General features: G+C 32.3%; 10 protein-coding genes across 20 annotated transcripts in view; 7 read left to right on the top strand and 3 right to left on the bottom strand.

Moving 5' to 3' along the window:
• Positions 1–589, top strand: part of LOC118057291 (dihydropyrimidine dehydrogenase (NADP(+)), chloroplastic) — a 4,756-nt gene extending 4,167 nt beyond the window's left edge. Inside the window, exons 6-7 of the mRNA XM_035069819.2 lie at positions 56–165; positions 268–589. Coding sequence (XP_034925710.1) covers positions 56–165; positions 268–424 — 267 coding nt within the window. The 3' untranslated portion in view covers positions 425–589. The remainder of the gene's footprint in view (positions 1–55; positions 166–267) is intronic.
• An 8,906-nt stretch (positions 590–9,495) lies between these two features.
• On the top strand, positions 9,496–13,325 carry LOC118057289 (protein REVEILLE 7). Of its 2 annotated transcripts, none has more exons than XM_035069815.2 (7): positions 9,496–9,934; positions 10,136–10,197; positions 10,859–10,990; positions 11,109–11,220; positions 11,308–11,369; positions 11,509–11,937; positions 12,050–13,325. In XM_035069815.2, exons 2-7 carry the CDS (start codon positions 10,180–10,182, stop codon positions 12,761–12,763), a joined length of 1,467 nt encoding a protein of 488 aa, XP_034925706.1. In that variant the 5' UTR covers positions 9,496–9,934; positions 10,136–10,179; the 3' UTR covers positions 12,764–13,325. The 2 variants fall into 2 exon arrangements, with proteins under 2 accessions (XP_034925706.1, XP_034925705.1); XM_035069814.2 differs by having other exon boundaries at positions 9,500–9,934; positions 10,856–10,990.
• Positions 13,326–15,382: 2,057 nt separating this feature from the next.
• Positions 15,383–19,296, top strand: LOC118057290 (uncharacterized). 2 transcript variants are annotated; one of them, XM_073404875.1, is made up of 6 exons: positions 15,383–15,845; positions 16,017–16,344; positions 16,582–16,716; positions 17,177–17,259; positions 18,571–18,697; positions 18,808–19,296. In XM_073404875.1, the coding sequence occupies exons 1-6, from the start codon at positions 15,577–15,579 to the stop codon at positions 18,901–18,903; spliced, it is 1,038 nt and encodes a 345-aa protein (XP_073260976.1). In that variant the 5' UTR covers positions 15,383–15,576; the 3' UTR covers positions 18,904–19,296. The 2 variants fall into 2 exon arrangements, with proteins under 2 accessions (XP_073260976.1, XP_034925708.1); XM_035069817.2 differs by having other exon boundaries at positions 15,384–15,845; positions 18,592–18,697.
• A 3,082-nt stretch (positions 19,297–22,378) lies between these two features.
• LOC118057287 (NAC domain-containing protein 54) lies at positions 22,379–25,651 on the bottom strand. Of its 2 annotated transcripts, none has more exons than XM_035069812.2 (3): positions 25,454–25,651; positions 24,990–25,270; positions 22,379–22,946 (listed from the first exon to the last, which is right to left on the bottom strand). In XM_035069812.2, the coding sequence occupies exons 1-3, from the start codon at positions 25,608–25,610 to the stop codon at positions 22,653–22,655; spliced, it is 732 nt and encodes a 243-aa protein (XP_034925703.1). In that variant the 5' UTR covers positions 25,611–25,651; the 3' UTR covers positions 22,379–22,652. The 2 variants fall into 2 exon arrangements, with proteins under 2 accessions (XP_034925703.1, XP_034925704.1); XM_035069813.2 differs by having other exon boundaries at positions 24,993–25,270.
• Positions 25,652–28,625: 2,974 nt separating this feature from the next.
• On the top strand, positions 28,626–30,842 carry LOC118057286 (kinase-interacting family protein). The gene has a single exon (XM_035069811.2). The coding sequence runs from the start codon at positions 29,622–29,624 to the stop codon at positions 30,645–30,647; it is 1,026 nt and encodes a 341-aa protein (XP_034925702.1). The 5' UTR covers positions 28,626–29,621; the 3' UTR covers positions 30,648–30,842.
• An 8,028-nt stretch (positions 30,843–38,870) lies between these two features.
• Positions 38,871–41,297, bottom strand: LOC118057285 (amino acid permease 3-like). The gene is made up of 6 exons (XM_073404849.1): positions 41,146–41,297; positions 40,665–40,785; positions 40,308–40,541; positions 40,104–40,197; positions 39,646–40,000; positions 38,871–39,539 (listed from the first exon to the last, which is right to left on the bottom strand). Exons 3-6 carry the CDS (start codon positions 40,330–40,332, stop codon positions 38,895–38,897), a joined length of 1,119 nt encoding a protein of 372 aa, XP_073260950.1. The 5' UTR covers positions 40,333–40,541; positions 40,665–40,785; positions 41,146–41,297; the 3' UTR covers positions 38,871–38,894.
• Positions 41,298–48,427: 7,130 nt separating this feature from the next.
• On the top strand, positions 48,428–50,576 carry LOC118057256 (nascent polypeptide-associated complex subunit beta). The gene is made up of 6 exons (XM_035069773.2): positions 48,428–48,579; positions 49,134–49,201; positions 49,647–49,795; positions 49,894–49,950; positions 50,166–50,204; positions 50,302–50,576. The coding sequence occupies exons 2-6, from the start codon at positions 49,134–49,136 to the stop codon at positions 50,463–50,465; spliced, it is 477 nt and encodes a 158-aa protein (XP_034925664.1). The 5' UTR covers positions 48,428–48,579; the 3' UTR covers positions 50,466–50,576.
• A 4,976-nt stretch (positions 50,577–55,552) lies between these two features.
• Positions 55,553–59,139, top strand: LOC118057232 (uncharacterized). Of its 6 annotated transcripts, none has more exons than XR_004688928.2 (6): positions 55,554–56,179; positions 56,252–56,301; positions 56,386–56,473; positions 56,967–57,083; positions 57,981–58,109; positions 58,896–59,139. XR_004688928.2 is itself a non-coding variant. In XM_035069748.2 (5 exons), exons 1-4 carry the CDS (start codon positions 55,655–55,657, stop codon positions 57,034–57,036), a joined length of 717 nt encoding a protein of 238 aa, XP_034925639.1. In that variant the 5' UTR covers positions 55,553–55,654; the 3' UTR covers positions 57,037–57,083; positions 57,981–57,997. The 6 variants fall into 6 exon arrangements, 2 of the variants coding, with proteins under 2 accessions (XP_034925639.1, XP_034925638.1); XR_012168007.1 differs by having other exon boundaries at positions 58,879–59,139; XR_004688929.2 differs by lacking the exon at positions 58,896–59,139 and adding an exon at positions 58,507–58,864.
• A 2,559-nt stretch (positions 59,140–61,698) lies between these two features.
• Positions 61,699–66,632, top strand: LOC118057196 (rhodanese-like domain-containing protein 8, chloroplastic). 3 transcript variants are annotated; one of them, XM_035069698.2, is made up of 8 exons: positions 61,699–62,108; positions 62,229–62,242; positions 62,910–63,054; positions 63,173–63,305; positions 64,413–64,507; positions 64,731–64,834; positions 65,606–65,881; positions 66,096–66,632. In XM_035069698.2, the coding sequence occupies exons 1-8, from the start codon at positions 61,761–61,763 to the stop codon at positions 66,247–66,249; spliced, it is 1,269 nt and encodes a 422-aa protein (XP_034925589.1). In that variant the 5' UTR covers positions 61,699–61,760; the 3' UTR covers positions 66,250–66,632. The 3 variants fall into 3 exon arrangements, with proteins under 3 accessions (XP_034925589.1, XP_034925588.1, XP_034925590.1); XM_035069697.2 differs by having other exon boundaries at positions 62,189–62,242; positions 62,905–63,054; XM_035069699.2 differs by having other exon boundaries at positions 61,968–62,108; positions 62,189–62,242.
• Positions 66,633–68,102: 1,470 nt separating this feature from the next.
• LOC118057217 (large ribosomal subunit protein eL19y) overlaps positions 68,103–68,720 on the bottom strand; it is a 2,599-nt gene continuing 1,981 nt past the window's right edge. The window contains exons 4-5 of the mRNA XM_035069723.2: positions 68,395–68,459; positions 68,103–68,299 (exon numbers count right to left, since the gene is read on the bottom strand). Of these exons, the coding sequence (XP_034925614.1) occupies positions 68,275–68,299; positions 68,395–68,459 (90 nt within the window). The 3' untranslated portion in view covers positions 68,103–68,274. The remainder of the gene's footprint in view (positions 68,300–68,394; positions 68,460–68,720) is intronic.

Below are 68,720 nucleotides of genomic sequence, written 5' to 3'. Positions count from 1 at the left end.
AAACTGTTGTATTGTGTGCGCAAATATTTAAGATCATTTATTTTTTTTACTTCAGGTATGCACTGGAGTTATGATGCATGGATATGGTCTTGTGAAGAAACTCTGCGATGAGCTGAAGGATTTTATGAAAATGCACAACTTCTCATCAATAGAAGATTTCAGAGGGTATGTATTTTTATCGATCGAAGATCTCTTAAGTTGCAGATATAAAAAATCACCTGCACATTTTATCTCAAATTTGTTGCTTTCATTCTGTTGGCCTTTCAGAGCATCTCTCGAGTATTTCACAACGCACACGGATTTGGTGCGCCGGCAACAAGAAGCGATACAACAGAGGAAAGCTATCAAGAAAGGTTTGCAGTCTGACAAAGATTGGACCGGGGATGGTTTTGTGAAAGAGACCGAGAGCATGGTTTCTAACTAAACTGAAAAATGAAAGCAAGTCTCTCTGTACAATAAAAATAAATGGGATTTCTTCCCACCTTATGTTGATAGTTTGATAGTTGAACTTTGTTGTTGTTTGAATCGAGAACAGCTTAAAGCACATGAATTTCAGTTGCAGATGAAATAACCTGTGTCATGTTTGTCATTTCTGTTTATCTAAAGTAACTCTTGAAAGCCCAGAAAGTCTTGCATGTCTCTTGGCTTCCCTCTCGTGGTTTGAGACGCTCGAAAGACTGCATTGTTATGGCTTCTATTTGTGTTGCTACCCCATACGGTGGCCGGACGTCTATGTGGGTTTCTGCTTGATTACAGCCCTTCTAGATTAAAAGGCATTTCTTGGCCGGAGCACTTGTATATTTCAATTTGATATTTACATCATACATGTAGAGAAAATGGTTTGCATGCATTCGAATTTTGGTAGGTCAAATGGTTAGATTCCCTTCATCGTCAAATTAAGAAACTAATTTTCGGAAAGATCAATTTAAGTCCCGAAACTAGTTATTTTTGTTAGCTATCCATTCTCAAATTAGGTCCTTAAACTCTTTGACATTTTTACTCTTATCCATCTCCACTTTTTTTTTTTTCCATGTAAAGTGCGCAGGAGAAGAAACTAGCTTGAAGAACAGGGATCATGGCTCATTTTTATATATATTTTTTAATTTTAAAAATAACTTGGATTATCTCGATTCTTTTTTTATTCCTTGTTAAATTTATTTTAATAATTTTTTTTAAATTAATATTTCTTTTATTTTCATCATTCAATAATATATTAGTTTAATTTTTTTTTCATTTTTTTTCTTTAAGATTTTTTTTTTATAGTTGTTTTTCATAGTTTTATTTCAATTTTGTTAATAACTTTTTTTTACCCTTTATTAACATAGATAATCATTTAATTAAATAAACAAATTATTTCTAAAAAATAGAGTTATTAAACATAACTTATGATCCATGATGCGAGATTAAATATCTTAATATTATTTATCTCTTGATGAAATTATAATTTAATTAATTAGATATGTGTATAAGTATTTTAATTTATGATTGAGAATTTTTTTATATTAAAAAACACATTAAAAAAACCTATAAATTTATTTTTTTTTATTAGAAAAAAATTATCTGACTTGGAATAAAGCTAGAGTAAAATTAACTAGTTTTTATTAAAAATCAACTCAAATTTTAACAGTTAACTAATATAGATTGTTAACGGAAGATAGAAAGTGCCTCAGAAGAAAAATAGAGGTAGTGGAAAACCACAATAATATGTCAGCATTCAATACCAGCATCAGCCTGGACCTGGAGGTGCTAATGTTCTAAGGCAGAGCCAAAGCATGGGATCAGCTATGCCTATGCAGCAGCAGCCGCAGCCGCAGCCGCAGCCGCCCCAGGAGGCTAGCTATGAACAGCCAAACGGGGGGCCTAATGGGGACGGAAAGGGCACCATAATTGATACAATGGCTCGAGCGTTTGTGGCAGGGGCACCACAACAGGTTGGTCAAATGGTGGTGTAAAGCGTCATCAACCCTGATGCTGACGGTGACAGTACTGGCAACAACAATAATAGAGATCCCAACGGTGGTGCTAATCATTCTTGCAATCCTTCTGTAATTATTACTGGACCTTCGACTGTGCTAATAAGTTAGATGATGTTTGTGATAGTTCAATTCAAAGAACAAAATGCAATAATTATAGGAGTTAAAGGAGCCAATTATCACCAGTACTGACGTTAATATATACATAAAATCTAAAAAAAAAATGGCAGTATTAATAGATGATTATTTTTATAAGATAATTTATAGGATAAAATTAACAATTCATCCCTGTTCGAAATGCGAATCATAGTGTTTATTTTTTATAGAAATCAGAATGAAAAGCAAGAGATGTCTTTTTTAATTCTAATAAGTATTGTTCTTAATTAGAAATTTACAATTGAAAAAAAAATATAATAAAATAATCTAGAAAAAAATAAAAAAATAAATAGATAATTAGTTTGGCTATAAGATTTATAAAAGAAGAGGAGATCGAATGAAAAATATAACCAATTCTTTTGTTTTTTTGGGTCACTGGTCATCTGCCACCCTTACACTTCAATTTTCTGTTGAGGTCTATCATGAAGAGGTACTCAAATTGGATCAGTGATTGATTTCTAGGTTTCGTCGTAAACTTACTTGGTTACTTTTAATTACATAAATCAATAGTTCAAACCGCACTCAAAGATAGAGTATTTTTCATTTTTATAGGAACTTCTATACCAGAAATAATGGTATCTCCAATTATAGACTCTTTTGGATGTAAAATATATCTCTTCTCACTATTTCCATAGTATATAAGACAAATGTATTCATTTCGATCAGGGTCGTATTCTATGGTTACTGTAGAAGACCAAGTCCATGAAGAAGAACAGGTCAACCAAAACTCTTCAATATCAACAGCCGGTTCCTGAAATAAAGGAGATAATGTTAACAACAGAAGATAAGATAATAAATCTTTCAAATTCAAATGTAGATCATGCTTAAGCTAATTGACATGATGTTGTTGCTTTACATTCAAACTCTGTACAACTCAAAGTCTATTTAAAGACAACGAGAATGAAGAACAAACAACAGAATTATTTGAGGTGGAAGATGAGGAAGTCATTGTGAATCAATAGTAAATAGACGTTGGTCTTTTTAGAGGCTTTGATACCATAAAACAATAGAGAATTAAAGTATGAACTGAAGAGAGATTGAAGAACTGTTGAATATTATTATTCTTCTGCTGTTTGTTCTTCATTCTTGTTGTCTTTAAATAGACTTTGAGTTGTACAGAGTTTGAATGTAAAGCAACAACATCATGTCACTTAGCTTAAGCATGATCTACATTTGAATTTGAAAGACCTATTATCTTCTTATTATCTTATCTTGTGTTGTTAACATTATCTCCTTTATTTCAGGAACCGGTTGTTGATATTGAAGAGTTTTGGTTGACCTGTTCTTCTTCATGGACTTGGTCTTCTACAGTTACGATTCTATCATATATGTATTTTTCATTTCGTCAAAAATTGATTTTACAGTATAGATATTTATGACCTCCCCCTCTATGCCTTGCAGTAATATTAGATTGTGTTTGCCAAAAAAAAAAAAAAACTAGAATATGGAGAAAATAGTGATATAATTATAAATATAATATTCACTTCATACTAATTAAAGCAATGACATGCTAAAATATATATTAGTAGTTGGTGGGTTAATAAATTTCTTGTATATATACATATTATATGTAACATTTACATGCATCAAATAACTACCTCAATTTGAAACTTGAACTACTGGAAAAAATGGTTTTATATTGTTTTTAGCACATTTTTTTTTTAAAAAAAAAACGTAATACTTGAAATTTACTTAAATTCATTATTATGTTCTGATTAATTTAATAATTTAATTAAAAAGAGCTGAGTGTTATATTATTTTAATATATTTTTAAGTATAAAAGTATTTTAAAAAAACAAGTATTATCAATATTTCAAACACTCTTTATTAGAAGGGATGACAATAAATATCCATTAGTTTTATTTTTTATATTTATATTCAACTCATTATCAATGGAGTAAAAAAATTTAAATCTTCATATCTTATATTCATCAGATTTTAGATATTCATAAGGATATTTATTTTACAACTATTATTTATTATTTAACAAAAAATTAAATAGTAATATATATATATATATATTGAATTTAAAAAATAGATAAATATTTTATATAGTACAAATATATATTTCGGATTTGATTTAAATTAAATTTTAGATTGGGTTTTATAATATTCATGCTATATTCATCAATAAATACAACTATCATGAAAAAAAGCATCCATTCAGGTAGATTTAAATCATTATCCACACGTTTTGCATCAAATCGTCATCCCTTAGGATTACCAAACTTGTGGCCATAAGTTAATCACTTCAGAGCCGGAGCTTAACCCAGATTACTAGGGTTTTTAGTGGCAGCCACCAAGGAACGATTAAAGAACACACAGAATTGACCAAGAACATGATCCTGCCGCTTTAAGCAGAGCCACAGAAGAAATATCAGCCGTGAAGGAAGATCCACCACCACTTTCCTATGATGTTTCTTTTATCCTGACCTTTCCACGAGGAAAGGGATCTCTTGTTGACGAGATTAGTGACTGCTGCTGCCATGAAAGCAAACTTTCCTCCGAAACAGACAACCAGATCCAGAGTTCAAGAAATCAACAAGTGGCTGTAAGAAGACTCCAACAAATAATGGGAATTGATGTTAAATATATTTGTTGGAATTAAGGATTGCTATGACGAAGTTATATCTCGTGAGAGTTTAACGTTATATTTGTTTTTATATTTTTTTTAAAAAAAAATTAAAATTTTTTTATATATATATTTTTAGTATTTTTGAATCATTTTAATATACTGATATTAAAATAAACTGGCCAACGGCTAGGAGTTTAAGTCTCCAATTGTTAATTCAAATATTTAGTCTGGATTTGAATTAAAGAAATTAAATACTAGGAACAAAAAATGTTATAACGTTCGGGGAAAATAAAATAAAATCGGTTGGGCTTATTCGTGTTGGGCATGGAAGGCTCTCTTGTCACCCTGTTAATAATATAAATTAACATTAATTTGAAGAAAATCTCTAATCATTAATTAAGAAACTAGTCAGACCCATAAACTTGAAAGAAAACTTAATTCACAACTTATGATGTATGTTGTTTTATTGTGATATAAAATTATTATTTTGAGATTTTTATTGATTTTGTAAAATATTTTCAAAAATTACGATTTTTGTCCAATATTAAGCTCCTTGGTTGGGGAAGCCGCCTCTAAATTCCTTATTTATTTAATTATCTTAAGAAAAAAAAATGATACAAATGAATATAGGAAAGTTGATTTCTATATAACATAAACACATTTCACTATTAACTACAATAGCGGAGTGACTTCTATCGCCTTAGCTTTGCTTTTGAATAAAAGGTGTTTTGGTATTTTCATTATTAATTTATTTAAAAGTATTTTATTTTATTAGTTATTATTAATTTATTTAAAAGTATTTTATTTATTTAATATTTTAAAAGATAGCAAAATAATCAAAATATTCTTAAAATTAAAAAAAAAAATTCAGGTAGGGATATTTAGGTATTCGTTTTTTGATACGTAGTGCAATTACACATGTATCCTTAAAGTCAAAAATTTGATTTATTGGGATCCAGGTTATTAAGATTTTTTAGTCTTAGGTTTTTTTGTTGATTGTTGGTTTGGTTGAGAGTAGTTATTTAATTTTACATTAAAATAATATTTTATAATTAGGAAAAGCAGATGATGTATGCACAGAAGGCGTTAACGCACAAGAGGCTTTGCTTACTTTGGATGGCACGTGGAAAGGCTCCCGATGGTGAAAAATAAGCTTTTGTCCTGTCATTTTATTCTTAGATGTCTCCTCTTCCATAGTAGATAGCATGTGTAATTGAAATGAGGTCGGTTTATTGTTAGTGAATTTTTTTGTCCCTTCATTTCTCTCTCCTACCCTCGAAAAGCATTATGGTTTTCGTTGTTATTATTATTTCAAATTTAGTCCCTTTTTGTTTTGATTTTAATATTTTTGTCATTTTTTTTGTGTTAAATTTTAACTTGTTTTCAATTTAACCCTTGGTTTTTAATTTATATGTATAATATGTTTCAATTCGGTCCTTCTAGTTTAAATTTTTTTTATTTTTCTCCTTTGTAATTTTGTTAAATTTTTTATTGTTTTAAGCTTTATCCTTCAAATCAAGTTTATAATTTTTTGTTTTTTCAATGAGAATAGTAACAATTTCAATTTGATCCCTTTTCTTTTGATTTTTTATTGTTTTCCTTGGCTCTTTTGACAAAAAATTTATAGCTTTCAATTTTTTCATCTAAATGAAGTTCAAGGTGTTTATTTTTTAAGTAATAATAATAATGATTATAATAATGATGATGATGATGATGATAATGATAATGATAATAATTGTAAAATTAATTATAGAACTATTAAGATTGCTACTGTTATTACTAATAATAATAATGCTAGCAATAATTATGGTAATAATAATAGTAGTAGTAGTGATAATAATAGTGATAATGATAATAATAATAGTAACGGTAATGGTAATAATTTCAATAATAATATAAATAATAATAGTGATTATATTACTTATTAATAATAAAAGCAATAGTGATTTTGATTATCGTTCTTTGAATTGCTATTTTTTTTTTATTTAATATAATTGGAATTCTTTTTTTTCTTTTTAATTTTATTATTTAATATTTAATTTATTAAAAATTGAATTTTATGATTTTTCTAGATTGGGTGTTTTATATCTAATAACTTGAGTCATGAATTTAAAAAATTAACTCATTTTAAAAAAATATTTATGATTTTTTTTTATTAAATTATTCAAACTTCGGTTAGATAATCTAAGACGCGAGTTTAGTGAGATATTTTATATTGGTTTATCCCTAATTAAAATTGCTATACATTTATCATCAACAGTTTTATATATATATATATATATGTTTGTTTACCTTTATTTCAATTCTTAAACATTATTTATTTATTTAAAAATTCAGTTCAAATTTAGCCAAATTTTATTGGATGATGATGTGAAATAAATGCAATGCTGGCTTTGAAGAGAGGATCAAAAGAAATCAGATGGGCTTGCCCAGCTCGGCTGATCTTGAAGAATCAAAATCATGGCTCCCAGATATTTGTGAAAAATACAATCAGAATTGAATCTCTTTCCAATCTCAAGGCAATGCCATGTAAGCTTTTCAGGACCTCCATGTGATCTTATGGAGTGCAGATATCTTTTTACTACAAAACAGCTGGGTAGTTGAACACAATGATTGCAAGCCTAGCCACCATAGCAAGTACCGATTCATGCAATTTCAGGCACCAGAATGTTTTTTAAAATGTATTTTTTTTAATTTGTAAATTTATTAAAATAATATTTTTATTTAGATGTAGAAATTAAAAATACACTATTACAGTAACTATTTTTAAATCTCACATACTTTACTGGTCATTACATCCAAATATATGATAGTAGAGCCAAGTCTGTACGGTAAACGGTAAAATACAATACATAAAATCAATGTAGTATAATAGGATTTTAGAAAAAAAAAGAAAAGAAATAATAATAATAATAATAATAATAATACTAGGATTAGCGTATACGGTAAACAAAAGAAGGAAGATGAATGGTTTAGAAAAAGCGCCAAGGGAAATTACTGTAGTGTCCGGCAGCTATCTTACATCCTAATTAAGAGTGATTTTTAACTTTTTTTTTATTAAAATTTGAATATCTTTTTAAATTAATTTTGTTTTAGTATTTTAGATTGATATAATATTCTGATATTAAAAATATTTTTTTTAAAAAAATTAAATATTATTTTAATATTTTTTAAAATAAAAAATATTTTTAAAAACAAACACTACAACATTATTAAAAATCATTTTAATATAAAAGGAGTGTTTGGAAATGCAGGCCAACCGATATTTTCAAAAAAATTAATTTTTTTTGCTAAAATATAATTTTTTTGCATGTTTTGGATCGTTTTGATATGCTATTTTAGAGAATAATGTAAATTATATCCCAGAACCTCATCTAACAGCTTAAGTTATTGAGTTAAGATGATTCTTTGACATGGTATCAGAGCCTTTATAACTAAGCGGTCGCAAATTCGAATCTCACTATCCTCATTTATTTGATAAAAAATTAAACATAAGGTAAAGTGAGCTTGCGCAATTTTCAAGCCTAAAGAGCTTTTACTTGAGGGGATATTTTAGAGAATAATATATATCATATCCTAGAACCTCATCTAACAACTTAAGTTAATGGGTTGAGATAATTCTTTAACACACTGATTTTAAAAAAATATTATTTTAATATATTTTAACATAAAATACACTTTAAAAAAACAATTTCTTAAACTTTCCTGCATGAAAAGAAAAATCTCCTCCTAGGAATCATATCTTTATGATGTAACATTCCCAACAGCCCTCAGTGTCTCCCCATTTGTCTTTCTCTCTAAGGTATTCTCTTTTCTTTTGTATTTAGAGACATAGATAGCTGTTTTTTTTATTTAATAGATATCTTTTCTGACCATATAGTTATTCAGTGGGACAGTGTATGTGGTGTATTACAGCCCTACCATCTATCATTTTGTTGGACCAGTGGATCATCCTTTGAATAGATCTACTTTTTTTTTTTAACATGATTATGATTTTTTAGTGAGATTATTGTCAAATCCTAAGTGATTCACTTTGTTAATCTTTCTATCTTGGTAAAAATAATTCGAAGGTCACTTACAAGTCCCAATTGTTATATTATGTGTCAGCCAACATGATATCCAGATAATTATAAGTTTCATACTCTAATAGATAATAAATCGACATGTATGAATTAATTTTTTAAAATGAAATAAAAATCTTATTTATATCTTATAAATAATAATATAATCTTTTTTAATATATCAAATAAACTTTTTAATATAAAAGAGTCAAAAGCTACAAGTAATGCTACTTGTAAATTTATTATATATCACACAAATAGTATGTGTATATATATATTGTTTTTATTCAGGTATTTTTATATCCTTTTAAAAGATAAGATTAGTTTTTTTCGAGGTTTGTGGCTGTTTTTCTCAATAAGTGCGCTTTTAGATATCAAACTTGTATTTTTATCCTTATAGTGATATATCAGTGTTTTAATCGCTAAACCAATATTTTATTAGTATATATATATATATGAAATCATTGTTTCTGTGCTAAAATGAAAATTATTTTCTTAAATATACTAGTTTGAAAAATAAATTTGCATACTATGCTATGCTAATGCAGGAAAAAATCTACAATTACTTAGAAATTAAAAGAATCTTTTATACAGCAACGCACAAATCACAATCTTCTTAAGAGAAAATCTCAGAGAAATAATGGATAAGGAGTGGTTTCTCCTTCCTCCTCCCAAGTCCCAATAGATAAACAGAATCTTAAAAAAAAAACTCTGATTTGCGAATTAATTAACAGCCCCACATTTTTATTACCATAATCTTCCAAGACCCATAAAAATAAAAATAAAAAAATCCTAACAACACGCGTTGTTGAATTTGAGCCACAAGAGCTCCAATGTCCCTTCTCGAATTTTCCACGAAAATTATTTTTTATTAACTGACGTGGCACCGGCACCTTTTCCTTTGCTTTGCTTTGCTTTCCTTCCCTGTTTTCATCATTTAATTTCTCTGTTGCCTTCTCTCTTCACTTACATTTTCAACACAGCTTTTCTGATCATCAGATTCCAAGGAAACTAATTCCTCGGAATCTGATTCCTTACTGTTTTTCTTTAATTTTCTTGTTTGCTGTTACTAGCCTAGACAGGACAGGACTGAACTGAACTGAACTGAAAGTGTTCAGTTTCAGTTGCCGGGGATTGGAATCGGATTATTTTTTTATTTTCTTGTTCTGGTAAGTTTGTTTTTGATCTGATTCTTTCCTTGACTAAAACAAAATTATTTTGTACTGTACTGTAGCAGCAAAAAATATCTGGTCGTGTTAGATATTTGGAATTAGTAAGCTAAAAGAAAATTAAAATCTAGTGGGTTTTTACAGTGTTTTTTGATTTAGTTGATGATGGTGATGATGTTGATCAATGACATTAATGTTCAGGGGATTTTTATTTCTTACCGATCCAAGAAAGAAAACCCATTTCAATGGCTGCTGCTGCTAAGGTACATACTTTCTTGTTTCTTTTATGCATGTTTACTTGAATTTAAGATGCTAAGTTTTTTTGTCATCACTTATGGAAAATTTTTTTTCTGTTTTCTTTTTTATGAGTTAATTTTATGCCCTTTTTACATTTATTAACTGGGTTATTTTAAACTTGAAATGGGTTTCTTTATGATGCTGTAAATGGCAAATGAATAATTACACCTGTCCTTTTTTTTAATTACTGATTAGTGTATGACTCCATCAGAAGCTTTGTGTCAAGCCATGTTTTTGCATTGAGTTTAGAAGATGGTAATTTAAGATTTTGAGTGGTTAAAAAAAAGAAAAAGAATGTAGCTGTGCGGTTTCGGTAGCACCGAAGTGGAGTCCTATGAGAAAATTATGGATACATTTGATATATAGCGTCTGTAAGTTGACTGGCAATGGTTACAGTGATTCAGCCATTCAGGTTCTGGGTGTGAGGAACTAGTAACTGAGAGAGGCGCATAATTTATTTATTTACATAATGCTATTACCATTTTGAATAAAAGGTTGGGGAAATGGTGTCATCCATTTTGTGTTCACTCGCTGTGTTTTCTATTTCCTTCCAATGGGAATTTATGAATAATTTCTTGCTAGTGTAAGGAGAACTATTTGGCTAATACTTTTGATTGGATACAGGAGGAGCGAATTGAAGGCACAAAGCGAAACTCCTTTGGTAAAGCAAGTGATTGCTGTACCAATGGCAGTGAACAATCTGAAATTGTTCTCCAGCTGAATGAGCTGCACTCATTTGGGAGTGACAATATTCCCAAGGTTCCATTCTTTCCTATTGTGGGACGATCATGCTCGTCTTTCTGATGTGATTATTCAATGACTGCCTCTTCCATTTTCCTCTGTTCATGGTTTTGGAATTTCCTCTCTATTTCAATAGGTGAGGAAGCCTTACACTATTACGAAACAAAGGGAAAAATGGACAGAAGAAGAGCACCAGAGATTCCTGGAAGCTTTAAAGCTGTATGGTCGTGGCTGGCGTAAAATTCAAGGTAAGTGTAATATAAGGTCATATTATTGTGATTTGAAGCTTTTCTGATATGTTGCGATACGATGAAGTTGCTCTTATCTTCATGCAGAGCATGTGGGCACCAAAACTGCTGTTCAAATTCGAAGCCATGCTCAAAAAATTTTCTCCAAGGTCTGGTTCTTGTGATCAAGTTACCAGCTTATCTACCATTCATTATCCTTTAAGACCGCATGGAGTGCAAGCAATCTTCAGCGGGTTTATTTGATTTGAGTGGCTTTCATATTAACATCATTTCTCTTCTTGATGTCAGGTGGTTTGGGAGTCAAGTGGCAGTAATGAGAGCTCACTCAAACCAATTGAGATACCCCCTCCTCGACCAAAGAGGAAACCTGCACATCCTTATCCTCGTAAATCAGTTGACATCTGCAAAGGAACACCAGCATCTAGTCAATTGGATGGATCTCCATCCCCTAATTCATCAGCATCAGAAAAAGAAAACCTATCTCCCACCTCTGTTTTATCTGCATTGGCTTCAGATACTTTGGGAACTGCCCTTTCAGAGCAGCATAACGCATGCCCTTCTCCTACCTCATGTACCACTGACATACATTCTATTAGTTTATCACCTAGTGCAAAAGAAGCTGAGCATTTAACATCAAATTCATCCAGAGAAGAGGAAAAAGAAACTTTCTCATTGATTGAAATGTCTTGTTCACCCCTGGAGAAATTTTTGTCCAAGGTAAGATGAATATCCTGTCAAATTCACCTTAGTTTTCGGTTGTTTCCTATATTAAGCCCATATCCTTGCTAGGTTTCTAACTCTAATTTCATTATTGTACTTTCATGTTCAGAAATTTGAGTTGGGTTCAGATGACACTGTATGTGCTGAAGGTGATGCCACCAAAGAAGCGTCTTCCACCAGTATAAAGCTTTTTGGAATGACAGTCATGGTAGCAGCTTCACATAAAAAATCTCCTCCAGGTGCAGAACTTGTTTTGTCCATGACATCCAATGAGAATCAAGACAATGCTGATACTGACAAAGAGAAGCCTGCTCAGACACTGCTGCTGAAACAATCAGAGATAGAGTTATCACTTGGAATGGAAAATAGTGATCAGAATCAGTTGCCATCTCCAGCGTCAGTTTTTGAATGCACAGAACTACAGAGAGGGACTGCCAACTATTTTGCAACTAACCCTTCCATACCATGGTGGTTTTTTGGCAATGGTGTGTCATTCTTACCCCCCACATCATATGACCATACCTCCCCACACACACCCACACCTTCTTATATGCCAGAAAGGTCAGCAGAAAAGGAAATTCTTTATGAAAGATCTTGTACTGGTTCGAATGCTGGATCAGTTGGTGAATTGGAGAATGTAGAGAAGAGTTTGGATGTTGTTGATTCTCAATGTCGACAACCTTCTGTTGAGGTAAAATCCAGCCTCCAGAAGTGTACGAGGGGTTTTGTGCCATACAAAAGATGTTTAGGAGAGAGAGATGTTAAGTCAACGGTGATTGTATATGAAGAGCGAGAGCGACAAAGAGCTCGAGTATGCTCGTAGTATCCCCCTTCCTTAACTCTATTAACCTACTCGTAGTCGGGTTAAAGAGCTGGCTTAGATTGGATGAGGATGCTGTAGAGTATTTAAGATGATCACTGACGAATATTTTAGTAAATACACTTAGAATATCTTTTTTTTCTTTCAATTTCTCTACCAAGATCCCTTCAAGTTACCATATGTTCTAGCACATTTGAGAATGCTGAGGGTCCTCATTGATTGCAGCATACTGGCGCAGTTTCATGTCCATTGTTTCAGAAGTTGAACAATAGGGTGCTTCTGGATGTTCTTCGAGGAGAAAAATAGAACACTCAGGTTTAACCATTCTTGTTCATTTTCCAGAATTTAAAAGTCTCTCCAGATGATAAAGATGTTCATTGTCGTCCATTGCTATTGAAAGTGCTAGTGGCTCATTACTCGCTATTGCAATTGTTTCGTATTGTTTTTGTACTTAATTGTACTCTTGTATGTACCGGTAGAAATACCCCTTTTTAGCAGCAGCTTATGTAATCCAAACTCGATTCTCCAATCCAATTCTATTAGAAACACTGTTTTTAAGATTTCATGATATTGCCTGTTTTCATTGACAAATTAATGGATGGTCGAAGGGAATGTGAATTACAGAAGGCGCATGAACCAGTGCCATTTACATTGATCAGTGGAGAAAGGTGATGCCATTTTTCCAATCGCATTTGACATATCTTTTTTTGACTAGTTCAACGTTAGATCTCTCTGTGGAAGTGATGTTTCTTGACTTCGCTGGAACTCATATTTCTATGATTGTATACTTAGCTGCTAAACCCAGTTCAATCAAAGATGTCTCATGGTAAGAGCATGCATCCCAATGAATGGTACATCATGTTCTAATCATTTTGAAACACTTCCTTTGCCATTTCTTAAGACTTTGCATTCACCAGTTGACGATTTCTGCTGGTTGAAAAGGAGGTGGTGGGTGGTGGTGACAATTGGCCGCAGAAAGACTGCCACCAGCCCTGATAGGCCATGCATAAAAATGAAACCTGAATTCAAGCTTTTTCCATATCTAACGAAAGACAGATTTACATAAAATTGAGATCCCAAATAGGTAGATTCACAGATTTATACAATCTATTGAAAGTCCCAAGATAACTTTTTTTTTTTTTTTTTTCCTGTTATCCACAAATAAGAATTATGATAAATTGGTACAGCATATCTTAGCTATGTTTGATGATTAACCCCCATAATAGCAAGCAGTGACTAGCTCTTCAAAACTGTAGGGGAGTGATTCAAAATCTTAAAAGCGTTTCAAGCCATCTCACATTTGTGAAAAAGAAGGAACAAAGGAAAATATTAATTGAAAATTACTAGAAGGAAATCCTGGCATTTTGCAATAAAAGGCCTATGGAGGGTCGACATTAGGTCCAGAGAGCAAACTGAGACCCTAAGTTGCAGACAATGATGGTCGACAGGATCATAAGACCATCTGCATCACCCATATTGATTGTGATTATGTAGAATAAAATGTTGGAGCATTGATCTATGTTTGTTAAATGTGAGAAAATGAAAGTATGAAAATTATTGGAAGTCTGTAAATGTTTAGTGTTTATAATGATGTTGTTTATGTTTAAAAATTGATTAAAAGTTTGTAATGTAAATAGTTAAGAGTGTGTTTAGAAGTGTGGTTGCTGTTGCTTTTTATTTAGAAAAGCATGTCAATAATATTTTTTTTATTTTTTAAAAATTATTTTTGAGATCAACATATCAAAATGATTTGAAAACATAAAAAACATATTAATTTTTTAAAAAAATTAAAAAATATTTTTCTATCACAATGCCAAACACCCTCTAAGTACTTGGGTCCTGTTTGACAAGTTAGTAAAATGATAAAATATATGTAGGATGTATAATGATTGTAAGAAATGTGAAATTGTTAAATGCAAGTTAATACAATGAGAAAATATATGTTGAATGTGTAGTAAGGAAAATAAAATTATATGTTAAATGCAAGTTGAATATATGGAAAAATATGAAATTTTATTCGAGATACAAATTAGTAGTATGAAAAAGGATGATGATGTATTTAAATAATTAAGAACAATGAAATGAAATAATTTGGGTGCTAATTTCAGGATGCTTATCAAAGTACCAGGTAGGCACCATCACCTCACTTTTTTACTTAAAGAAATGTTTATGTTAAAACTTTCTTATGAATCTCGAAATAGATTATGAAAATTTATATAAATTATAGTCAATTGTATGAACAAAAACTAATTATACAAATTAAAGTTGGTTGTCCGAATAGAGATTAATTATTGTAATAAGATAAGTTGGTCATAATGATAGGAACTATAATATTAAAAATAAACTGGTCATAATAAGCGGTGACTATAATATAAAAATAAATAGATTGCAACTTCATTGAATACTATATTAAAAAGATCATCATAAGTGGATTAATATGCAATTTTTTTTAAAAAAAATTTCAAAGTAATATATTTTTTAGTTTTTATTATTTTAATATACGTAGTTAAAATAAAATGAAATTAAAAAAATATTATTTTAATATATTTTTAAATAAAAAAATACATTAAAAAAAAACTGTACTTTTAAAAAGCCCATTATCTAAAATATGTAGAAAATAAAGATGATGAGTTCCCATTTCAGAAATCATCAAAAAATCTTAGCAGTGAAAAAGCAAAAACCTTACTTTCTCCAAACTATCAAAATAATGATGGGTTGAGTGCCTAACCCTCGTTAAACTCCTTGAAATAGTGCTTGGAAGCCTCAAAATCCAAGAAAACCACCTTGAAACCTTTCTCAAAGTGGCGGCCGCCATCATGGCTTCTCTAAGTGTAGCCAACAATAATTCAATTAAAAAATCAGCAGCAGTACTATACCACTATCCATGCCCAGATGGTGCTTTTGCTGCATTAGCAGCTCACCTTTACTTCAAAGCCACTTCTCTTCCCGCTATTTTCTTTCCAAACACTGTCTACAGCCCCATCAAGCCAGACCAACTTCCTCTCCATCAATTCAGTCATGTCTACCTTCTTGATTTCGTGGGGCCTTCTGGTTTTGTCCAACAACTCTCCTCCGAAGTTCCCAGGTCTTAAAAGCCTCTTTTTTTCTTGATTGTTTTTGGTGCCAGTCTTTTTTTTTTTTTTGTGTGAGTGTGTTTTTATGTTTCATGGATTAATTTAATAATCAATTTATTGATTTGGGTTGGTCTTAGGTAGATTGAGCTCATGTTTGGATTTTGGGTTTTTGTGTTCTTCAGGGTGGTTATATTGGATCATCACAAAACAGCAATGGAGGCGTTAGGTGGTAGAAGTTTTGAGGGAGAGAATGTGAGTAAAGTTATAGATATGGAAAGGAGTGGGGCTACTATTGCTTTTGATTATTTCAAGCATAAGCTTTTAGAGAGTGGTAAGAACAATTATGATGAGATAATCGCTGAATTTGATCGTGTTAGACGGGTATTTGAGTATATAGAAGATGGGGATCTTTGGAGATGGAGACTTGAAAATAGCAAAGCTTTTAGTAGTGGTTTGAAAGATTCGAACCTTGAATTCAATGCCCAATTGAACCCCTCCTTGTTCGACCAGGTGCCCATTTCTCTTCTCCTCTTTCTGTTTATTAAATATATAATTCTTGAATTATCATTAGAAAATAAAAACCGAAGTTCCATTGCTTTTTCTGTGCAATGAAAGTTCAACATAAATCAGTTACACGGTGCGCGCTCGCGTCATGGGGCGTGCATTTGCCTCTTATGATTAACACTTATGTTATCTTTATAGTTGTTCTTGAGATGTAAATCAGTGATGTTTTGTTTAATTCTGCAGTTGCTGTCATTGAGTCTGGAGTCTGTCATCAGTCAAGGCATAGTGAGTTTATCAGTCAAGCAAAAGTTAATAGATGACACCCTTGATCAGTCATATGAAATTGCACTTGGAGGTGGAGCCTTTGGAAGTTGCCTGGTACTCTTCCCAATTACTCTTTTTATTGGTTTGGTTCTGCATATAGAAAATATACTTATTATTTTAAACATTTAATCGCCAAGTCCACTTTCATCCCTGGAATTTATCCAAAATCTGTTAATACTCAGTTAGGTTCAGTTTTATTTTAAGGTTGCAATCAGTGTTACCTTGTACTGCGAAGTCAGTATCAAATCCCTGTTATTAAGTTTTTGAGTTTCCTAGTGAAACTTCTAAAAATTGATTTTCCTTTTAACAAAGTTATTCTCTATTTATATGGTTATTAGGCTTTAAATAAAATGAACCACGGAAAAAACTTGTGTAATGGGAATTTGGCCATAGTGAACATTATTTTGTATTTATGTCCTAATTCTTTCTGCACACTTCTAAGTTCCATTTTGATGGTTCTTGGAAATGGAAAGAAAGTGAAAAGGAAGTTCTAATTTCATTATCCTACTTTCAGGCTGTTAATGCCGATTCAGTTTCAGAGTTAAGGAGTGAATTAGGACACCAGTTAGCTACTAAGAGTCGTAATCTGAAGTTGAGGTTAGTGATAGTTATTAGTCAAAGCAATTCATTTGTACCCGCACTTCTTTGCCTTTTATTCTGTTCGCTTGCATGTCAATTTGTTTTCAATTAATTAAAAGCTTTATATTATGTGTGTTTGTGGTGGTTCACTGTCATTATCATACCATTCCTTAGGAATAAGAGAATCCAAACAACTTCAGGGTTGTAAGAGCATTATCTATATTTCCTCATAGCATCCATGTCTTTAGTATTGAACTCAATATCTATAAAAGCTTAGTCTAAATAAGGTATATTTCTTCATCAGAGATGCATGCATGTGTTAATAGTCACCGGATTCTTTTATTCCATTTTTAATACATCAAAACATGTTGGATGCACTCATCTCTCTGAAGAAAATCTGGTCAATGTTGATAGAGGAAAATTCTTGGGTGATTAAAATTCAGGGGATTTAGGAATTGAAATTGAGATTTAAAATTTAAGAAATAAACAAAATCAACTAACTACTAGAGCTGCAATGATAGGGTAAATAAATCACTTCTTCAAAGAAAGAAAGCATTAAAGCATAACAAATAAATTCTTATTCATCTTTATGTTCTAGAAAAAATGAACAAAAAACATAGATTGCATGCATATTTATAGATCTTTAATACCCCTGAATCCCAAGTAGGCTTAAAATACTTATTCAAACTGTACAAGTAGTCCCATGCTCCCATTGTAAAACATGCAATGTTTTGCCTGGAAATCCTTGCATGATCATTGTATGCATTAATGTAAGGTTCAGACTTCAGAACATGTCATTTTCTGTTCTTCTATATGATAAAAATTTATTTCTCTATTATAAACAGAGGGTAAAACAGAAAGGAAAGATACCCTTTTATTGAAAATATCATGGATACTGGGAAAATGATATTTCTATCACGTTGTAATGATTTAGGAGTGTTGGGTATCCTATGTTGTAATTACCCTTAGGAAACCCAAAACTCGTGCCCCCAACAGAGGCTGAACAGCCTCCAGTACCTGGTGTTATCTCATCAAAACAACAAAACAAAACGTAACCCCTGCCATGATGACAAAAAGAAGCATTTTTTATATTGGGCTCCTTGCTGTTTACTATGTGTAGTTCCAACTTGAATGATGACATTCAACGGCTACCAAGTTCGAGAAAACTTGACAGTTGACACAGAGACTAGTTAGCAGGCTTAAAATCAAATCAAGTAACCTGCAAGCTTGTATGTGCAAATTTGATGAAAACTTGCTGGACTGTGGAAGCAGTCCAGCTTTGTCAAGCAAGGTGCCAAATGTGTGCATCTTTTATTTTACACATCGTAGTGCCTATCTTTTCTTGTGTAGGGGAATTGGAGCCATTGTATATAGAGTACCAGAGCTTGAAAATGATGAGATGCTGAAAATCAGCCTTAGGAGTGTGGATAGCGAAGACACAACACCCATCTCAGAGGTCATTTTTCTAGTGATTCTGCTCTCCTGTTTTTTTTCCCCTAACAAACAGGGTATTATTTACTCGTGTTTGTTCAAAGTGCTGAAATGTATTTTATGGCTCAATTACAGGAATTTGGTGGTGGTGGACATCGAAATGCCAGTTCCTTCATGATAAGTTCTGCAGATTTTGAACAATGGAAGGTTGGCAAAAGTGCTTCATTTTAGGCTATCCTGTGGCAGCTAGATACTGGAGTTGCTTATAGGCAGAGATAGTAACTGTGGTGACTATCCAGAATGCTTGAGCTCCCCATCGTTATTGTTTCTCCGCTGCTTTTTTTTGTTCTTTTTTTCCCCGCTGGAAGCCTCCCTCTTTACTTGTCTTTATTCACGATCATATATGGTCACTGAGTTTTGTAATGTTGGCATATATGAAAATATGCTGTGCAATTTATCATTTAGGTTGTCTAGTAGAGCGCCAAATTTCTGTCAGGATTATAAATTAGACTTCAAATAAGGGATGAGTTCAGGAGAGGAAGGCTAGGCAAGCCTTCTGGAGGAGCTTGACATCCCCTTACCACATCAAGGAATTATTATTATTATTATTATTATTATTTTACACTTCTGACAGTCCAAGAGTACTTATTTTGGTCATCCTTGTGGAGAAAGAAAAGCTTCATGTGGCAACTCCTCTTCCATGGTAGAACAAAACATATTGAGAAGGATTACCATTTTAATTGTGAAAACTTCAGACATCTTCACCAAAGGATAGTGCTAAAGCACTAATATTATCATCTCAAATACAAGGAGTTGTAAGTGAAGGTGTAAGAAGTTCTTTGAATAACTTTCTCATATGTCATTGATCCATATTCAGTTTTAGTGCTTGATCTTGCCATCATGAATTGTTTTTTGGTAGTCCGAGAAATCAAACATGAGCTTAGATAAATGCAATATCCTGAGATGAGATAGATTTTCGATTATCTGAATTACCAGTTCAAATTTTGAAGTACTTTAAAGATATCTTAACATTTTTTTGGCAAATATGACATTGAGTATTTATAGGACAATGAAGAAATTGACATAATTGATTAACACTATAGAATATATCAGGTCTGGTCAGTATCAAATATCGTGCTTCTATATTTAGTAGGGTCAATAAGGGGATTACCTGATAATTTTGAGAGTTTGGTACCTGATATGCGTATTGTTGGTGCAGGTTTAACACTAGTAATTTTCATGTGATGTAGAAGATCAATAACATATTTTTCTTGGTATAGATGCAAGTCACCTTTTGTCTTAGTCACATGAATGCCTAATAAATAGGATAGTAGCTGAAGATCCTTGATAACAAATTTAGAATCGAGATTATTGATAACAAATTTAGAATCGAGATTAGAAATAAGGTTATCGTTAGCAATAGCATCATTGCTGGTGACAATAATGTCATCAATATAAGCATAAAAATAAACATTATAATGAAACTAATTTTTTTAGGTTATATTGAGATTTTAAATAACTACTATTAAGTTATTTTTATCAAATGAAATATTTGGACACCAAAATCAACCAATTTAGTAGTTATAATATGCGAAAACAACAACTTTTGAATTTAGAAAAATGTTCTCTCTTTTTAAAATCAAGGACTGGAAAATAATAAAAATTAAATCTTGTGCCAAATTTGAATTTAGAAAAACATAAGGGACCAAAAAGTTTTAATTTTGAAAATTGAAGGACTAAATTGAACTTTTTGTACCACCTTTAATCGCACCCTCTATTGTTGGTGCCTTTTCTAGATTGGTAATTCTTCTTACAATTTTATCCCTAACCAGCAAATACAAAGTAATTGGTTATTACTTTTGCAATTAAAGGATTTAATTGATGAAAGAAATAGTTAAGGGATCCAAAAAGAAAAAGCATTGCTCTGGTCCACAGTGCATTAGTGCATTGTGAGTGAATGAATAATGTTTCCAGACCACCCTTCAAGTTTTATTTTATTTTGATATATTTATATAACAATGGTTTAGGTAAAACGTTTGATATGTTTTTAGGTAAAACAAAAGTCGAAAAATAGATTTTTGAAGTAGAAATGCTCCACCTCTAACTTTTTTAATCACTAGAGATGACTGAAAATGCAGATAGTCATACAATGTATCATCCTCTCCCAAGTCATACAATGTATCATCCTCTAAAACACCAAAAAAAAAAAAGAAAAAAAAAGAAGAAAAAGAGCAACTATGCTTTTAAAAATAAAATAAAAGAGTGAGGCGTGCTGGCCATTTACATTTGGTCTTTTCTTATAAGCTATGTTGTTTGGCTTAGCTTGCGAAGCACCTAACCTTTTTCTTTCTTTCTCTTTTTTTTTATTTTTATTTTTATTTTTATTTTTTAATTAATACTGTTTCTTATTTTTTAAATTGATTAATTTAATTTTTTTAAATTATTAATTGATTTTTTGGATTGTTTTTATAATTTTATAATACTTCAAAAAGATTGTTTTAATTTATTTTTAATTTTTTTATCTTAATTTTTAGATAAATAAGTTGTATTTACATGATTTATTTACAAGAAAAAAAATCATATATATTTAATGAGTAAAATTAAACTTGAAAATAAGGTTAAAAAAACATATAAAATGAAAAAGGATTGCCAGATAATACTTTTTAGTGTGCATCTATATTTTTCTTATTACAAAGAAGATCTTTCATCAACATTAAAGACTCTTATTAGATTTATCAGTCCTTCTATTTTTTTAATTTATTTTATTAAAAAAAACATTATCTTTCTATCTATTAATTTTAAAAAATATATAATGATAGAAAATGGGTCCATAACATCATCTCCTTTTTATGTTAAAAACTAACTTAAAATCTGGGTATGCTGAATATAATTGGTATTATTTGGGTTTCTCTTTTATTGAGCTGATAGGTTAGAGATTGGGGGCTGGGCTCCGTAGGTTGCTCACACGTTTTTGGACTGGTTAGACCTTTCCTGCCATGGGCTAGCCCAGGTCTTTCATGGGCGTGCCTTGCAAAATTGAGTCCGGTAAATGATCACATGATTCTGTTATTTCGGGTCTAGGTAGTTTTTGGAATTATAGTAATGATTATATTTTAAAGTGTTTTTTATTTAGAAATATATTAAAATAAGTTTATTTTTATTTTTTAAAATTTATTCTTAATATTACCACATCAAAACAATCATAAAAATATACATTGAATGATGGTTACTTGAAACGAGAAGAAAAGAGAGAAGGAAATAAAATTATTCACATAAGCTTATAATTTATAAATATCTAAAATCATTTAGTCTAAACTCAAATATATTGGCCGTAGGATTATAAACAATATCACGTGGAAGGGCGTAGAGTCTCTCAAGTAATTAAATTATACTATATCATGCTGCATTATGAGATAAAAATAATATTAATAAAAATATTATTTTGGTAGTTTAAAGAGAAGAAATAATTAAATATCCACTTTTAATACCTTATATCTAATGCCTGGTTCTTAATTTTGACCAAATATACCTCTTCAAACTTCGTTTGAGAGACAATTTTCATTTTTAAAGAGTAAATATAACATGAAAATGACTCAATGGATAGCTAGTATATATTAAAGCAATGTAGCTAGTATAACAATAATAAGTTATAATCTCTTAAAAAGAAATTAAAAATAAAATAAATATTAGTATTAATGCCCTTTTATTCCACAAGTAACACCAAATCACCTCAAATTGAGGTAAAAAAATAAAAATAAAAATTCATCATGAAGCCATTTCATAAATTGGCTCTAGCGAGGGAGGCCATGCACCGACCAAAACCACGACAAAATAATCAAACCAATTAGACACAATAAACCTTCTAATGATCTTACTAACATTTTAATTTGTACTCGATGCCTTATTGTAAGAAAAATATATTGATCAACTCGATCATGTTAATTATTCATCACCACTAATCACTTGATAATTAAACTTGCTTAGTCAGTGAAGGTCGCATGAGAGATTTCTTCCCCACCAACCATAGCATTGTTGGAAGAACACCATGGATCGTCTGTAATGAACTGCATCCATGAATCGTCTTTGTCTTCCTCTTGATCCACGCAAGACGATGATGCAATGGGAACATCTGGCGACATTGTTTCATACTCATTTATCACACCTTGTGGTGAGCTCTCCATTAATGAGAGACTGGTGCTTGTGCATTGGGCTTGCTCTTCGATTTCAGAACATATTCCGTTTTTCTTGAACACACGACACAATGCATAAGAATCCTGCAAGGAAACAAAAGGAAGCCTTGTGTTCAAGCACAAAAGACAAGGCAAGGGAGATTATGAGAGAGCAAATAAAGTTTAAAGCTGTCTATCTTATCACGCAGAGGGAAATCTTTTAGTACATGACAAAGTCAGCCTCAATACTTGACTGGTTCACCATGTCTGGACATTAATCAGTAGTCTTCACTCTTGCAACACACTACATTAATATCAGAGAGAGGAAGCAGGTGATGCATGGTATACAGTAAATGGCAGCTCGTAATTTTGTTCTATTTACTTTTCTTTTTTTTTTTAATGGTAAAAGCTCCCGGCCCTTTGTACAAACGAGGTTAAATATGGCGAGAGGACATTGTGGAAGTGTTCATTCTACTATAGATATAAGCTTTCGAAGAAGAAAAAGAAAGAAGACATTGTTGGATCAGAAATCAAGCTAGCTACGTACCCTGGGATTAACAAGTGTTCATCCTAAATTAGTAGGAGATGGGTACTTTGACGTAAATTGGCTGATTTTGATTGCACTTGGAATAAAGTAAAAGGTAGCCGACACACTCTTACAAGATGAAAGTGATGAGGACTGCTTTTTGGGTTAGCATAGTCTTAAAATATCATTTTACAAGTCATGGAATCTAGACTTGTGGATTGGAGAAGGTAAAAAGATAAAGAAGTGAAGAACTCGTAGATATGGAAGGAGGGATTGAGTCATAAGAAGGATAAAACTTTTGTCTCATTACAGAAAAACAAAGTGGAAGCCAAGCTTCGTCACTCGGGGATCTAACTCCATGGATGAAGCAACGAATATATGTGTCAGAGATTGTATGTCATAAAATATTTAAAGTAAAACAGGTGAGAGACTAGCAATCAAAAGCCCAAATTCTTCAAACTTTTCATGCAAAATCATGTTCTTACGCCTCATTATATTCTCCAGTACCCTACCAGGATACCATGTTCTTACTAATATTTCGCACAGAAACTAGTTGGTTTTGTAATTCAACAGTTAATATTAAGCATAAAAACATGCGATTATGATTATCCAAAAAAGAAAAAAACAGGCAATTATGATGCTTTTATTTGCTTTATGTACTTAGCCGTAAAAGAGATGTGGGTGAAAAAAACCAAACGAAAGCAAAGGAAACGTTGCTTTTCCAGTTTGCTGAGGCATTAAAATTTAGGTTTTCCAAGTCAACTAGCGAAAATAAAAAAGTGTAATGATCGTCTAACTTAAGATTTACTCATTAATGCTCCTATATTTTTTCTTGAGAAAAGAAAAGGTACAAGAGAAAATTGATAGTAACATGGATAAAACACAGTCTAGTCCAGTACTGCAGGTATTCTCTCTTGTAAGGGACGAGGGTGAAAAATGTGTGATGATAACACCAACAATGGTCCTACATTTTTCTCTTCTTTTTTACCTTGGGAAAAGAAAAGAAAAAAAACAGAAAATGAAAGTGATATCTGGTCTAGCTAGCTAGCTGCGTTCTCTCTAGTGAAAGAAGAAGGAAGAGGAGAAGCTCGGTTCAGCTCTACCCTAGCTTGCAACTAAACTAAGAGTGATCAAGCTAGCCATTTCGAGGCGATATAATCTTGGTTAAAATTGAGCGATGTCAGTGATAGAGCAGAGAGTATAATTAAGGTACTGTTGTTAGTGATCCTCCCCTAACCCTAGTTCAATCACATATATTTGCCCCATGTAGAGACCAGAACGTATGATCACTCGCTTATTTCATGTAATAACACATGGATATTGACCTAGCTAGTAGTGTTTTTTCAGATATGTGTTAAATTTTAAAAAATATCCGAGTAATGAATACCCGAATCAATATAAGAAATCTAATGTACGTATATGATATAAATATTTAAAAAAAAATTATGTAGAAATTCAGTCCATAATCACTCATTGTAATGGTTTAGACCTAGCTAGTATTATACCTCTCGCCCCATGGAGCAGAAGGAAAATACTAAGAGAAGAACTGATCATGGAAGAAATGACTAGTTGTTAGCCATCGTTAATATAATGAATCACGCAATTTTGAACTATGCACGAACTACCTGAATTCCAGAGGTGTCTTCACACTCCTTGTCGTCGAGCCGATACTCGTGCATTACCCAATCGGTCCGCATCCCTTGCGGAGCCCGGCCTCGGTAGTAAACTAATGTCTTCTTCATTCCGATGGCTCTATTCTGGCAGTTCACTCTTCTGTCTTTTCCGGTCGACTTCCAGTATCCAGCTCTAGTTGCTCTGTTAGTCCTGAACCCGTTAGGGTATTTCCTGTCCCGGGGTCCGAAGAAGTACCACTCCGGGTCTCTACTCGGAAAGAATGATTTTTCTGCAAAACAAACAGACAACAACAGAGGTTCTGATCAATGGAACCAGTCACTTTATTCTTCTGGTAAGGACGTGAGCATGGCCTTGACTGTCGGTAGAATGCCAAAGCTCCGTCGATGCTGCTGCTGAAATGTAATGGAACGTAACAAAAAGGAAGTAGTATTATAGATATATATATATATACCTGCTAATTCCCAGGGCTCACATTTGTAGAGATCAACCTCAGGGATGATGTCTAATTCAATCTCTTGGCCGTTAATCTTACGCTTCAGATAGTAATTGACAAGTTCTTCGTCGGTTGGATGGAATCGAAAGCCAGGAGGCAGTCCGACCGGTGACATTTCTTTCCCTTCCCGATGACCTAGCTACTACTCTCTTTGCAAACTCCTTTTGCATTATCATGATCTCCACTACCCTCATCGTATATAAAAAGGATGCAAGGCTCCTTCTCATTGGTTCATTTTTCACTTTCGCTTTACAGATTCTTAGACAAACGTTTCTTGTAAGCCGGGCGTGTCATTCTTGCTCCAAATATAAATTTGATTCTTCTGTTTCAAGTTCTAAACATCCACCGAAAAGAAAGCAACAGTGTAGCGTGCGTACTTCCTTATCGATTCCTTTTCTGTTAATTAACAAGCTTTATTTCAAGAGCATTTGTATGTAGATGTTCTGCTATTCATGGCATGCTATTACATTAGATATGTGGAGATAAATTTTGGACATGCAAATCGCTCCACTACATATATCATGTAAATCTTAGAGTAAACTATGGGTGAACGTAGCTTAAATATATAATGATTTTTTAAAAAATGGGTTATAAGTGATGGTGAATAAATTTAAAAAAAAAAAAATTATTTTCACAATGTTTGGACCCAAACAACGTGGTTATATACTCATATTGTGTGGGCTTAGCCCAAACAACATGGTCCCTTTCTTTAACATATCTTTTGTTTTTTTTTTTTTAGAAAAATCTAAAAGTAGTTTCATGCACCAAGATTTTTTATGCTGATAGATTTTTTGTGAGCATAATATAAATACACACATCATATTTTATGTAATTAAACACGTCCTTTCTTGATAATTACTATTTGTAGTCATCATGTAACTTACATTCACCAATAACATGTCAAACACCATGTTTGAGCAATAACATTTTTCACCAATTAGTTTTCACCCAATTCTTAAAGTGACATAACGTTATTAAGATCTATAAATATTTTGGGTCACAAAGTAAATACAACATACAATTTCTCCAACTCAGCACTTCTTTAAACTTATCAAGCACATAATTTTTTATGCTTTTATTGAAAGATTCCTTGTGAGCATAATATAAACACACACATTACATTTTATATAATTAAGAGCTTCCTTTCTTGACCAATAACTATTTGCAGTTATCATGCCATTTACATTCACCAAAAATAAGCCAAACACTGTATTTAATAGTGGGTAATAATATTTTCACCAATTAATTTTCACACAACTCCTGAAATGAGTTAACGTTATCAAAATCTATAAATACCTTAGATCACAAAGTAAATACAACACACAATTTCTCCAACTCAGAACTTCTCTATACTTACATTTTCTATTAATCTTTTCACTTCTCTATACTTACATTTTCTATCAATATTTTCATATGTTATTTTTATCATCATCTACTAACTTAAGCATAGAAATCTCATGTTATTTGTTTTTTCAAGTAAATTTTTAATCATTGGTCAAGCCCAACAACCAACAAGCCTAGATATAAAGTCCATATTAAACCCACACGTCTTGACCAGGATCACAATCCATGAAAAGCTCATTTATGCACTTCCTCATGGTGATCAGGGCAACAAATGGTGATCATTGATGACTTAGCCATTCTCGAACCTTTTTTAGGTTTTTTGTAGTTATAAGATCCACCAATTCCCATCAACCACATTAGTCATTCTTAAAAAATAAAAGCTAAGGGGATATAACTACTTGAGAAAAGTGTCGTATTGTTGTTTGTTGGCTTAAGGTGAATGGGAATTTATATAAAATTATAAATGAGACTTTTAAAAATATTTAAAAATATTTTTTTATTTTTTATATATATCAAACAAATATAACTTTATTAAACAATCTTCATTTCATAAAATATAATTAAAAATATATTTTATTTATTTTTAAAGTGTTTTATTAAATAAAAATCTTAAATAGTTATCCAAGTGACGCTTAACTTAAACCCGATCAATATCTTTATACAAGGCGGCTCTTGATTTTTGGGTTTCTTTCTTGTTTCGATTAAACAAGTCTTTTGGGCTAGTGCATATAAAAGTGGTCTGTTCATATGAACCAATCTAGGCTTGACTCATTACAAAGTAGCCCAGTACTGAGTTGGATCAAAAGATGGTCGGAGTAGGAGCCCTCTACATTGATTTTATTATTTTTTAATATAATTTCAAATAAAAGTTATTTAAACTTATATATTCATTTTTTTAAATTAAAATCAAGATAGTAAGGTTTGATTATGTGACCATTTGGTCAACAAAACTATAATACTATGTTAAAAAATTATCTTAATTTAAAATTTAAAATTATTAAATGAAATTTTAATATATAATTTATATTATTATTTAATAAAATCCAAAATAATAGGTATGTTAGGAGCATTATAGTACATTAGTAGCATTTTGTGAATAAGTGAACAGCTAATGTGAAGCTAAACACCCAACATAGCAAGCACGCTTTAGGATATGTATTAATAGTATATTTAAAATTACACTTTTTTAAAATATATTTTATTTAGAAATATATTAAAATAATATTTTTATATATATCAAAACCATAAAAAAAATACTAATTTAAAACTCTTGTAAAAAATTAAGAATTTATAAAAATACAGTTCACCTTTAACTCTCGTAAGTCCTTTCTTTCGTCCCTTGATGTCAACGGTATTTAATCTCAAGTTGCTTGGAGCATGGACATTTCATAATGATCCTATTATACATATCCCAGTTTAAAGATTTGTATTTTTAAGTTTTAAAAGTATTTTTTTAAAAAATTAATTTTTATTTATTTTTTATTTTTAATTATTTTAATATATTTTTAAATAAAAATATTTTAAAAAACAATCACAATGAAAATATACTCTTAAACACACTAAATAATCCTGATATTGTATCATTAAACCAATAGCAATTTATTTTAATTTTTTCATGCTGCACTTGCAAATAAAAAAAAAAATTATGATACATAAAAGGGCAAATTACAATAACCCCTCGAAGCATTGTGAAATTTACAAGATTGATACGAATGGTGTGTTTTTAAAATTATATAGAAAATGATTTAGCTTCAATTAACATACAGGTTGATCCGAGAATACCCTTCAAATCGGAGAAAAAAAATCCCAATGTCTAAAAATCCCCCGATGTTGTTAGAGATCATGGAAGAAGAAGAGAGAGGCCCAAAGACCCTTTTTCTTCCGTTGCATAAGTAAATGTTCGGAGCTCTTTCTTTTTTCTTTTTGAACACAAGAAATTTCAAGAGGTTTTACGACTTGAAAACTCAAGAGTGTGGTTGTGAAAGCATCCTCTTGTGATGCCCTTTGTCAACTTGTGATTTATCTTTCTGTTTTCAGTACTGCTATATTCGTGATGTTTGTGTTTAAAGTTTGGATTTTTTACAGCAAGATCTGGAATCCCATCTGCCATCACTGTCACACACCCAATCCAAAGCCTTGTTGCATTGTCCATTTGATTCTTGTAACAGAGACCTCTCTGTGCTCCAACACAAAATTTATTTCTTTATTTATGCTCCATGTTTGAATTTGTGTGCCTGGTCGACGCATCCATCTATCGACTTTGGAGAAAAAACTGCATTAAATTCCTTGATTATTTTTAATTATTACAGAAAATATAGTCATCACAAAAAAGGGGTCTTTGTCCATGTCATGTCCCACAAGTAAGAAGAGTAGATCAAAACTAGGAAAATTTATTGATGGAGGGGGCGTCATCCTTGATGCTGACCTTTGTATCCTAACTTCACATGTTGCTCTAATGGGAGGGTTACAGGACCAGAAATGAAAGGGGGAAATGCGATTTAAACGTTCAAATAGCACTGCTCAGTTTCCATCTTCGCCACTGTTTTGAAATTTCAAACATGGTTGTTCCTTTCTTTTGTTACCATTTATAAGCAATTTTTTGTCAGTCTTCCCATGTGTAGCAGTGTAGCTAGAGAGATCAGGGTTTGTACAATTTCCTTGCAGGGGTGGGTCCATGACATGTTGATATGGATGCTACTCGTATGAAGAGTCATCCTTGGCCAACAAACAACTTTCACAGCTTGCAATTCACATGACTGGCTAGCCATTTCTATGAGCTGAAATGGGTGACATCTCCTTACTTCAAAACACCTCAGGTGGGTTACTTACAGAGGGAGCTGATGAGAGAGTAAAAATGTTGCTTAAGTACTTAAAATCAGAAGAAGACATGGGAGGTGGTGATAGTTTTGCTGAGAGAGCTGAATGGTACTACCAGAAACGCCCTCAACTTCTTGCTTCGCTTCAAGACTTGTACAATGGGTACACAATCTTGCTGGACAGATGCAATAGAATGGAGAAGGGCAAGAGACTTAGCAAACATCTCTCTTCTCCAAAGTCAATCACCTCTGATGATGATCAAGATCAAGAAGACAGTCGTGGATCTAGCAGCTGCCAGTTTCTCGATTGGGATGCTGAGAGCTCACTGTCTTACCAACAACCACCGACCTCTTTTCAAGATGGAAGTAATACCGTTCTTGGCATTGATGAGATTGTAGCGGATCTTGTAATGAAGAATGTAGGGAATGACATATTAGCAGACCAGCTTAGTGACATGGAGAAGCAGCAGCTAGGTCAAGAATCAATATGGAGGAAAGTAGAGTTGTTAAAGAAGCTTCTTGAGGTGTTAGAGTCAGAGAGGATAGTGTTACTGAATGAGAATGTTAGATTGGGGTACAAAATGCAAGCTTTATTGGAAGAAAACAAAGGGTTGTCATCTGAGGCTATGTTCATGAAGAGGAAAGCTGGTGAACTTGCTAGGTGTGTGTTACAGATGAGGGAGGATCACAGGGTTTCTATGCTAACTAGGAAAATTGAGGATCTTCAAGGGCAGATATATGGGTTGGAGATGAGAAACAAGGAGTACTATCAACAGTTGCTGAAGAAAGAGGAGCATCAGGAAGATAAAATTAGCAGCAGCAGCAGCAGCAAAGATGGTGGCGTGGCTTTTGTGGGTTGTTGCTTCCAACTGGAGAAGATGAAGTTGAAGAAAAAGAATGAAGCATATGTTGGGAATGGTGGATGGTCAAAATGGTGGAGCAAGGTCAAGAACATGGACATGTTCTTGTGTGGCTTTCAGTGCTCCCCTTGACATGGCGTGGCTAGTTTCCAGACAGCTACCACCTCTGCATCAGATGGAGTTACAGGCAGCTGATATCGTTAGTTCTCTCTTTTGGTCTTGTTTTCTGTTTAAGCCTAATGGAAAGTATAATGTTAATCTAATTAACAAAGTCTGAATGGAAATATCCTGATCTTGGCTTCAGAACTCATTATATAGGTTTTATAAATTTAGGAAAATTAAAATAAATTAAAATAAATATTATTGAATTAAAAAAAAAAACCAGTAAAAAAAAAATCTTTTAATTTCAACTGTTGTCGCCTATCATCCACATGTTTTGTTGATCGGAGACAAAATTTGTCTTATAGTTTCAATTCATTCACACGTTGGCCCATCTAATAAATCACAGTTGTCTTGCCTGCCCTGCCTGTCCTAAAACTTTTAGCCGGAATAGTGTCGGGTTAATAGATAATGGAGGAAGCTTGAGGCAATTATTTTTACTAATAAAATAAAATTTAATTTTTAGTATTGAATTAATTAGGTTAGTCAGGTTTTACTTAATTAATATTTTATTTATATCAACTAAAATTTCAGCCTAAATAATAGTCTAATAGCCCATTTATTTTTTTATTTTAAAAATATAATTTTTTAAAATTTAATTATTTTTATTTTTATTTGATTTAAATTAATTAGTTTTTGGTATTTTTATATTGTTTTGATGTATTGATGTCAAAAAAAAAATTTAAAAATAAAAAATATTATTTCAATGTATTTTTAAATAAAAAAAAATCACTACCACAATATCAAATAAATTTTAAATATCTTATCTAGTTCAAGTGTGTAATAAAAAATCAATCTTTTAATTTGTACTGTTTTCACTGATCATACACATGTTTTGTTGATCGGAGACAACTGTTGTCACTTACCATTCACTCAACTTATTTTCATCTAGAAAAAAATTGTGTGGATATGTAACCAGCTACTCTATTCCCACCATTATTTATGGAATTTGATGTAGAGGGAAGGATTATTTTTTCTTCATTTAGAGCCATTTTTAAGATTCTTCATTATTTTTTTTCTTATATAACTATAACATATAGTTTTTATATATATATATAGTAAAAAGGGTTGAGAGCCTAGAAAGAAAAAACAACAAACTAACTAGAGGGGAAAAAGCAACCGCAATAGTATCACTATATATTGTTAAGATTTGCTGTTAAGATTTCTTAGCTGTTGGTTATCCTTGATTGCAGGATTGCTCCCATGATCGCAGGATTGTTTCCATTTCTGTTAATAAGACCTATTCTTTAGGAATAAGTCATTTGATATTAATTGACTTAGTCATTTACCACGTTCCTAGGATTACAAAGCGTGGGCTGCACATTTCAAATTCAGTTGCATTCTGTAAGGCTATTTATAAGCCAGAGTTATTCTGTTTCAAATACAAGAAGTTTTCTCCAAGCATTTTCTATTCTTACTGTTATCCCAGAGTGTTCATCCTGAGTTTGCAACATCTGGTATCAGAGCCAGGTTTCCAAGTTATTTTCATTGATCAACCATGTCAACTGAAAGTAGTTTTGTGCAGCCTGCAATTCCAAAGTTTGATGGGCACTATGATCATTGGTGCATGCTCATGGAAAATTTCTTGCGCTCCAAAGAATATTGGAGTCTAGTAGAGACTGGAGTTCCTGCTGCAGCAGACGAGGACAACCTCACTGATGAACAGAAGAAGATCATTGCTGATCAAAAACTAAAGGATTTGAAAGCTAAGAATTACTTGTTTCAGGCCATTGATAGATCAATCCTAGAAACAATATTGAAGAAGGATACTACAAAAGACATCTGGGACTCATTGAAGCAGAAGTACCAAGGCACAGCACGCGTCAAACGTGCACAGTTACAAGCTCTTCGTAAAGAGTTTGAAATTCTGCACATGAAGGAAGGAGAGTCTGTGAATGTTTATTTTGCACGCACCCTCACCATAGCCAACAAGATGCGGATTCATGGGGAGAAGATGGGAGATGTGGTGATCATCGAAAAAATCTTAAGATCAATGACTGCAAAATTTGACTATGTAGTCTGCTCCATTGAAGAGTTAAATGATCTTGACACTTTGTCTATCGATGAATTACAAAGCAGCTTGTTGGTACACGAGCAAAGGATGGGAAGACACACAGGGGAAGAGCATGCTCTAAAGGTCACTCATGATGTTCAACAGGGCGGACGAGGTGGTCGCCACAGCTTCAGAGGAAGAGGACGAGGAAGGGGCAGAAATATTTTTGACAAGTCTAACATTGAATGTTACAATTGTCATGAATTTGGACATTTTCAATGGGAATGTCCTAAGAAGGAACATGTTTCAAGAGGATTTTATGCCGCAACCAGTGAAGAAATGCTGCTAATGGCCTATTTGAATGTCGATGAGGTTGATAGAGAAGAATTATGGTTCCTGGACTCTGGCTGCAGCAATCACATGTGTGGCAAGAAGGAGATGTTCACAGATTTGGATGATACTTTCAGTAAATCTGTGAAGTTGGGGAATAACTCAAGTTTGGCTGTGCTAGGAAAGGGAGATGTTCGTATGGAAGTCAATGGAATCATGCAACTCATCACTGGAGTATTTTATGTCCCAGAATTACAAAACAATTTACTAAGCATTGGGCAGTTGCAAGAAAAGGGTCTTGTTTTTGTTATCAAATAGGGCAAGTGCAACATTTATCATCCAGAAAGAGGCCTGATCTGGGAGACCACAATGGCAGCCAACCGTATGTTTATCATACAGGCTCGCACACACTCATAAGACCAAAAGTGTTTCACTACTACCACAGATGATCAATCTCATTTATGGCATCGAAGATATGGGCATTTGGGCTGGACAGGTCTCAAACTTCTTCAGCAAAAGAATATGGTGAAAGGTTTACCAACATTCCAAACACACACAAGAATCTGTGAAGAATGTCTGGTAGGAAAGCAGCAACGTGATCCATTCCCAAAGAAGAGTACATGGAGGGCATCTCAGATTCTTCAACTTGTGCATGCAGACATATGTGGGCCAATTAATTCAATCTCAAATAGTAAGAAACGATATCTCATCTCTTTCATTGATGACTATAGCAGGAAAACATGGGTGTATTACTTGGTTGAAAAATCAGAAGCTCTTCACGTTTTCAAGAATTTCAAAGCAAAAGTTGAAAAGGAAACTGGTTTGTACATACGGCATACAGACCGTCGGGGTGAATTCACGTCCTTAGAATTCACAGAGTTTTGCACAACAACTGGCATTCAACGACAGTTAACAGCTTCATACACCCCACAGCAGAATGGTATTGCGGAGAGGAAGAATCGAACTATTATGAATATGGTTCGCAGCATGCTTACAGAGAAAGCTATTCCAAGAACATTTTGGCCAGAAGCTGTTAACTGGACCATTCATGTTCTTAATCGAAGTTCAACTTTTGCAGTAAGAAATATGACGCTAGAAGAAGCATGGAGCGGCACCAAACCATCAGTGGAGCATTTCAGAGTTTTTGGGTGTTTAGCACACGCCTATATACCTGATAGTAAGCGGATTAAGCTTGATGACAAAAGTATGAAGTGCATTCTTCTAGGAGTCAGTGATGAATCTAAAGTATATCGTCTTTTCAATCCAGCTACTGAGACTATAGTGATCAGTCGAGACGTTATGTTTGAAGAAGATAAGGCTTGGGACTGGAATGCAGATCACCAAGAGCCACTCATGGTTGATCTTGAATGGGACATCCCTGGAGATACAGTAGCAGATTCTGCGCCTTGTGAGCAATCTTTAGAAGGCGAGGCAACTGATGATAACAATGTAGCAGAGTCTGCAACTAATGAACACTCCATTGCAACTAATGAACACTCTCAAGAACATGAGGAATCTGTTTCTCATGATCAAGCTCGCACGACTTCCATTGCAGGACGTGTTCGACGACAGCCAAATTGGATGAATAACTATGTGAGTCATATAAATTTCTCTGAGGAGGAAGGTCAGGCGCACTTAGTCTTATTTGCTGAGCTTGATCCCATTTCTTATGCACAAGCTGTGCAAAGTGACAAATGGAAGCAAGCTATGGATTCAGAAATTGCAGCGATAGAAAGGAATAACACATGGAAGTTGACAGACATGCCAGCAACAGGAAAAGTGATTGGGGTTAAATGGATTTACAAAACTAAACTCAATGAAAAAGGTGAGGTGGATAAGTACAAGGCTCGTTTGGTTGCCAAAGGGTATAGTCAGCAATATGGGATAGATTATGCAGAAGTGTTTGCTCCGGTGGCTCGTTTGGATACAATTCGTATCATTCTTGCACTTGCAGCTCACCATGGCTGGACAGTCTTTCAGCTTGATGTAAAATCTGCCTTTCTACACGGTGAATTACATGAAGATGTGTTCGTTGCACAGCCTCCAGGATATGAACGAAAGGGGCATGAGCACCAGGTGTATAAGCTTAGAAAGGCTCTTTACGGTCTTAAACAGGCTCCTCGAGCCTGGTACAGCCGTATTGAGTCGTATTTCCTGAAGGAAGGCTTCGAAAAATGTCCCCATGAACACACTTTATTCGTCAGAAAAATGGATGGAGGTAAAATGTTAATTGTTTGCCTTTATGTGGATGATCTTATATTCACCGGAAATGATGCATCTATGTTCAATACATTCAAGCATTCTATGATGACTGAGTTTGATATGACTGATCTTGGGAGAATGAGTTATTTTCTTGGCTTAGAAGTGTTTCAAACATCGGATGGCATCTTTATTAATCAACAGAAATATGCTCAAGAAGTGCTGGCAAGGTTCAACATGAGTCAATGTAATGCAGTTCATAATCCTGTTGTTCCTGGTTTCAAAGTCATGAAAGATGAAGCAGGAGTCGAAGTTGACAGCACCATGTTCAAACGAATTGTGGGCAGTCTTATGTACCTAACAGCAACGCGACCAGACATGATGTATGTTATAAGTTTAATTAGTAGGTTCATAGAATGACCTACTGAATTGCATCTCAACGCTGCCAAAAGAGTTTTGCGTTACTTGAAGGGCACCATGAGTTTTGGGCTGTTCTACAGGAAGGGAGAAAAACAAGAACTTATTGGGTACACTGACAGTGATTATGCTGGAGATCAGGATGATAGAAAGAGTACTTCTGGGTATGTTTTTATGTTGAGTTCAGGGGCAGTGTCATGGTCTTCGAAGAAACAACCGGTGGTCACTTTATCTACTACTGAAGCTGAGTTTATCGCCGCTACATCCAGTGCATGTCAAGCAGTTTGGTTAAGGAGGATCCTGCAGCAGCTTAATCATGAACCACGAAAGTCTACAACCATTTATTGTGATAATAGTTCTACTATTAAGCTTTCAAAGAATCCAGTCCTGCATGGGCGTAGCAAACATATAGATGTTCGGTTCCATTTTCTTCGAGAGCTCACCAAGGATGAAGTCGTGGAATTGATTCAATGCTCTTCACAGGAACAAGTGGCAGACATCATGACAAAGCCTTTGAAGCTGGACGTGTTTCAGAACTTGAGGGAACTATTGGGTGTTTATCCACTCATGGATATAAACTGATTGCTGAGAGCATTAAGTTTAAGGGAGAATGTTAAGATTTGCTGTTAAGATTTCTTAGCTGTTGGTTATCCTTGATTGCAAGATTGCTCCCATGATCGCAGGATTGTTTCCATTTCTGTTAATAAGACCTATTCTTTAGGAATAAGTCATTTGATATTAATTGACTTAGTCATTTACCACGTTCCTAGGATTACAAAGCGTGGGCTGCACATTTCAAATTCAGTTGCATTTTGTAAGGCTATTTATAAGCCAGAGTTATTCTGTTTCAAATACAAGAAGTTTTCTCCAAGCATTTTATATTCTTACTGTTATCCTAGAGTGTTCATCCTGAGTTTGCAACATATATATCAGAATAAATTAACATTCTTGTAAGCGTGGAATCAAAATAATGAAATCCAATTTTTTTCATGAAAAGATCTTGGTTTGCCAATCAAAACTTATTTTTCGTGCTTGAGTTTAAAAAAGAATAGAAAGTCATAGGAAGAAAAAATGATTTGTTGTTGAGATTATAGCAAAATAAAAAATATTTCAAAAATCAATGTTATTAAGAGTGTGAGATTAGTCGGGTCCATCACTCATGTTATTTATTTGTGAGATTAAGAATGTGTTTGGTATTATGATGGCTGTTGTGATTGTGATTTGAAAAAAATAATTTTATAAAAAGTATTTTTTGTTGAGGTTGATTTTGAAAAATATATGTTTGGTTAAAACTGTGGTTGAAATTGAGGTTGAATAAAAGGTTGTTTAATGTGTTTAGTTAAAAATTATGATTCAATTTTATGTCATGGTATAATTACCTAAAAGGACTTTATTTATAATATTAATGAACAATTAAATAAAAATAATATTACAACTAATAAATTTTTACAAATAGACCTAAATATATTAGAATAATATTTTATAATTGTGTCATTAAACTTGTAATAATTCCATCACGTAATTCATTAAAAAAAATTATTTTCCTATATCAAGGCAATATATATATATTATATATAATATATATATATATATATATATATATATCTTTTTGGATATTATGATATGGCCCCACTATGCATAGTATTAATAATTTTTTCCTTGTCATATATATTGTCTTGATATATGAAAATAATTTTTTTTGAATGAATTACATGATGGAATTATTACAAGTTTAATGACACAATTATAAAATATTATTCTAATATATTTAGGTTTATTTGTAAAAATTTATTGGTTGTAATGTTATATTTTTTTTTATCTAAATTACATGACAACTAATTTGTCAGTTGAATTCTTTAATCAACATTAAAAATAGTGAAAGCAAGAATATTTCAAGGTTTGAGTTTAAAGAGGGCACTCGTCTATTGTTCAAGGTTTGAGTTTAAAGAGAGCACTATTGTTGTCAAGATTGGTAATAAAACAATTTACCAAACAAAAAGAACACAAGATGCTTTTTGATAAATTTCTACATAACTCATCTTTTAAAAAGTTCAACCACACGTTGAAGTTGCAAAAGGCAGTGTTTTACTGCTTTCTAATCCCCACCACTCAGGAGGGACAATCCAACGGTGGCGGCGGAGGTGGCAGCCTTGCCCACCGCCTTTAGCGATTTTAAATACTTGTAACAGGCATCATCATTGAAGTATGACATGACAAAAAAATATCAGGGATTCTGTATTTCTTTACTCCAGTGTTGCATAATTGCATTTCATAATGCTAAAATGGATTCACAAGGAGTGTTTCGCTCAATGGTTCTCACATGCTGTTCCACAAGCGGGGAAATTGTCGAGACCTAGCTCGGGGAGTGGAATCTTTTCTTTATTACTATTTTTCTTGATTTAAAGTAAATTAAAAACGAAACATGATATTAAAATTCTACAGAACAATTCTGAAAAATCTCATTTCCCATTGCTTTTTCTTTCTTTTCCTCTGTTTCAATGCCACTATCCCATGCACTTTGTAGATTTTCTCCGAGCTTACATATCTCAACAGTACAATTTAGGAAACCATTGCTTTCACGAGTTGATTGATCTACCCACCATTTGATCACTTGACCATGTTCTCATGATCTATATATGTACAACTTCAAGACAGATTAGATATGATCGGCCTTGTTTCAACAGCATGAACTGGATTGTCATTATTGTTCTTCCCCCCCTCTGTTTTCGTCGCTATTGATTGGAAATCGCTGCGCTTTCAATGGTGCCTATGGAGATGCCCATGCATGCCTTATCAAGTAAGAATAAAAATACCATTTCCTATCTTGAGCTTCCCTCTGCTGATCTGAACAGCTGGAATAATAAGTGATCAAAATTGGAGTTGAATTTAGATTCAACCGTTGAAACCATTCGACTAACAAGCAAATGGAGCTTTCTGAAACAAAGAATGAAAATGAAAAAAGGATTGAACTTACTAGTTAGTTAGGACAGACATCATAAGGGGAATCCTTTGCAGAAATTCTTTCAATTTGCATTGAACAATAAAGAGTTACAGAGCTGGGATAGGTGCCCAGGGACACATTTACAGTCCACTTACATTACAGGCATGGTCCCAGCTTTTGTTTTTAAACTGCTAAAACAAACAGCAAGAAACTATATTAAAATAAGATGATCAACCAACATCATCTCCTTCTGGCATGGTATGAACAGGAGCAGGGACTAAAATCACTAAAGTAGGCTGGTTGCTTCTCCTTCTTGTGATACCGATGAAATTCTAATGGTCTAGTAACTGGTCTTGAAGGGCTTAATAGTCTTGACATCAACAATAACTCCAGCAATAGTGCCAGCGAGAGCAGCTACAGTAATAATGAGGCAAGCAACACTAAGGATTTGGAGGCAAAGCCATCTCGTGCTCCATTTTGGTATCTTCTTTTGTGAAATATACATCTCAACTGAGAAGTAAACGGTCAATGGCCAAGCCCCAAGGAGACCAACTATGTCACTAAAGAAGGGAAGGAGCATTGAAATCACAGTGGTAATAACCACAAAAATTGTTCTCCCAACCATTCTGAAGAGGTTGATATTGAGTGGACGGAGACCAGGAATTGAGATTTTGGTATCTTTGGTAACGAAGTCACTATCTGGGAATCTTAGGGCCGCTTCTTTTTCAATAAAGGCAAAGAAGGGTTGGCAGTAAACTTGGTATGCACCTACATGGTGGATTACAATGGCAGTATTGGCAATGTCAAGTAGCCAATATGGATTGTAGAACCCAAATCCAGTGAGGAGGTTGACAGGGGACATGTCTCCAAAAGCAGCATATCCAAAGCAGCCACAGAACATGTAGAAAAGCGTTGTCACGGCAACACTTATTAGAGTTGCTTTCTTCATTGTCTTGGCTTCCGAAGGTGGGGCTTTGACCGTGTCCTGCCATGAAATGGACCAAACAATTGGTCAGTTTAACTGGCAAATCATAGAACAAATGTGAGAATGTAGACTGAGCACTTATGCTATAGAATGTAATGTAACATACCTGAATTTCAATGAGGATCATGGAGTAAGAATGGGCAAAAGCAACGTCACCAAGTGCTTGGAAGCTTCTCCATATCTTTTGAGTTTGAGTCACGGTGCCAGTACTTATTCCGGTTAGGCTTCCCCTGACTCTTTTATTTTCTATAACTTTACCAATGCCAAGACCTAGAACAACTGTTGAATAAGTGAAGGACATGACTGCAGCGACAAGGGAGAGCCAGCGTAACTGATGAAATCCAGGAATCTGAGACAGAATGATCTCAGCTATGCCAAACCCTATCATATATGGATTGGCATTCATGCGGCATGGATCTTTTCCACCACTCTGGTGGAAACAATTAGACCTCTTTATTGCCCTTTATTCAAAAGACAAGGACCAATCAGCCCAACAACAAGAAGAAGAAGAAGAAGAAGAGAGAGCAAAGTTAATTACAAATTCTTCGTTGGACTACAACTTACATCATGCTTATAGAAGATGCAATTGTGTAGCCAATGGCAGCCCCGAAAAGGTCCACATACTGAACAAATCCACATATTTTGACCTTTACACCACCTGTGTGGAAATAAAAATCACCGTGTAAAAAAAAAAAAAAGATCCATAATGTTTAAAGTTAAAAAGGGTCATGCTAATTTCATTAACAATATATGTGTCAGCAAATTTACCAAGGTTGGCCCTAACAGCATCCATGTAAGTGTAGTTCCTCTTGCCATTGACAGGATCACCGGAGCGTTAGCAGGCAGAGAGCAGAATGGAAGTATAGTAAGTGACGAAAGAGAACAAAAGCATCGCAGCTGGTCCAGCAATCCATCCAAGCTGACCTATAGCCCAAGCCAAGGATAGAACCCCGGACCCAAAAACAGCTGTTATGATGTGAGCACTAGCAGTCCACACATTTCCTGTTTAAACAAACAACACAAGAGAGAATCAGGATAGAAAAAAGAAAACCAAAGCAGTGAACACTAATATGTTTTTATTTATTTGTGAGAGTTGTCCAGGAAATTCAGAAAAGTGAAGCTCACCAGTTCGTTTGGGACGCCCATCATCATCAAACCACTTGGAGTCCCTTTGTGGATCTGTGTCAACTGAGACACTGAAAGCCTGGGGTGGGAGATGGTTCTTTGTGGCTGTATTCTCACCCATCTTTGCTCACAAACGATACCAATTACGTGAGATATGTTATAAAAGAACCTCTAAAGCGTCTGAGACTATATGGAAGTTTGTGCACTCAACACAGTAACATTAAAGCATGTGGAAAAGAAGCACAAGCCTAGTTTTTATCGGTGCTTCAAAAGGGAGAGACAGGGGGAGGAGTGTGCTTATTTACCAGTATCAGAGGCACTGCTCTTTTGAGCTGGAGAATAGAGTGAATTAAATTCAGAGATACACTGCAAGGCAAGGGATGGTGCGGCGTATTTATAAGAGAAACGAGCCAGCCCACGAAAAAAAAAAAAGAATTATACGCGACAAGAGAGATAAAAATCAACTCGAAAGTAGTCTTACCTTCAGACCCGGTAACCTGCTGTCTTCTCTAGCACCCTGAGCTGCTTCTAATTAAAAGCTTGGGTGTACCTCCCAGTTATTTACCATAAAAGCTCACAGCAAGAGCTAAGAGCAGACACAGGTAGAAGAAGAATTTATGAGGGAGAGGAATTCCTGTGCTTCTCTTCTATCAACCCTTGTATATATAGTAGCATGCGAATTGAGCCGCTTGAAAACTATATAATATACATATATTTTCTCTTCGAAAGACCACCTTTTAATGGAGATTCTTGCGTTAAATGATTCTTGAGTTAAATGATTCTGGCGTTAAATGATTCTTGCGTAAATGATTCCTGCGTTAAATGATTCTCTGCCACCATTAATGGAGGTTCCCTTTTTTTCTTTCATTTTCCATTAAGTTGAAAAGAGCATATAAGATCAGAAGATTTGGATTTCATTTTCATGATCGTAAGCAAAAACCATGACTAACATCCGCAGGTGGACAAATCAGCTTCTAAGGTAGCGTTTAGGAATGCGATGCAAACTGCGTTTTCATTAAATTTAAATTTTTTTTTTTACTAAAATTTAATGTGGTTTGTACTTTTTAGATCGTTTTGATGTGCTGATGTAAAAAATAATTTTTAAAAAATAAAAAAACATCATTAGCATGCATTTCGGTAGGAAAAGTTATTTGAAAAGCAACTGTTACTACACTGTCAAACAAACTCTAAATATTCCCTTCTCTAACTCCCAATGAATGAGGAAATAAATTAAGGTTATTTTATACCTAATAATAAATATTATATAAATATTTGAATTTTTTACATGCATGATTATATGGTTTTCTTTTTAAATTTATTTTAATTCAATGTTACTTTTTTTATTTTAAATTATAAATAAATAAATTGTATTTCCTGCCCTACTGTTGGAAAGATGCTAGATGTTCCATTGTGCCGGCGGGTTGCCAATAGTTCAGAGTGTACAATAGATTGAAGGGCTCTAAAAATGTAGTACTGTAAAATCACCCTCGAGATAACTGTAAAATTATGGATTTGAATTCTCTCAGTCATGTTTCAGGTTTAAATCTAATTTTATTTTTACTATACATGAGATCATAATTATTTAATTTAAATTGAATAAAAATACTAATTATATTAATTAATTAACTTAAAAAACAACATTGTCAACAAATTAACGACCGCCCTAGTTATTGCCCCCCACCGAGAGTACTGTAAATAAAAAGATTAACTATCAACTGTTTTAAGGGATACGATTCGTTTTGTCCCTACACGTGGTAGAACCACCAACACACACGTTCAACACCTCCTAAATCGGGTTAACACAGGTCAATCAAAATCCTAATATTCAAATAGAAATTAATTCATTTACATTAAAATTAATAATTAATAATTAAAATTTTAATATTAAAGGGGAGACATATTGATGTAGACAAATTATCATATTAGCATGACTTATTATGCTGACTGGTAGGCTTTAAAAAATATGAGGTCTAATTCAATAAAAAAAAGAAACACATGAAGTTTCAATGATCTATGATTTATTATTAACTCGAATGATTTAAAGGAAAATAGAGAATAATTTCAAATCATGTTCTGGTTTTACTAATCATAATTAATGATATGTAAGTGTTTGTTCTGAATAAATTTTATGTCAAATAACTATTTCAATCCAATAATATAAATTATTAAGTAAAGTTCAAGTTATGATTTATGTTATTTTCTAACACACTCCCTTAAGTGAAAGTAATTTAAACTTGAAATTTGTATAAGTTCACATTACTCCGTGCTTAATTTTTTATCAAATACATCGGGATGGTGAAATTCAAACTTGTGACCGCTTGATCATTAAGGCTTTGATATCATATCAAAAAATCATTTCAACTGAATAACTTAAACTATTAAGTAAAATTTAAGATATTTATATTATTTTTTAACATTTTATTACATATAAATTCATTTTGTCATTAAAAAGAGTTGAAAACACATGATCGAGAGCTACTGTAGTGTTAACGTACGTTTGATCAACAAAATAACTTATTTATTCAATATATAGGGATCACAAGATGTTTTATTGCTATGTTGATCCAACTTTGGACGATATAATTAATGTAAAATGAGGCCCTCGTTTTTCCATGCATATGGTCACGCGGCATTATCTAATAACAATTGAGTATCTTTTCTTGTTTTTATTTAGTGTTAGATATTGTAACAACGATTATTTTTTAAATTTTTTTTATTATTATATTTTAAATTATTAAATATTATTTTTAAAAAATTATTTTAAATTATTAAAATAATATTTTTTTATTTTTTAAAAATTATTTTAAATATTATTCCATCAAAACAATCCAAAAAAAAATAATTTAAAAATTTAAAACTTTTTAAAAATATTTCTTAAACATCAAAAAATACATGCCTGTGCTATGATGGCAGTGAAGCGCAGAGCAATTACTTTAGTGAGTACTAGATTTTTGTATGTCGATACTTTTTTTATGTCAATACTATTTGCTAGGTAAATTTTTTTAATATAAATAAGATATTCAAACGGCGATAATATGAGTGAACTAGCTTAATTTTACTAACTTGTTATTCGAGATAATTCAATAAAAAAAAATATTAAAGATCAATATCAAATAATAAAATTAAATTAAATTAAATTAGATTAATTTTCAAAACTACAAAAACAACCATAAAGACTGCCCGCTCTCCCACCGTTACCTTGTCCACTGGCAATTTCATCGTGATTTACAACATCACCCCTACTGTTACAACCAACCACCATCCAAAACAGAAAGTTGTGTTGTGTTATTGATTTGATTGCCCTTCACACTTCCTTCGATGCGCTTAAAGGGATTGCTAGGCAACAAAACCAGTAATGGCCGGTATGTACAGAATCTTCGTAATCTTTCTTACAAAGCTTTACGGGAATGTTTTTTAAGTTGAACCTGTTTTTTTTATATATATAGTAGAAGATATTAAATTGATTTTTAATTATGTTTTTTTAATAATTTTAATATGATACACTCTAAATATATACTAGTTACTTGATCCGCGCTATGCTACGGGTCAATTTGTTTTGCATAAAAAATATAAAAAAAAAGCTAAAATATAAAAGTATTGGGTCTTTTTACAAAGTTATACCAAAAAAGTTTGGGTGTGGCTGCAACGTCTGAACTAAGAATAATATTTATAATATTAATATAACATTAAATTTACATTATCCAAGTTTAAGTGAGTTTGGCTGCAATACCAAACTCAATAGTCTTGGATGTGGGTTTAACTACAAGATTGTGTCATAAAAATATAACAATTAAATAGATTGATTAAAAAGAAAAAAACAAAACAAAAAACCAACAGGAAGAAAAAAACTAATGAAGAAAAAGGAAAAAAAAATCTAAATTAACTGAGTTAACCTGTCAAACCTTGGATTCGTGTTGTGAAAATTTGATAACTAAATAGAAAAAAAAAAATTGACGGGTTATCCCAGAATTAACTAGGCTAACCCGTCAAACCAGGTTAACCTGTCAAACTCGAGATCCGTGTCGTGAAAGTTTGATAACTAAATAGAAAAAAAATTGAACATTAACAAACTAAATTAAACGAAAAAAATTAATTAAAAAGTAAAAAACAAACAAACAAAAGGCATCAGCCTTTTCACCGTGGATTGCACTGTGCAGTTCACAATGAAAATCATAAAAAGAAAAAAAAAATAAAAAAAAATAAAAAACTAAAGGTCTTAGCTTTTTTACTGTGGATTGCATACAATATTAAAAGATAAAATCAAAAGAAAAAAACTAATGAGAAAAAAGAAAAAAAATCTGAATCAACCAGGTTAACCCGTCAAATCAGGTTCATCTGTCAAACCTGGGATTCATGTCATGAATGTGTGATAACTAAATAGAAAAAAATAATATTAATGAACTAAATTTTAAAAAAGGATTAATTAAAAAGGAAAAAAGCAAAGAGAAAAAACCTACAGGAAGAAAAAAACTAATGAAGAAAAAGAAAAAAAATCTGAATCAACTGGGTTAACCCGTCAAACCTGGAATCCATGTCATGAAAGTCCGATAATTAAACAGAAAAAATTTAATATTAAAAAACTAAATAAAAAATAATAATTAAAAACAAAGAAAAAAAACAAAAAAAAAAGAAATTAAAGGCATGAACTTTTTCACTGTGAATTGTACTGTGAAGTCTATAGTAAAAGGCTTATAAAGGAAAAGATAAGGAAAAAAACACAAAAGCATACGCCACTGATTAATTTTTTTTTCTTGCATAAGAAATATATAAAAAAGCTAAGATTTAAAAGTGTTAGGTCTTTCTATAAAATTAGACCCAAGAGCCTTGGGTCTAGCTGCAACGGTTGACCCAAGAGTAATATTTATAATATTAATAATAATATTAAACTTATATGACTCAAGTTTAAGTGGGTCTGATTGCAACACCGAACCCAAGAGCCTTGAAAGTGGGTCTAGCTGCAAGGTCATGTCATAAAAATGTGATAATTAAATAGATTAATTAAAAAGAAAAAAACAAAGGAAAAAACCAACAGGAAGAAAAAAAACTAATGAAGAAAAAGAAAAAAAATCTGAATTAACTGGGTAAACCCTTCAAATCAAGTTAACTCGTCAAACCTTGGATTTACGTCATGAAAGTTTGATAACTAAATAGAAAAAATTAATTTGACAGGTTAACCCATAATTAACTGGGTTAACCCATCAAACCAGTTTAACCCGTCAAGCCCGAGATACGTGTAATGAAAGTTTGATAATTAAATAAAAAGAAATTTAACATTAACAAACTAAACTAAACAAAAAAAATTAATTAAAAAGAAAAAAAAGCAAAAAAACAATTCCGGGTTAACTAGTCAAACTAGGTTAACCTGTCAAACCCGAGATCCGTGTCATGAAAGTCTGATAATCAAATAAAAAAAGTTAACATTAACAAACTAAATTAAACAAAAAAAATTCATTAAAAGAAAAAAGCACAAAGTAAAAGGCAAAAAAAAAAAAAAAAGCAGCTCAGTGAATCCACAGTGAAACACTAAGCAGTTTTAATATATATTAAATCCGGAAAACGTGTCATGAAATTCTGATAACTAAATAAAAAAATTAAACATTAATAAACTAAATTAAACAAAAAAAATTTGTTAAAAGAAAAAAAAAACAAAGAAAGAAAGAAGCAAAAAAAAAAAAAGACATAAAAAAACAGCTAAAGAAATATTACAACTTAAAAAAAAAAAAAAAAAAACCTAAAGCGTTAGTTTTTAAAAGAGATCAGTGTTTTACTGTTGACTGCACAGTGTAATTCACAGTAAAACATTGATCTCTTTTAGCTATATACGAGATGCATGCTCACGCGCTGCCGCGAGCTTATAAAATAAATATATTTAATAGTGTTATAATTATGAACCAGCGCTAGATAAGTAATAGAAACTAAAGATATAATGGGGCTGATATTTCATGACGGAAAAAAAAGTTGTGTTGGTGATCAAAACTTAGAGACTGAACAAAATGATTTGTAGCAATCCATAATGTTTTGGGAGGAAAGATACATTGCTTCCGTCATATGATTTAGCTTTTTTGTTAACAAAAATAAAAAAAAAATTACAAAGCTAAATTTTCTACCAACTTAATATTAAAAAAAACCAACAAAGATAATTTTGGAAGGAAAAAAATCTATAAGAAAAAAACGTTGTAGCAATTGATAATGTTTTATGAGTGAAACTACAGTGCTTTCTCCAATTAAATAAAATAAAAAACCATTTAGATAAATACTTTAGCAATCCTTAATGTTTTGTGAGAAAAACTATAACGCTTTCCCTATATGATTTAACTTTATTGTAATTATAATTCTTAACCAAATTAATATTTTTTTTAAAATGGACAAAGATAATTTTGGAAAAAATAATAAAAAATTCATATGGGAAAACACTGCAATAATTCATAATGTTTTTTTTTTAAATTATAAAGCTAAATTCTTAATCGGCTCAATATTAAAAAATATTAAATCAACAAAGACAATTTTAGATAAAAAAATTATTAAAAGAAAACACAAAAAAAGAGAAAAAATCATGTTGGAAACATTGTAGCAATTCACAGTGTTTTGTGATGAAAGCTACAGTGCTTCCCCACATGATTTAACATTATTTATAATGACTTTTAATAGTAATTTTCAACAATGTTTTGTGAGGAAAGCTACAGTGTTTCTCCCACATGATTAAGCTTTATTACAAAGTTAAATTCTAACCAACTCGATATTAAAAAAAATAAAATCTACGAAGATAATTTAAAAAAAAATATTACAAAAAAGAAAAACACAAAAGAAACTAGAAAAAAACCATGTGAGGAAAAATTGTATCAATCCATAGTGTTTTGTGAGGAAAAACTTGTATTTATTTGTAATTGCAATGATTAACCAGCTTAATATTTAAAAAATAAAACTGACAAAGATAATTTTTTAAAAAAAATATAACAAAACAGAAAAAAAACCACATGAGAAAAAACACTATAGCAATTCACAGTAATTTACGAGGAAAGTTACAATGCTTTCCTCACATATTGTAACTGTAATTTTTAACCAGCTCAATATTAAAAAAATAAAAAAAAAAGAGATAATTTTGGATAAAATAAAAATAAAAACAAAGAAAATCATGCGGAAAAACACTATAGCAATCAATAATGTTTTAAAGAAAAAAAATTTACAAAACTAAATTCTTAATCAGCTCAATATCAAAAAATTAAAAAATATAATTTTGAAAAAATAAAAAAATAAAATAGAAAAACTAATTGGAAAAACACCATAGCAATCCATATTATTTTAAAGGAAAAAAAATTACAAAACAGAATTTTTAACCAGTTCAATATTTAAAAAGTAAAATCAATAAAGAAAACATTTTAAAAGAAAATTAAATGGAAAAAAAAAGAAAAAGAAAAAAGCAAAGTTGGAAAAAAAAGAAGAAAAGGAAAGCAATTTTGAAAAAAAAAAAGAGAAAAAAAGGAAAAAAAAAGAGGGAAAGTTGAAAAAAAAAAAATGAAAAAATGTAAAAAAAAAAAAAAAAAAAAAAGCACTGTAGATTACTGTTATAATCCCCACAATAATTCACAGTGCTTTGTGTGTGGGATATAGTGATTCCCCTATTACTGTAAACTCGAAACGTAAACGAAACGCGGGCAAAGCGTGCGCTGCAAAATTATAGAGACAGAGAGTAGAGAAGTACTAAAGAGCATCACAAGAAATAGTTGCACAGCAAAACATTCTTAAGATCTTCACACGTGGTAAGCCATTGCATTACAACCGTCAGATCTACTAAAGTAATCCTCTTTAAAGAGGCTCAGATACATAGCGAATAAAAAGGGCACCCCTCTTAGCGCCGCCTGTAAAGAGCTTAAAAAACACTGCTCCTTATCTCCCAAAACCCACTAAACTAACCAAGGTAAACAAAAACCCTAGATTCATTCATTTATTTTACACTTGCTTTTAATTGTTTTGCTGTTTTCTTTTATTGGATTTTAATTTTTTAATCTTGTTAAAGTTTGTATCTTTTTAGTTAATGCTAGTGTATTATTGTTTTAGGAGTTTTTGGTGATATGGGTTCTGCTTGTTGAGATTGGTGGGACTTGATTTCATGTTTTCTGTGGCTATAAGTAAAGAAACTATTAATCTTTGTTTAGGATGTTTAATGAAGAAAGTGTTCTGTTTCTCATGATGTGATTAATTTGATTTGTTTTGGAGTTAAATTATCAAGATTTGAGTTAAGTATGAAAATTTCAATACTTTTGGAGGTTTTAGAGATTAGTATCTCCTAAGTAAGATGGTTAACTAGGTTAAGGTTAGGTTATGATTCGCTTAATGGAACATACTGGCAAAATATAATCTTGCTGTGGTTTGGTCCTTGTTGTATACGTATGGTTTTTCTTCGAATTCCTTGCATGAATTTTCATATTCAGGTTTTAATTGGCCAATGTGCGTAAAATTCTTTTCTTGCAGATGGATCGGGAGAAGCTTATGAAGATGGCCAGTGCAGTTCGCACTGGTGGAAAGGGTAGTGTGAGAAGGTGGGAAGACTATTCCATTGCAACTGTTCCAGCTTTCACTGGAATTTATCAATTAGCTAAATGATATTGTGTTTGCATCAAGTAGTTTAGAAATGAAAATAAGTGTAAATTGGAGAATGAAATTGTTTTATTTGAAATTGCCCGTATGAGATAGTCAGCTGAGTGGCATATTGATTTGTGTCCTTGGAGTGCACATGTTTTATTTTCGTTTTACTGCTAATCACAACTTGAATTTTTTTTCTTTTGGCTGGTTTAAGTAATGGCCACTGGGTGGTTCTGAAGAGTGTTTCCTGCTTTTGGACATTTTGCATAGATTTCAAACATCTGTTTCTATTAAGTAGTTAAACTTACTGAAAATATAGATCATGGCTACTGTGTTGTATATTGTGTTTTTCTGTTGTTTACCTCCAATGAGTTTCTTTTAAATCTATGCTTATAACTGAAGGAAGAAGAAGGCTATCCACAAGACTACTACTACAGATGATAAAAGGCTTCAGAGCACCCTGAAGAGAATTGGAGTGAATGCTATACCTGCTATCGAGGAAGTCAACATATTCAAGGATGACATGGTTATCCAGTTTGTAAACCCCAAAGGTAAAGCTGACTACTTTACATGGACATGATATATTCAGACCTTCCAAATTCTCGTGGTCAATTTCTAGCTGATTATTATTTTGGTTTTAATTTTGCAGTGCAAGCATCCATTGCAGCCAATACGTGGGTTGTTAGTGGTGCTCCACAAACTAAGAGTATGGCTCTAAGACTTCCTATATAAAACCTGGGAATGAAAAGTAAATCTTGTCTGTTAATTGGTGGAACATATCTGTATACCTCGTGGTTAAATGTCCTTGGACTTGCAATGTTGAGTTTGGTTTCTAGAAGGAAGTTTACATCTCGTTAGTTTGCTCTTTCCTATTGAATGATATCTGACATGCAAATTTGTTCTGATTTTTTTTTTTTCCAGAATTGCAAGATATTCTCCCTCAGGTTCTCAGTCATTTAGGTATGTACTTTTGAATCTATTCCCTATAAATGTAATCATCTGTGAAGTTTAACTGATGCTTGAACTATCTTCTACTCTTCTGGTTCTCTATCTGCAGGTCCTGATAACTTGGACAACCTGAAGAAATTGGCGGAGCAGATCCAGAAGCAGGCACCTGGTGCAGGTGCAGCAGCACAAGATGATGATGATGATGTCCCGGATCTTGTGCCTGGGGAGACCTTTGAAGCTGCAGCAGAGGAGGGTAAAGCTGCTGCTTCTTAGAGAGATTTATAAGGATTTTGTGCTATTTTATATACTTCCTGTGTTTTTGAAGTGTTACCCATTTTTCTAATAACATCAATCTTAATCTTATGCTCTCTCAGTGACTCTTTATGGTTGTTGTGTTGGAGTTTCGATTCATTACGCTTTGCAGAAATTCGTGACTGATATTTGCTTACCAAGTCTGTGCTTCCTGATTGAATGTCAGCGCCATAGCCATGGCAATGCGTGGATCATTGTAGTTCTTAAGAAATAAGTCGGAGAAAAGTTTAGGACGCATCTAGTGTCCAGTGTATTAGATCATTGTAATTTGGGCTATAGTCATTTGTGGGCTTGTGCTATGTCATGGGCTGGAATCTTTTTTAATTGGTTAAAAAAAAATCCTAAAATAAAACTGATTCGGGCTGTGAGGTCTTGTGGGTCAATTGGATTGTCGGGTCAACCTGCTGGGTTATATCATGTTTTTTTTTTTTTTATATATTTTTTTTTCAATCCTATCCGGTTCTAGTCCCAGGTTAGTTGGATCCTAGATCAACCTATTAGACCAGACAGTGTTTTTAAAATTATATTAAAAAGTATAACCTGATTAGATAATAAAATAAAAAATAACACAGTTAATAAACTAATTTATATAAAAAATCATTAAAAAAGAACATTGTCACCAAAACAAAGAAAGGTAATGAAGGTGGGATTCCAACTAATTAAATAAATAAAACAAAACTGGAAAAAAAATGCAAAATATATACAAGTCAAGTTATTAAGCAAATAAAAAAGTTTGAATTTCATAAAAAAATATTTAAAGTTTAATTCTAAAGAAATCAAACTTAGAGGGATAAAATAAAATAAAAATCAATTAAAAAAACAAATCATAAGCTAATGAAATTACGATTCTGATAATATGAATGAGATAACTAAATAGAAAGTAAACTGAAAAAGATTACAAAACTCAATTCCAGAACAACTCAATGCTAAAAAACAAAACATAACAAGTATTTAATTAAAAAAAACTCAATTTTTTAATAATTTAATGTTAAATAATAAAATAAAAAAAATCAATTCAAAAAATATCAATATAAAATAAATAGCAATTAAAATAATAAAAACCAAATTTGAAAGATGAAAAAAATTGAATGAGGTGAAATCGAAAAATAATTCTAATTTTATAATTTATTAAAAAAAAAGTAAAAAAAAAATATGGATTGAATCTAAAGGAATAACAAATTAAAGGTTTATTTTGAATTTTTAAATGAGGTAGGTGCGAAAATATTGGAGAAGAGAAAATAAAAAAAATTGCTGGTGTCAAATCGGAAGGTTATTGGGCACATGCAATGCTTTATAACAAAAGTATGCCGAGATGAACAAACACCACTATTAAAGGTGATATTTGGTCACCAGAAGGCCACAAATGTGTTGTACGCACGTAATAAATTTTTTTTAATAATATTTAATAGTTGATCAAATACAAAAATACTCATGAATTAACTTGATATTAACAAAAAAGAAATCATGATAAAAAGATGAAAAAACTCATTTATTAGATTTTTATTTAAGAGTAATTAAGTAATTTAATAATGCTAAAAATTTAAAAAAACTAAAATGCCCTTAAATATTAGTTTTAATTTCTTTGGTTTTAGGGATAGCTAACTCATCTTACTATATATATATACTAGTTACATTACTCGTGCGATGCTGCGGGTCAATTATTTTTTACATTTTAAAAAAAAGCTAAGATTCTAAAAATATTAGATCTTTCTGTAAAATTATACCCAAGAGTTTTAGATTTGATTGCAACGCGTAAACCAAGAATAATATTAATAATAACATTAAACTTGCATGACCCAAATTTAAGTAGGTTTGACTGCAACACCAGACCCAATAGCATCGGACGTGAGCCTGACTGCAAGGTCGTGTCATAAAAGTGTAATAATAATATAGATTCATTAAAAAGAAAAAAAAAAACCAACATAAAAAAAAACTAATGAAGAAAAAAAATGAATGAATTGGGTTAACCCTTTAAACCAGGTTAATTCGTCAAACCTGGATTCGCGTCGTGAAAGTTTGATAACTAAATAGGAAAAAACAAATTAATAGGTTAACCCAGAATTAACTGGAATAACTTGTCAAATCAGGTTAACCCGCCAAACGACTCAAACCCGGAATCTGTGTCATAAAAGTTTGCCAACTAAATAAATAAAAAAACTAACATTAACAATCTAAATTAAACAAAAAAAATTATTTAAAAAGAAAAAAAAAAAAAGACATCAGCCTTTTCACTGTGGACTGCATTATGCAGTCCATAGTCAAAGGCATAAAAACAACAAAAAAAGAAAAAGAAAAAGAAAACTAAAGGCATCAACCGAGAACTACATAGAAAAAAATTTAATATTAATAAACTAAATTAATTAAATAAAATTAATTAAAAAGAAAAAATAAAAGAAAAAAAAAACTTCTAAGAAGAAAAAAAAACTAAATAGAAAGAAATTTAACATTAACAAACTAAACTAAATGAAAAAAATAATTAAAAAGAAAAAAAAGTAAAAAAAAAATTCCAAGTTAACTCGTCAAATCAGGTTAACCCGTTAAATCCGAGATCCGTGTCATGAATGTCTGGTAACTAAATAAAAAAAAAGTGAACGTTAACAAATTGAACTAAGCAAAAAAAATTAATTAAAAAGGAGAAAAACAAAAAAAAAAATCAAGGTTAACTCATCAAACTTTGTTAACCCGTTAAACCTAGGATCTGTATCATGAGAGTCTGATAACTAAATAAAAAAAAATTTAACATTAACAAACTAAATTAAACAAAAAATTTTTATGAAATAAAAAAACAAAAAAAAATTGACGGGTCAACACAGAATTATCTAGGTTCACCCGTGAAACCAAGTTAACTCGTGAAACCCGTGATATGTGTCATGAAAGTCTGATAACTAAATAGAAAAAAATTTAACATTAACAAACTAAACTAAACGAAAAAAATTAATTAAAAAGAAAAAAAAAAGCAAAAAAAAAAAAGGGTTAGCTTGTCAAACCAGGTTAACACATTAAACACGGAAAACGTGTTATAAAAGTCTGATAACTAACAAAAAAATTTAACATTAATAAACTAAATTAAACAATTTTTTTTTTTGTTAAAAGATAAAAAAACAAAGAAAGAAGCAAAAAACAAAATTTTGAAAGGCATAAAAAAAAAAAAGCTAAAAATAAAGACAGTTTTAAAAAAAAAACCCTAAGGCATCAGTATTTTTACTGTGGATTGCACTGTACAATCCACAGTAAAAATACTATTGCCTTTTAGTATATGTTATGAGTTTTTTAATTTTTAATTTTCCTGTTAATTCGTTGCAATCTATTTGTATTTTCTTTAGACTACTTTGATATAATAATTTTAATATAAACTTTCTCAAGTCTTATGCAATACATATCTTTCTTTCAATTTATTCTTTTACAAGTTTATTGTTTTTAACTTCGATATGCTTTTTTCATTACGTAATTTATTCGTCTTCTTTACAATTTTATTTACAACTTCATTTATCATCCTTGCATGATTATTTAATTTTCTTCCCATGCAATTTAACAATTTTTGTTTTGTTTTGCAAGTTTCTCGCTAAGTGCAAGCCTTCAATGGTTTAATAACATAAATGTTTGCCTTATTCGATGTTGGCATGACCTTGATGAGGACAGTTTAGGAGTAAAAAAAAAAATTAAAAAAATAATGAAATTAAAAAAAATAACAGAAAAAATCAAATTATATAAAAAAAACAATTAGAATTTTGAAAAAAGTGACCGTTTGGTTCAGTTTCATTTTTATAAGTATGAAATAGAAAAAGCTAAACCGAACCGAACCCAAACCAAAAAACTGAGTCAAACCAGAAAAAACCAAGCCAAACCGGTTTGAACCTGTTTTTATTCTAAAAAATTAAATCGAACCGAAACCGGTTGGTTTAAACCGGTTTTGCTTTTAAAAAAATAATAATTTTGGTTTGGTTATTTTTTTTTATATAAAAATTGAACAAAAAATAATTTATTAAAATTTCTTCTTTTTATTTTATTTTTTTTTAGAAAAAACGTAAAGGAAACTAACAGAGTAGATGTGCTATTACGACAAGACTACACCTCAACAATTATTTGGTGAAGCACACAGATCTTTGATTTGTAGAATTGAGAAATCAGCATGAATGATGAGAGAGGGTGCATGTTTTTTACAACTCAAAAAAAAAAAAAGAGAGAGAGACTGCTCAGCATTTCACTGAGCAGTTTTAGCTATTGTTATAATAATTATAATATAATATAATATATATATATATATATATATATATATATATATATATATAAATAAAGAAGTAAAAAGACCATTTTATCCTGTATAATTTAAAAATAACAAATAAATCACGGTGACAAGTTGATGGTCATGTGCCTCCTTGATTTTTTCCAGTACGATAAGGTTGAGGTTGCACGAGTAAAGTTGGTGGCCTGAGCCTTGATACTGACAACTGACCGAGTGCTATAATTTTGTTGTTTAGAAGAAGCAGGGTGACACCTTTACATCATGGACTGACGTGTTAATTGTAAGGGTTTAGAGAAGTTCCGGTAATAAGTTTTTTCTCAACTCTCTCTCTCTCTCTCTTTTTTTTTCACCTTAAAAGTCTTCATTTTAAAAGATGTAAAATTGATATATTTTTAGCTAAGTTACTCATATTCATCTTAAAAATCTCCATTTAATTTTGATTAATTAAATTAATTCAGATTTATTTTATTTTATTAATAATTTTTATATTATAAAAAATTAATTCAACCAGAAAAAAAAAATTTAATTTATAAATAAAAAATATAATAAAATTACAAGATAAGAAATAAAATTATTTGAAAATATGGTTGTGATTGTTTTTTTAAAGTGTTTTTTATTTAGAAATATATTAAAATAATATTTTTATTTTTTAAAAATTATTTTTGATATTAATGTATTGAACTAAAAATATATATATATAAAAAATATTAATTTGAAGAAAAAGTAAAAAGTATTTTTTTTTAATTCCTTTTACAATAATTTTAAAACGTAAAATTATAATAACTGTAACTAACTAAAATTATTTTGTTAAAACCACAGGAACTCAATAATAACTGTTTTTCGTTTTTAAGAATGTCCGTTATCCTTGCACTGTTCCGTTCACTGTCTCAGTCCTCTACTCAGTGAGATGATGATGATGGCGGTGGTTCTAGAAGGAACCCATAGCTTTTTACCCAATTCTAACCAATACATTCTCTGGTTTCCACCTTCACCACCACAACCACCACCAACAACCAATCAGAAACCTCTCTCAACACCGCCAGGAGTATCAAAACGACACCGTACTCGTCTCACCAAAGCAGCAGCAGCAGAAACGCAAGAAGTCCGAGTCTGCACGAACCGCACATGCCGTAAACAGGGCTCATTTCAAACTCTAGAAGTCGTCACCGATTTAGCCCCGCCGGATATAACCGTCAAGTCCAGTGGCTGCTTAGGCCGTTGTGGCTCTGGTCCAAACGTCGCCCTTTTGCCTCAAGGAATAATAGTGAATCATTGCGGTACCGCTGCTAAAGCTGCACAGTTCATGGCTACCGCTGCTAACGTTAGCGATGGAAATATAAGTAAGAGTTTGGAAGCTCTTGCTTTGAGAAAAACAGCTCAGGCTGAATTTGATCTCGCAAATTTCTCCAAGGCCGACGAATTACTCTCTCTGGTATAAAATTTTAAAATTTAAATTTAATTTAATTTGATTTTGGGAATGATTTAGGGTTAATGATGAGTGCAGGCTATCGATCTTCAACCATTTGGTGGTATCCACATCATGTATAAATACAGGTTTGTATATTTCCTTTTCTTTTTAACAGTTGAAAGGATTGGTTCAGGAAAATAATTTTGAGTTTTTTTCCTCCATCATCATAGGTCGCTTGCAAGATTGGCAATGAGAAACTATTCGGGTGCTCTTGAAGATGCAAGAGAAGCTTTAAGATTAGCTCCTCGATATCTTGAGGTGAGTCACAATACTTGTTAACATATCAAATTTGATTTTACTGATGGAGAAATCGAAGCAGAATTATACTGAAGAAGAAGCATAGGAAAGCAAAATTTAAAAAATCACATCGGTAAGGCTTTTAATTAAAGAAGCCATTCTAAAATCCATGATGCACTAGAGCACAAAGATGCCCGGATAAAAAAAAACCCACAAGGAATCATTTTCTACTCTCTAAGTTATAATCCAATTATTCTTATTTAATATGAAAGTGAGATATACTGGAGGTCTCTTGCCACGGGGTCTTGTTTCTTGCAGTTTGCTCTGCGTGCACTATGCAGATGCAGGCTGCAAAACTCTGTGACTTCGCTTGCGCCTGCCGGTGTAATTATTGCTGTTTGAATAGCTTTCATGATTGGTATAGTAAAAAAGAAAAGGCTCTTCAACTATGTATTTTCAGAGATTGGTATTTTTAGTTGTCATTGGGATGTATTTATGAATTCGTATTAAGCAGGCTTACATGTGCGAAGGTGATGTTTTCATGGCCATGGAAGAATATGATGCAGCGGAGAAGTCATATTTGACTTGTTTACAGATAGACCCATCTATTCGTCGTTCCAAATCTTTCAAGGTATATTTCAATTTCTTGGGATTCTTTCATATATATTTTTTATAGAACTGTATTTAGGATCAGCTTTTCATGCTGTGTTTTCTTCAATTTTCCTACTTTGTTTCTCAGCTTCGGCAATAACTCTGAGTAGGTCTTTCCTTATCTTTCAATTTTTAAATTTCACTTCAAGACCTTTGAATTCCAGAAAACAAATATGGTTTGCGTTGATTGGAACACTCCTCCCATGTGATAATTTCTGATTCTTTCTTCATTAATCAAATTATGTCCTGAAAACTTATTTTACGTTTTCATCTGTATGTTTTCAATCAAACATGTTTTTGTCTCTTCTGTATTAGTCACTTTTGTCTTGGGATACTAACCAAGGAGTACGAAAACAATTAGATAGCATCCTTACAAATTTAAAATATAACTCTAGAGTCTGGACCTTGAAAAATTGCCATTTGGGCCAGAAATATATTACGTTTTCTAAGGCATGCCATGTCACAATGTTGGCTTGTGGGATTGAGCAACTTAATAAGTTACCATGCACTTAGATGTAAGAATACATATCCGAGAAAAGAAATTATGTGAACTAATGAGCCATTAGATATTATCTTGGCATATGAGAGACACCTTCAGCATATTATTATGGTGCTGCAGACATTGATCGAAGTCTCATACTTCAACAAGTTTTGAAATGGGAACTTGCACTTGAATTTATGTTTGATAACTACCAAATAAGTATATATTGGAATGTGGGACTTGATATGCAAACAGTAGTATTCATGTATGAACAAACTGATATTAGGGATGGAATTTCTCATATTTTGTCACTGCAAACACAGTGTGTTTCCCCAAGGAGAAAAAAATAGAAAAGGAAAATAAAAATCTTCAATATTTTCTTTCTGTCTCTGGCAGACTCGGGTGGAAAAGCTTAACGAGAAGCTAACTGCTGCAAATATGCCTCTCAATCAGCATGAATAAATCCACCTGTGTATGCATATTACAATCTGAGGGATTGAAGTCTTGAAGGTTCTCTGCATCCAGGTTTGATTTTCTCGCTTTTGAAAATCTGCCCTAATTTTGTTTCTTTGCGTTTAGAGCTTGAGACGAAATATAAGGTTTATACAATTCTAAGGCCTAGTTACATTTTATAGGAAATTTATATCATATATTTGGGTCTGTAGATGGGATTCACAACGATTTATGTCCACTATATTTTATTTTGGCTGATTAATCTCTGCACATAAAACCACATAAAGTTTCAATCTCATTAAATGGGGGATTACACAGCTATGCGTTCTTCTTTATAAATTTTCACTCTAAAATAATGCACATGATCTTGTTTACAAGCTATTTATTGATTTTCTTAACATAAAGTAGAGTACTTTACAAGATAACTAAATCATCCTCCCCCACCACATAATCAAAGATGCAAACACAGTACCGCACAATGCCACAAATATTTTGAGCATCAAGATGTCCACGGGGATTGCTGCTTGTCTCACGGGGATGAAGGCATTTGGGTTGTGTAGCAGAGACCTTGATAGCAACTAAAATTGAAAGGTGGATTTATGAACAATGCTTGTATTTCCAGATATTGATGTAATGGTTGGGAAGTTATTGCTAATGATATGGGAATCAGTGAATTTAGGAAGACATGTTACAGTTTCGTTCAATTTGAAATGTTAAGGAAATAGTGTGCATGTCTTGTAACTTTGTACAAGACTCTTTTGCTTTGTTTCAAAATGGAAAATCTTAGACAGGCACACAAATTACTCCTTATCTAAGCAAGTAAACTGGAGTTCAACTTCAGGTCATCTTCTTTCACAGAAATGACGCAAGGAGTGAGTCACTCCTAACCTCTCTTCAATGTACCAAACTCTCCTGCCTCCTAAAAGCAGTGGACTGGAATGATCGCACAATTAACGAGGATTGCTTTGTGCATCCGAATTCACTTGCATTGCTTTGTGCAAGCCTCTTTCATGGTTGAATTTTGTCAGAGAACAATCTTTGTATATAGAAAAATACCATTATTGATTGAATGCAACACTTAAAAGACCTATCTGTTTCCTTCCTTCCTTCCTTCCTTTCCTTTTTTTTTAATGAATTTAAAAGTTCAGGTTTTTTTCCATTTGAATTCTCCAAAGAACATGAAAAAAGATATTGCTTCCGTTTGAGCTTGGAAATACTTTCCTTCGTGTTTGGACATCATATGTGCATGTAAACGTCCGGTGCATTCTAATTATGAAGGGTGTTACCTCTGTGAAACTCTTTTCTCTTGACCTTGGTGGGGAATCAGCATCCAGCCATTGCTCTCTCTTTCATAGCAACTAGACCACACATAAAGTGACCGGCATAGCACACTTTCTGATATTAAAACTACGAGGAATATTGCTTGCATCCCCAACATCCTTGGTTGCATAATGTAAGAAAATGTTCCCATGCTGGTCAAAATAAGCCTGGCATGACTGGTGTTTTGGAACCCACAAATACCATAGAGCAAGCAATTCATGAGGCTGCTAGTAAGATGACTGTCGATTGATTGAAGGATTAGATGTGGAAGATACTGTGAAGAGTAGATCCAGGCTCGAGAACAAGTGAGGTGGAGCAGTGATTGGAAAGAAAACAGAGGAAAATGTTTGTGAGGTTTAAGAGCTATATTTATAGGAAACTGGCAACCTATCATTATACTAATATCGGATACATATAAATCTTGAGGGGTTAGCCTTTGAATTTGTTTTTTGTAAATCATTAACTCGAGTCTTTTAAATTTCAGGGTTATTGGAGACATATATGACCATTAATTTCAGAATTTATGAGATTAATTAAAATGCATGTAAACTGGTTCGGACATTCATACTAAAATAATAATAAAAATAAAATTCAAAGGCAGATGAGGATAATAATGTCCCATTGGATCCCATGGATGCGACGGATTAAAGTTTTATGTTGAAAATGCAAGATGACCTTCGTTTAACAGAGTAGATCCCATGTTTTATTAGATGAAGGAAAGGGAGAGGCGTGATTCGTGCTTTGAAACCCTAAAATATATGGTAAAAAGTAAGGTTCTAATACGAATCAATTTTCTTTAAGAGGAGTGGAAGTGATCCAGTTAGGCACCCGTCCAAACTTGTACATAGTTTCATTGATCCTGGCTGGATAAAAAATAAAATCAAGTTTAAAAATCATCTCATGAACATTATGTGATCTAAACCATTTAAATTTGGAAAAGTTCTTGGAGGAGTATTCAATTTGAGGCTAATTTAAATTAGAAAAGAAGTTATTTTGTAAGATTGATTACATTGTTAAATCTAAATATTTGAATTTAATTTATATGGATATGATTCGATGCATAATAAAAATGATAATAAATTACTTTTTATTATTTTATTCTCTCTAAATCCAAATCATTGAATTCAAAACAAAAATAAATTGGGAACTTGTGTTTTATTTTGTCATGTTATTTAAATTTTAAATCATTGAGTTCAAATTGAATAAATGTTAAAAATGATAACAATTCTGTCCTTATATTTTATTTTTCTTGCCTAATTCAAATCATTGAATTGGAAACTAATAATAAGATTCAGACGATAATTTAGTGGATTTAAATGATGATATGAGAGGAACGTAATCCTATTTATCTTATAAAAATTTCAATTTCAGATTATTTAAATGATTTAAATTATATTTTTATTCTTGGATTTATATTTTTTTAAATTAACGGGTTTGGGATTTTTTTTACTTAATTTTGACTTGGTTAATTGTAATTTTTATAGCACTTTAGGTTAAAAAAAAATGATGGGTAATGGACAACAAACACCCGCTAGCTTTTACCAATAAAAAAACACACAATTTTATTATTTGTTTACATGTCAAGTGTGTATATGTTTATTTAGTGACACCATATGAAATTAATTTAAAAAATAAAAAATCTTTCTTTTTACAAAATAAAATGAAATTATATAGCAATAGCGTTGGTATATTTATTCTATTATTTTTTAAAAGATGCAAATGATGAATATAAAACTAAATAGGATAATTTAAAATATAACGAAACCACAAAACAGTTTGAATAGAACCCGTAATATTAAGAGTGTACTAATTAATTAATTAAAAAAATTGTTATTCTCACTACTTATTTTTCTTAAAATGATTAATTTACCCTTTTTTAGTTTATTTTTATTATATTACAACTTAAAGTATAATTTCCATTAATAATGATATGAATAGGTTATAATGGTTATTTTTTTTTTAAAAAAAATAAGTAATGGAAAGAACAATTTTTGTAGTGAATTTAGCACCACCCACATAAATATCTATATATATATATATAGATATATATTACTATTATCCATATAAATTATACACACATATTATTATCCATATCAATCATATATCCATTTTATTATTATTTTCTTGATTTTGACACAATCATTCTGTTTTAATGAAAAAAATGCAAATTTTTCTTTTTGAGAAAGAAAAAAAAGGGAAGGGAATTTAATGGACTAGAGATATCACTATACCAGGATCGTATTAGAGACAAAGGTTATACGAGGACCAACTTGAAACAAATAAAGAATAGAAGGATCAAAGTCCCAAAACCCATTTCAAACTCATAAGAGAAAACTGTTTCAGCTTTTTGCAGCTTGTGATAAGCTTTGGTGACACTGAGAAAAGAGGAAACAAAAGAAGAAAATGAGAGGTTCCAGTGCTGCTTGTTGTGCAGCACCCATAAGCGTCTCCTCTGCTAAAATTGTTTGTAGAAACGAATCTCTCCTCTTCCAATTCAAAATCTTATGTCCCTTTGCTTCACTCACCACCACCTCCATTTTCACAACAACAAGACCATTTCTTTCTCTTTCACGCTCACAACCCGATAAAGCAAAGCAAAAGCAGAAGTTATGGGAATTTAATTGTGCCACCATTCCTTCAAGTTCAACAGTAGCAAACCCATCTAATGATTTTATAGTTGTCAATTTCTATCGCTTTGTTTTTATAAACGATCCCCATGAAGAAGTTGCCAAGCACCTCTCTTTCTTAAAGGTTTTTCCTTTCTATATTTTCTTGTTAAATTTTGGATTTTTTTTACTTGAAGCTTACATCTTTGCTTAATTTATTATAAGGGCCTTGATATTCATGGGAGAATCTATGTGAATGAACAAGGGATTAATGCTCAGGTACTGTTTTTTGTACTTATATTTTCTTAAAGATTTAATTTTTTGATAAAGAGAAATAATGGGTTGAAATGGGTTTTTGTTCTTCATGGATGTTCTTATGTGCAAGAAAAAAATTCTACTGGCTATGTAAAGTGATGGGTCGATATCTTTGCTTTATCTTGGTGTTAAGGTGCTTATTTTCCATCTCTCTCTTGTTGAGTGGTCTCATTGTTGCTGCAGTTTGGAGCATGTGGAGTTTTGTATTTTGGGTAAATAGTGGTTTGTTCTAGTGATCTATTAAAATTTCAATCACCATCTCCACAGAATTCTAGTGATCTATTAATATAAATACTGTCTCCATCCCTCAAATATTTTGGAATATCAAACAAGCTGCCCATGAAGAGAAGTCAGAAGAAGTTCGTCCTTTTCCAAAAAATAGATACTTTCCCACGGTTTTAGACATGTCAAGAGAGTGTCTCAAATTAGGATAATTGGTGATAAAATTGTGAAGTCATAAATGTAAATGAACGTGGATATGTTGCACTTCCCAAAAGATTCTGTTCTTTGTTAAGCGAACCTTTTCTTTTTTAATGGTTGTGGAAATAATGCTTTCTACCTGTTGATAAATTTTTAAGCCACTGCATTGAAGTTTTTTCCTTCTGATCTTCTTCATCCTTGTGCAGTACAGTGGACCATCAAAAGATGCTCTGGCATATGTTGAATGGTTAAGAGAAGATTTCAGATTTTCTGATATACTGGTTCAGATATCTCCGGCATTAAATGGGCATGCTTTCCCAAAATTAAAGCTGCGTTATAAACCCTCCTTAGTACAGGTGACATTTAATTGCACAAATATTCTTGAATATTTTGCTGTTTGCCTGCACTGAGTTTTGACTTACATATATGTCATGCATGTATGTTTTCATCTTGTTACTCTTATTTCTTCGCCAGTTGGAAGGAGGTATTTCACATCTCCCTTTGCTTGATCCTACAATGCGAGCGACACCTCTAGCACCATCTGAGTGGAGAAAAAGATTGAAAGAAGTACATGATTCAAACTGTGTTGTGCTGGATGTTAGAAATGGTATTTATTTTTCTTCTTACAAGTCACTCTCAGTTTTCACCTGGATTTTCTTGTAGGAATTTGCTATATTTTATTATATGTTTTTGTTATGCTGTTGATGTTAGTAGCATTTTTTTGGAGATACTAAAATGAGCACTATTTGAGGATCATGATACATGGATTTAGATAGGGGAGTCAAATCAGGGGTTTTCTTGGAGCATCCTTGCAGTCTTATATTATAGGTTAACAGTATGAGCACTTGGATAAAAGAACAGAGCTCAAATAAATGAGTCTAACACGTGAAACAGCTTTTGCAATGACAGAATATGATGGCTGGTTATGATAATTGCCATGGGAAGTTGAAATTCATTGTTATTCCTTGGTGAAGATGATTTCTAAAAAGTGTGATTTGGGGAAAACAATTGAAAAGAAGTTGCTTCAATGACACATGTAGGAATCCACTTGCCATAAAATTTCACTGGTTGTGGCACTGGAGAAACTTGGGTATTTTTCAAAGGGGCCCCAAAGAAAGGCAAATTTTCAGTCAAGGGGTTCTAAGATTAAGGTGAAGGGAGCATATAATTCATAAGGGGATATATTTTTGAATTGTCTTGCTGTAGCCCCAAGGAACCACTGCGAGTATTAGAGTTGCTTAAAGTTATAATTGGTGTGTCCTTGACTGGCTTATCCTGTTGGAACACAAGGCCAGTGAGTTTCAGGTGGGTGCTTGCCTAGATTTCCGAGGATAGCAGCCTGTCTGGTTCAAGCTCACAAGTGAATTTGCTTAACCTGAAAGGTGGTGGCTTAGTTTGCTTCAAGCTTGAAACCTTTCTTGTTTTGTTATGTCATTATTCCATTTCAAGTACTAACAAATGCTATCAAGCTGCAGTTATTTGGGTCTGAACAAAGTAATACGCTTGTAATATGTTATTGAGGTTCCTTGTGTTTCAGCCAACTTTTTTCAGCTCAAGTATGTTTGTTATCAGATGGATATTTAGGTGTCTTAATACGTGCAAGCATTCTCATTTCTCAGTATGTAGGCAAAATGTGTTAGGGTGTAATTTTTCTTTTAGAGTCACCTCGTGCTCATAATTTAGTATTGAAGAGAGCTATTGCTCCTTGGACCAGGCTATGAGTGGGATATTGGTCATTTTCACGGGGCTCAGCGACCTGATGTGGACTGCTTTAGGAGCACTTCATTTGGGGAATCCGATAGTGAGGAGGTAAGCCTAGTTGCTTTTTATCAGCCCATGACTTTGCTATATTTTTGTTTGGCAGTATCTGTAGTAAGGAAGATGAGTGACTTTGCAAATTGATTTCCACCTTGAAGTTATGTTTTAGCACAAGTTTAGGCACTTGCTTTTTAGCTTCTTCATGTATTACGGAGTTTCATTTCTCAGATTCCAACTAACAGTCTCTTGCTTTTCTTTGTTTTCATTATTTCAGGCCATTGCTTCAGATCCTTTAGCAAATGTTGACAAAGAGAAGACAAATATATTGATGTATTGTACAGGAGGCATTCGTTGTGATGTATATTCTACCATCCTAAGGTACCCTGCTGTTTCCTCACATTTCCTCTTCCTACTGGTTTCAAATTGCGTTTGTAATCAAAGTTTGGCTCATTGATCTTCATCTACATTGAACTAGACTGACCTTTTTGTTGCATTGATCTCTTTTAACTTCTGATCAGTTCTGCAATTACTTGGAAGCTCAGCCTGACGTACTAATCAACTTATTGCCAGTTTCCAACAAAAATTAACCAATTAAAATTTCAATGCTGTATGATTATTCTAGATTCTTAGTGTTACTTAGGAATATTACTGTTAATTATTTGTGTAGTTAAAATAGGAATTTAGTTTATATTAGTCTCCTTTTTGAATTGAGACTATTTAGCAGGTTAATTATACAGCATTAATTAAAATTCTAAATAATCAAATAATAGTTCCCATTGCTGTCTTTCTTCATTCCCCATCAACGCATATACAAGTGGAAAAAAAATGGCATGATATATGACACTTATTAAACGATGAGACTTCAGATATTTTCTTGCAAGTGCTAGGAGTTAAAGCATAATTCATGATGTAATCATATTCCTTCACTGTATATAAGGGGCAAAGTCGAAATGATTGTTGTGCCAAGAGCTATGGCTGATCTTCCTGATATTGGGTTTAAATGCTAGTTTAGCTTGGTGCCTCTTCCAAAATCGCACTACTTATGGTTTAATTGGGACCATTTGATGACAACAAGAATAAAAGATTTGGAACTTTTGGACTTTCTTTTCTTTTCTTAACATTTACGGGGTGCTTAATTTTGCATGGCAGACAACGAGGTTTTCAAAATTTGTACACCTTAAAGGGAGGGGTTTCTCATTATCTTCAGAATGAAGGTCCTGTAGAATGGGTCGGGAATTTGTTTGTGTTTGATGATCGTCTTTCTCTTCCACCTTCTGCCTACAACCCTGAGGATACAACAGTACCAAGCAGCAATCCACAAGGATGTAAGGATATTTTATTTGCTAACTGCTACATATGTGAAGCACAAGTCAGCGAGTTAAGACATCGGAACTGTGCCAATATTGACTGCAACCTACTTTTTCTGTAAGTCTGCATCTGCTCCTTTTGCTCTTCCTTGTTCTACTACACAAGTAGTGGAAGAAATAAAAAACCTATATGTTGGGGTTCTTCATCTATTAACCATTCAAACCTATGTATCCAAGTGTTGCCAAGTTTTGATAAGGTTTTACTGGGTGAGCTTTATCGCCTTGGCCAATATAACCAATCACTTAGATGAACTCTTTGACTCTCATAACAGATGTTGCATGGAATGCGTAAAGGATTTAAAAGGTTGTTGTTGTCCGCAATGCACAACTGCTCCACGGCTTAGGCCTGTTCTACCCGGGAATCAAAGATACAAGAAATGGTACATGTATAGAGAACTGGAAGTGCAAAATGAGTTGGCAGTTTGATAGTATGCCTATACGGAAAGCGTGTATATTTATCCAGCTCCTATCACTTCAATGCTACCACGTCTTCTGATTTATGATGACTGAGCCACTCTCAGCTGCCTCTTTAACTTAACTGCAGAGTTCCTATAGCAGCTTTAACTGGGGATTTGTAAAGTTTATTCTTCTGAGGATCAGATGTTCTCGCATCAACAGGTCGGCGAAAATGGTCCAAGACTCCTGCTGCACTCGATACGTTGTATCAAAACATGTCTTGTGTAATAGATGATTTTGAATGAAGGTTCTTTTTTATTTATCATAGAATGTATCTGCCTTGAAATGCTGAAGAGGTCATTACCTTCATTACTGAAAGGAAGGTCAATGTTATTATCTAGACTTAAAACTCAGATCTTTGCTTGCTTGTTTTAAAATTTCTTAAAACCACTATGAATTGGTGATGGGTTCAATAGCAGCAGTGCATGCGAACATGAAAAGTGGATCGCTCACTAGTTTAATGTGTTAACTTTTTAATGTGTTAACTCGCATATCATTTGGTCAATCATTTTTATGAAAACAATACTATTTCATTCTTTTATTTTTTGGTTTTTGGTGTTTGGACTAGGATTGATTGGGTCAATTAGGTCACTAAAAATCTGGCCATATTAATTATATTTCGTAAGTTTTAACTGAAACTAACAGAAGGCAGGTTCTGAATCATGGTTTCCAAGATTAATATACCAAACCTATTAAAAAACCAATTCAATCTAAAATATTAATTTTAAGCTATTAGATGATATCTTAATAATAGTTTTATATTATTTTCTAAGATAGCTTCTTAAATGAAAGTCTTGTATTATTTTATGTATTTAATTTTTATTAATTAGAATGAGGATGATGAAATTTAAATTTATAATCATTTGATTAAGAAGACACTGATATTATATCAAAAAATCATTCCAAGCTAACAAATTAAATTTAAGTTATCAAGTAAAACTTTTAAAAATACTTTTTTATGATGTTTTAACAAAGTCGAGTTTAACATTTGAACTAACTATAGTCATTGACAGTAGGATGATGTTCTCTTTTTAATAATTCGCTAACTCAATAGGATTATTTCATCTGGGCCTCTAGGTAAAGATGGGATTAAATTTTGGGGGTTTCCTTCATTTGGTCCTCGACGTGCTCTCTATATGTGTGTCTCAATTTTGGTCAACAACATTCCCCTCCTTCTCCTGTCATTATGTTTTGGCAGAAAACAGGGTTGAATGAAGCCAACACAAACCTTTTCTCAGTGTTCTTCATCTGTTTACTTTCAACTTGATCTCAAGTCTCTTGCCAGACATGAAAGGGACCATTGCATCCGGCATTGATGCAGTCAGTTTCTTAAAATGGAGCTTAGGCTGAAAGAGTATTACATCTCTTCACTCTGTGCCCTGACGCAACGGGTGCAGCTACGGTTGCTGCATAGGATATTGCTAGAACAGTAAAGAGCTTGGGTTTATAAAGGTGGAGAGCAAGGATGACACTGCAATTCTCTTCGTAATAACCTTGCGATTACCTAGATCTCTTCTCCTTTTCTTCCCACACTATCTTCAACATCTTAATTCCAGACAAGAAGCCAAGCAAAAAGACCATTTGGAAATGCATTTTAAAAACCGTGTTTTTCTTAATTTTATTTTTTTTTAATTTAAAATTCGAGTTTTTTAATCATTTTAATATTTTGATATCAAAAATATTTTTCTTAAAAATTGATGTCGCCTAAGCCCTCGATTGTCATTCCTGTGGGTAACATTCATCTGCCAGAATAACCTTGAGCGTCTTTCAGAAGCATTGTTTCATCAAATCAAGAAATCCAGAAAAACTTATATTCGTAGGGATACCATTAAATAAAAGTAGATTGCTAAGTTCAAATATGTTCATCATCAATCTAAAAGATATATAGAGTAACAAGGTCCAAAACAACGAAAATCACACAAAATGAACAAAACTAACACCAAGGACACCATGACGACCTAAAGTCATGAATCCTTGGAGCTCTTAATCAGGTCCTTACTTCTTGGATTTCTTACTCCCCCTGTAAGCAAAACAAAAAAAGAACATCATACTGTTGAACCAGAACAAGTGGATTTTTCATCACTGCATGAAAATTTCTGTCAAAAATATGCTTACTGGGCTGGTTGAGGTGCAGCAGCAGCAGCAGGCGGTGGAGCTACAGGCTTCTCTGCCCCAGGTCCCTGCGCAGAATCGAAATATAAATATTTTGCTGAATCCAATTGTGATCTTCAGCTAAGAGTAATAAAACTCTGATTTTGATTCTTTTCTAGAATTTATTTTAGAATGAACGAAAAATCATCAAGACTTGAACAAATTGAAATCCACCCACATGCATCCTTGTCACCACATGATACATATGTATGTAAAAGCTCACAAAATAATCTACTAAAATTTGAAACATTAAGTGACTAAAAGGATCACACAAAGAAGCAAATCTAAGA

The sequence above is a fragment of the Populus alba genome, chromosome 15 (genome assembly GCF_005239225.2).
Source record: "Populus alba chromosome 15, ASM523922v2, whole genome shotgun sequence".
Lineage (NCBI taxonomy): Eukaryota > Viridiplantae > Streptophyta > Magnoliopsida > Malpighiales > Salicaceae > Populus > Populus alba.
Note: the sequence above shows the minus strand (reverse complement) of the source record. Positions and strands in the feature narration are given on the sequence as shown.

Excerpts from the sequence above, each read along its gene's own strand:
- LOC118057196 (XM_035069697.2), top strand. The coding sequence starts at position 61,761 with ATGAGAGGTTCCAGTGCTGCTTGTTGTGCAGCACCCATAAGCGTCTCC. Across the intron at positions 64,508-64,730 it reads GGGAATCCGATAGTGAGGAG|GCCATTGCTTCAGATCCTTT; the intron begins GTAAGCCTAGTT and ends TCATTATTTCAG. Across the intron at positions 64,835-65,605 it reads GTATATTCTACCATCCTAAG|ACAACGAGGTTTTCAAAATT; the intron begins GTACCCTGCTGT and ends TTTGCATGGCAG.
- LOC118057290 (XM_073404875.1), top strand. The coding sequence starts at position 15,577 with ATGGCTTCTCTAAGTGTAGCCAACAATAATTCAATTAAAAAATCAGCA. Across the intron at positions 15,846-16,016 it reads CTCTCCTCCGAAGTTCCCAG|GGTGGTTATATTGGATCATC; the intron begins GTCTTAAAAGCC and ends TGTGTTCTTCAG. Across the intron at positions 16,345-16,581 it reads ACCCCTCCTTGTTCGACCAG|TTGCTGTCATTGAGTCTGGA; the intron begins GTGCCCATTTCT and ends TTAATTCTGCAG.
- LOC118057285 (XM_073404849.1), bottom strand. The coding sequence starts at position 40,332 with ATGGATGCTGTTAGGGCCAACCTTG. Across the intron at positions 40,198-40,307 it reads TGCTGTTAGGGCCAACCTTG|GTGGTGTAAAGGTCAAAATA; the intron begins GTAAATTTGCTG and ends ATTTCCACACAG. Across the intron at positions 40,001-40,103 it reads GCATCTTCTATAAGCATGAT|GGCAATAAAGAGGTCTAATT; the intron begins GTAAGTTGTAGT and ends TTTTGAATAAAG.
- LOC118057289 (XM_035069814.2), top strand. Across the intron at positions 11,370-11,508 it reads CTCAAAAAATTTTCTCCAAG|GTGGTTTGGGAGTCAAGTGG; the intron begins GTCTGGTTCTTG and ends TCTTGATGTCAG. Across the intron at positions 11,938-12,049 it reads TGGAGAAATTTTTGTCCAAG|AAATTTGAGTTGGGTTCAGA; the intron begins GTAAGATGAATA and ends TTTCATGTTCAG.
- LOC118057286 (XM_035069811.2), top strand. The coding sequence starts at position 29,622 with ATGGGTGACATCTCCTTACTTCAAAACACCTCAGGTGGGTTACTTACA.
- LOC118057256 (XM_035069773.2), top strand. The coding sequence starts at position 49,134 with ATGGATCGGGAGAAGCTTATGAAGATGGCCAGTGCAGTTCGCACTGGT. Across the intron at positions 49,202-49,646 it reads GGAAAGGGTAGTGTGAGAAG|GAAGAAGAAGGCTATCCACA; the intron begins GTGGGAAGACTA and ends TTATAACTGAAG. Across the intron at positions 50,205-50,301 it reads TCAGGTTCTCAGTCATTTAG|GTCCTGATAACTTGGACAAC; the intron begins GTATGTACTTTT and ends CTCTATCTGCAG.
- LOC118057232 (XM_035069747.2), top strand. The coding sequence starts at position 55,655 with ATGATGATGATGGCGGTGGTTCTAGAAGGAACCCATAGCTTTTTACCC. Across the intron at positions 56,180-56,251 it reads CCGACGAATTACTCTCTCTG|GCTATCGATCTTCAACCATT; the intron begins GTATAAAATTTT and ends TGATGAGTGCAG. Across the intron at positions 56,474-56,966 it reads TAGCTCCTCGATATCTTGAG|GCTTACATGTGCGAAGGTGA; the intron begins GTGAGTCACAAT and ends CGTATTAAGCAG.
- LOC118057287 (XM_035069812.2), bottom strand. The coding sequence starts at position 25,610 with ATGTCACCGGTCGGACTGCCTCCTGGCTTTCGATTCCATCCAACCGAC. Across the intron at positions 25,271-25,453 it reads TGAGCCCTGGGAATTAGCAG|AAAAATCATTCTTTCCGAGT; the intron begins GTATATATATAT and ends TTTGTTTTGCAG. Across the intron at positions 22,947-24,989 it reads ACACCTCTGGAATTCAGGTA|GATTCTTATGCATTGTGTCG; the intron begins GTTCGTGCATAG and ends GTTTCCTTGCAG.